A 72,089-nucleotide genomic window follows, 5' to 3' on the forward strand; every position below is an offset into this window, starting at 1 on the left:
AAATTCTGGAGCCAGACAACCCCAAAGCTGAGACCAGGAAAGAAATTCAGACTAACACACAATTTCCAAGGGTCGGAGGAGGATATGACCAAGAAGATAATACAGAGGTACAGCCTTTATCAAACGTCTATAGCCCAGAGGGTTTGCTTTTAAGCCGTATAATATGGCTTCTGTAATAATTGTGGAAGTCCTAGCCATTGGAGAAGGCAGGACGAAAAATATATTTCCCTTCAGCAAGTACGGAAACCTGGGAATGCATTACGGGCCACATAGTATCGCTCAGAAGTAGACCACCTGGGCTAAACTTTTGATAAACGCTGTACATAGGCTAAACAAACACCGAAACATTCCTACACTATAACGGCGAAAACTACGAGAAGCTAGACCAACTAATCACCCTAAGAGAGGTCGAAACTGCCTTAAACCAGCTGAACGGAAAAACCGTGGCTGGTGCAGATGGGGTCAGCAATAGGATGCTTAGAAACCTTGGTGACAACTTCCTTCAGCTACTAACAGCATTGATTCAAAAGTGTTGGGAACGGGAAATGATATCCGGGGACTGAAAGAAAGCGTCTTCTCCTCATCCTCAAACCAAAAAAGAACTAAAATAGGGAACCTTGGATAAATATGGCTAGCTTCCTACATTGGCAAGCTCATGGAGCACGTCATACAGAATGTCGGAAGCAAGCTATGCCTCTATATCAAAAGTCTCCTCATGGACCGAACCATGAATATAGACATAGGGGGCACAACAAGCGATAACTATAAGCTAGGTAACAAAGGGACACCGCAGGGATCGGTGCTGTTCTTAACATTGTTTTAACCCTTTTTAACAATGCAATGATCGGGCTGCCAGAGTGACTCAGAAAGATAGAGGGCCTCTGCCACACTCCCTACACAGACGACATCACACCTTGGATAGGCAGAGAAGGGAGCGGTGGCCAGATAGAAGACCCGCTACAAAGTGAAATCTGGAAAACAGAAAGCTATCTCAGACCCTTAGGGCTAAAATGCTCGGTGGAAAAATCGGAGATGCTAATCGTGAAGAAGCAGCAGGTCAATATCCAGCTCTTGGACAATAACATCCCATTCTCAAGTGTGGACAAGATCAGGATACTGTCTATGAGGATACAACAAATGAGAAGAAACACAGAAACATTAAACAGACTAAAAGCCACCACCAACCAAGCTTGCATGCTTCTCAAACAGACTGGAAACAAAAACGTGGGGATGATGGAGGCGAACCCACTTAGGCTTGTCAACTCTTTCATCATTAGCCGAATTACCTACGCTATCCAGTACTTAACGACACCTAAAGCAGATAGAGACAAGGTAGGCATCCTCACAGGGAATGGTGTCAAAACAGCCCTAGGTTTAGCAGCGTGCACATCAACTGAGATGATTGTCAACCTAGGAGTGTCAAACACCCTTCAGGAAATGTGCGAGGTGAAACACGCAGCCAAATATGTGAGACTAACTGCAGCAAAACGGGCAGATTCATCCTTAGGAACCTGGGCTACCAAAACCCAGAATCGCGAGAGCGGATCACCGTCACCCCCCAAAAAAACACATGCACCCCAGTAACAACGTGGAACCGAGGAGAACAGAGCCCAAAGACTTCAAAGCTCCCTCCTTCAAAAAGAAGGGTAATGTAGACCGATGTGGCAGAGAACACAGAAGGGCACTACGCCGCACTAGTAGCCAGCGACAAAGGCGAGCTAGTCACCAGCTGTAGCGTAAACCACTCTTCCCCATAGGAGGCAGAGATGGTGGCGGTTTCCCTGAAAATCACACATCCATGAAAAAGAATAATCTCCATCTATTCTAAAACTACATTCAAAGTCTATGACAACAGTAACGTATACAAAAGGCCGGAGCAATTCTGCAAAAAATCAAGGAGAAGGTATCCAACGAACTAATTAAAATAATATGGGTACCCGACCACAGTGGACGCAATGCGAATGAGATCGCCAACGAGATCTCCGGAGGACACACACACCAGGCCACAGCGCGTGCGGACTACTCCCTGTTCAAAAAACGAGACTTAATCACATACAGAGAGATTCTGAAAAACTACAGGCTAGGCAAGAGAACCCTCCATCCCCCCATAGATGTCTCACAAAGAAGGAAGAAGTAATGTGGCAAGGAGGAGGATAAACATTTATTTGACGATGAAGAAGTCAGGCAGCAGGGGCTACCGCTCTAGGTGGCCAGGAGTACTTGGGCTCTGGCGACCTGGGTTGCACGCTCGATGGCCTGGAGTTGTATTTGCGGGTCAGAGCTGAGCATAGCGGCCTCCCACTGCTCGCATGTGGACAGCTGCAGATCCCGCGGAGGGCTATCTCGTGGACAGGCCCACAGTATGTGGTCTAGGTTGGCACTCTGTTGGCCTAATTTACAATATGGGGTGTATAATGCAGGATATGCATGGGCGTAGGTGACAGCATTTGAGAGGGAATGTGTCTGCAATTTTCGCCAGGTGACCTCCTGCGCCTTCGAGAGCGATTTGTGTCCCGGAGGGTATAAGCTACGGTTTTGTCGAAAGCATTGGGTACTTTCTTGATATGAAGCCATGCGGTCTCTCGCCGACCTCATGAGGGGTTGTCCCACTGCCCGGCTAACGAGTCCTCGGGCGAAATTGTGGGCAGCCTCATTTCCCAGAAGGCAGGAATGTGCTGGTGTCCAGATCGGCTGAATGGGTATATGGGTATGGGGGAGGGGGGGGGAGGGGCAAAAACTGCATACGGGCCCCTTCCCAAAATCGTACATCCTACAGAAATGGCATAATGAGGTGCACTCTTCGAAATGCAAAAGCTGTGCAGATATTGCAACCCTAAATCACATGCTCTAGGCTTGCACAGTGCTAAACACGATACATGGAAATAAAAAGTGATTGAAATCTTCCCTTCTCAGCCAGGAGAACAAGCCCAAAAATAAGTCATCTGTCAAACCCAGGCCGCCGCCAGAAGCCAACTGATTCCGGCCGACATCTAGGGGGGGAGATAGATGATGAAAGGGAGAGCTTTGCCTCGCTCGATCATCCATACTTTCTGGCGGGCCAAATAAAATGCTTTCTTTCTTTCCTATATACCATTAAATCTATCATATCATCAAAGGCCACATGAAGCACATTTTATTAAACTGAAAATTCCTTTTACATTATTGTTTGGCCCGCTTTGCTCCAACATGCGCTCGCTCAATTAAAATCAATCCATCATCATGCATCACTGCAAACCTAAATCCTCCTATAGGAAATTACTGTGGCAACAGTTTTATTTGCTTTTTAGTGTGTCCGCGTGACTGTAGGTGCGGGTTTTATTTTCGATTTGCTATTCTTAGGCTGACGCATTAATGTATGTATCTAAAGATTAGAGCGCACCTATAACGGGCACATAATTTTTGCACGGTGGATAACTGCACAACTCGAAACATTTATTTGATGAGAACACTTGTAGAGGAGACTTGATTCTCAACTTTGATATATTATTGGCCCCATTGCACAATTTTAGGAAGTCGTGCCCCGCAAAAAGAGTGATAGATTTCCTGAACATCTCGAGGGCAATTCTGTGCAAAAACCCGATTGCATTCATCAGGAATTGGTAGATCCACTGTTCTGCTTGTCTGGAGTAACCGGCAACCTAAGAAGGAAAAAACAAAATTAATATATTGGTCGACATTTCTACAAGGAATGCACACATTCAATTATTTGAGTTATGTTCAACTTCTACTCACATATTTTATTAACCTGTAGCCTCAAGCACGCTGCTAAAATGTATGTACTGTGCTGCTTTTGTTTACATCTACAGCTTGTATCCAATTTATCGTAAATGAGATGCACGTGTAATATAGGCACGTAGTAATGAAAAGATTTTATTCAACGTCAACCACAATAAGTTCATGGACGTTGTTATTTTCATCGGACACCATACCAACAGGCGTGTCATTGCCTGAAGAGCTTTTTGACATTAAACCCCACAAACCACAAACCACCGTAACAAGATATCATTGCAAAACATGTCCTGACCCAAACCCTATTTATAAGGCATATTGCAGAGCTCGCCAATAGGTAGCAGTGAACTTAAAATACACTGAACCAGCATTATGTTTCCACTTCTCATTACCTAAATACTTGCTCGAATGAATAATAATAACAGGAAAATTCTAAGCAGGTTGGTATTATTTCTACAATCATTGGTAATTAGAAACCTAATTTATCCCAGATAGTATTGTTTGCCCTATATTAATAAACATGTCTGTTCTTGTTATCGACTTGAACATGAACTTCGCTATGCTAAATCAGGGCAAATATTGTTATTCTCCACTGATTTTTTTTCTGCTCCCTTTGCCTATTACCCACGAACGTCTGGTTCACGGCAACGGATGATTTAATCCTTATCAACGGATGAAGTCAAGTGTTATTACCTAATGCAGACTGATCAGTATCATGCTTCTTTGGAAATGTAAATCTGGATTGAGAAGAATGTGATGATGTGGCTACTGTGACATATGAAAGAACAATGACAAAAGTAGTTCAGAATGCTTCTTAGAGAAAAGGACTACATTGTTCAGCACTTCTATATCTCTGCCTACAGGCACTGGTTTGGCAATTTTTCACTAGCTCTCCACTAGAACGTTTTTGCACTGGTGCGTTAATATTATTTTGAGCTTTGTTATGTATGCCTTCTATGGTATGGATTGAATTAACAGCTTTGGAGATAGTCCCGAATGATTAGTTTGCAGTAATCGCATGCCTCACTCAGAAACTATGTTGATAGTCTTGCCTTCGAAAAAGGGAGCACATGTACTGCTGAATCGGAAGCAGATGACAAGTATGCTGTACATTGACCAAGTTACGAGCTCTCTCATTCGGACGAGTTGGAAAGGTCGATTGGAAGAAAACATGCTGCACACGGAAGATGAACTGTTAGTATCAAGTTGTATCTCAGAGCTCAGTTTGCTCCGCAGCGGCACTAGTGCGTTCACAGACCAAAGCATTTGCTGCCGACCAAAGCACTATTCACTAAACTGCTGGGAGTGGCTATGTAACAGAGAACAGGAAGGTCTGCATATTTCAGGGTGCTTTAGAACAGTCAAAGTATCAGGTACGACAAGGTGGACTGTTCTGATGTGAGAATAAACTAATACACATTACATCTGTGAGCATTATCTACATCGAGATATCCCGTGATATTGGCTCACAGAATACTGGGACCTGTTTGTGTTTTGTTCGGTTTGGGTGTTTCCTGTACTAAGTACAGTATATTTTGCATCTAGGCGTTTTTAACGAGTTTAGAAAATTAGACATTCATGCTTATGAAGTGTTGTACAATTTCAGCAGCTCTGTTTTTAGATGCAGCAGAACAACAAAAAACGCAATATTTCTCCAATTTCGGAAATGTGTATGCTGATATTTTCGTATCTTGCTTGCGGTGCTCCATCTCGATGTTGAGATTAGTCATGTCAGAAGGGTTCAAACTCAACGCATGATGTTGCCTGAAACTTCCTCAGCTGCAGCACCAGGATGAGACTGGGCATTTCTTAATCTGCAGCGCGAATGTGTCAACTCTTCAAGAAAAATGATAATTTTAAGGTACATATAAAGCTACAAAGTATAAAGAACCCTTATACAGCGCTGCTGAGACCTGAGCATCACTTAAGGGGTCTCAGGGTATCCTCCACATCTCCCCTCCAATGCTTAGGAAGCTAGTTACGGATATTTTGATATTTATGCTATTTTAAAACTAAATAATTTAGTACCATACTGCGTTATCATCCTGAAATCAACAAGAGAACGTGCAATTACACTTACGTGCCTGTGGACTAAAAGAGAAGTGCGTTTAAGCTCGAATTGCATGCTTTGGTGAAAGAGAAGACGACTGAAAATGTGTTGAAGAATAAGCAGTGTGATGATAAAAAGAAGCATGAAACATGTGATACAAAGTCAATGGATCGCTGTATTACTATGTGTTATCGATGATGCTTGAGGCATGAGAGTTCAGCTAGTGCAGTGGTTGGGGGCAAGGTGCTCGAAATTCATACGAACCGTGGGTACAGTTGAAAGACTGCCTAGTGGGCGGCACTGTAACTGATTTTATTTTGATAGCCTCAGTAAACAGTGACTCGTACCGTAAGTAGTTTAGTATGTTTAAGCGTTGTTTATCTTCAGAAAGTTCAGATAGGTGAGCAAGCGTCCACCTGCCAACATTTGCTTGGCGTGAACACAGCTAAAAAAACTGCCTTTCTGGCTAAATTGCGAACCGAAGTCTGAAAGAAATGAAATTCCTCATTTCAAAGAGGTTACATTTTATCATTTCGCCACACTGTAGCATTTGTTCGACAGAAACACAGACTAAACATTTCTAGGTGTTCTGACAGATACTGCAGTGTCTGCACGTGATTAAGAACACGTCCAAACCTCAACGTCGTCTACAGCTACTGCATATGTAATTTTTACACCTAGCACAAATATTACTTGCCTGCTGCGGAGTTTCCCACAGATAAAAATATGGAAAAAGCACTCAAAAACGTTCGAGCTCTAGTTTTACATCCCTTAATGGAGTGTAGCAAGCCGCAAGGTCAATCGGCAAGTCGGTGTTACTGAGGTTTCAATCGCGCAACTCACACAACTGGGCGACGCTTGGTGTAATGCATTGAGCGGGCTAGTGAGGCTGGTGTAACCTAGTATTTTACATCGCTGACACGGCGAACGAAAAGGTATTGAGCCTCGTGGTGGCGCAGTAATTTTTCCGACAGCCTTTGGCAACGAACGTGCATCAAGGATCGCATACTGTAGTATGGTGATTAGGTAAAGGAGGGCGCCTGAGATTTTAGTGGTTGGCGTCGATCTCCTCCCTGCTGAGAGTGAATTCATTGTCTAGTTCGCTGCTGCTCTTCTTTCGCGCGATGCAAACGTGTCAAGTCGTGCTCAAGCTTAATGTTACTCTTAGTATAAGCGGTTAGCATAGCGTCTTGCCAAGAGATAAACTAGCGACCTAAGGCTACTTCGAATGAAGTAGGCTGGATCTACTCTTAGGCATTCTGTTATAAGCGAATGCTCGGTAGGGAAGCATCTGTTCCTGGCTTTATTCCTCACATCAATACACATGGAAGCATGTAGGCCAAAGACCTGATGGGTTGTTCTACCAAGCTATTTGTAAACGGGGTAGGCTTTTGTACATCTTTGGCTGGAGTGCACAAGCTTCAGCACTACATGAGTGATCCGTTTCTTGAAAGGCGCTCTTTTGTTGCTAATGCCAGAAGCGGATATTATAAGCAAAGAATTCAGCGTCCTCAGCAGCAGTATTGTCTAACTCACGTGGTCTCAGCATCCTTGTAAAATATTCTGTCATGATTATAATCGAACAATTCCAAGTAGAATTTTTGAGAAGGGCCTAGGAGATAGATGCTAACTTGCTAGAAAGGGGTCTTCTTGGCTCTTAATGCAGATTCACATGGCGAACCGCCAGTCCGATGACCGTTATACGTGTTCATTCGTCACTGAAAAATGGTTTCTGATCCAACGCCATCAAGTAGCCTCGCAGACAAAGACGAAGAGAAGCTTCTGTCCGCATGCAGGTCATGATTATTGACTACCTCCCTCAGATTCCCTTCTGAAAAGCCCTACCCCGCACAATAGAGTATGCTCCGTGTCACAAGCAATTTGCAGCACAGCGAAGGGCAGCAGGGAAATATAATAATCAATTGTGCTCCTACTTGCGTCTCGCGCCCCTTATTGTTGGGGGCGAGAGTAGCAGCACAATTACATATTGCAATGCACCGGGGAAATGCTTATGTGCACAATTATAAGGCACTTAATCCTGAATAGGACAGGGCAATTGGTAGAACCGAGCCGACAGCGCGCCTAACATAATAGTGAAGTGTGAACACGTAAAGCGGTCCGTGGACCGAGGGCACGTTGTGTGAATCGGCCTTAAGGGACGCAGAAGATCAGCTGCGTCAAAGGACAAGACATCTGCCGGTAGCATTCTCGGCAGGATTTCAAGTTGGAAGTTTATTCACATCATAACAGATTCCAGGTTACATCATTACAGATTACCCGGCACATATTACACCATTATAGAAGTACACCACACACAGATCATACAGAAATCACAAACTGCAGCATCACAGGTGAATAGGTCTGGGTATAAAAGTGATTGCAGATCACTTGAGGAGCTGATCGTAGAAATGTGTTGATCATAAAAATATATCCAACAATACCTCAGACATCTTTTTGCCAACCTTCAAATCGCCCAAATCGCCGCCGGTGGGCTCCTGAAGAACAACGCTAAAGATTTTTGAGATGGTACAAAATGCACGCCTTCGTGTTGATGCCAACGTTCTACCTGTAGTCGACTCCCCGTCGCGTAATGAATGACTGGACGTCACAGCTAAAAACACGCGAACACCAGCAAAAAACCTTCGTCGTAATCAATGGGTGATGCCAACTCATAGCTGGTATGCTGAAACTGCTCCATACTGGCGCGCTAATTGCATAAGGAGATCTTCCGTGGTGACTTGAGGAGCCGGGTACATGGACTGAGATAACAAGCCCCCATGTTTGTGCTAACCTGACAGACCGGTAGAACATCAACGCCTCAGCCTTTTGCACCAATAACTCACACCTTGCAAACCGGCGCGAAGGGCCTGTAATATTACCAAGCCATCGTAACGAGGTGTGATCGCTTACAACACGCAATTGTCGTTTTGAGATGTGTCATGTGAGATTACGGTAACATTCCTTTTATCATCGAATAGTTTTTGTACAATAGAGAAAGCGTGCGGCTCGCGTGGACAACGACTCGCCCTTTGTCGACCTGGCACTGCGTGAGCCTCACTCAGAAGTCTATATTCCAGGCACCAGCTTGGACATCAGTTTCTTTATTCTCATCAAAATGGGCTGTTATTTTTTTATGTTGAAGCTGGCGGCAGATCTTCTTCATGCTTCTTCTGCGGTACTACCCTACAAAATAGTGTTGTCATTTTCTGTCAAGGCTGATAAATGATCTGTTCTGTGACAGACTAGACATGTCCTAAAAACGGAGCAGATCAAATGCGAAACATTCCTTTGGTTTCAAGGTTAGCTGCGCAGATTTGACAGATTCAAAGACAATAAGCCACAGCCAAAGTGTTGAAAGAAGCTAGACGAAAATATGGCCGCGTCAGCCAGATACTCAAGACGATTCATAATTGAGACAAGATAAAATGGCGTCCATTATTCATTGGAATGCGGCTGAAGCGGTGCAAAGCGAAAACCATAGCGCCTGAAATTTGTAAAGCCTATGGTGTGTCAAACTACCGCTTACTCGCGGTCTGGCGTATCCACCTCTATCGGCTAATAAGAGCCTTGCGCTGGAGTATTGAATAGGGTGGCACAGTCCCCTGGCAGCCAAGAAAACCATGACTGGGTAGTACAACTTTGGCTGTACTAATAATGCCTTAAGGCGTATATCGCTGGATATTTAGGTGACTCCCGCTTCTTTCTGTCCCTTGGTAAGCGTGAAAGCATTCGTCATGGATCATGCACATCATTGTGAACAGGCAGCAGCACACGAAAAAAAGCGCTGCGTCTGGCTTAAGAAGAAATATTCAAAGCAAGCGGCACCGGTCCTGCCGACTACACCTTCCTCTCGAAACATCGTCCCCGCCTTTATATTTCCGCTTGCGTCCTAGTGTCCCACGGATAAGTTTACAATTTCTTTGTTTGGCTATAGTGCTCTCTTTCATAGCTGCACAAAACGGGACTGCTGCGTCATTGGCAAAGGCGATCATGTATGCATTATCTGGTTCCAGAGATATGACTTTCATCCTACGCTGACCACTCCGCCAGTTCAAGCTGAAATGCATATAGTACAGGCGGCTATATGCGTGTATTTATTTCTGATCGCGAGCGAAACCATCCGTACGAAACTAGGTACGTGGCATCAGCCTACGGCAGCGGTTGATAGGAAATGGCTCTGTACCTCCCGCCACCCGAACCTTCTTGTTCGTGGCCAATGTAGCTTTCGCTACAAAAGCGAAAACCAGCGTAGGATGAAGTTGAAAGTTCAAGGAGAAGTATGTATTGAACGCAGTTCCCAGTGGCCCTTGTACTGCCCGGGTAAGGTACCTATCGGAAACGCTGTTTTTGCTTCAGGAGATTCATTTATGTTGCTTATCCCTGTTTTGGTTGTGTGCGATTACGTGCTTAAGCTTACTGGCATGAAAACTTTTCAAAGAGTTTCAGGAATTCGCCCGCCACCCGACTGGCTATATTGACTGGCAGCGAGGCGTGACTGCTGCCCTAATTTTTGCTCGTCGTATAATGCCTGCTATCGAGTTCTTTATTGGCTTTTACATCGTGACAACAGTGAAAGCATTTTCAGCGCATTAAATGGTTTGTAAGTTGAACATAACAAAAATAAATTCGTAGTTTTCTACCGACTGCAGGCATTCGGATAAAGACGGCGGGGATTAGTACTTTCAACATGACACTTACAGTGCACGTTTTAGCATGAGTTTCAAGGCGCCCACTTGGCAGCGCATGTTCGCCACACCTGCCTTTAATATCTAAAGAAGAGCAGAACATTGCGCCGATAATGAGAAGCGAGTTTACATCATATTTGTTACGTTATTCAGTACCTTGTAATTAGCAGAGAACCACAATGTGTTGTCTTTATCTTTCACTGGGATCTTCGATAAAGCACAGGGTCACGTTGACGGCTGATAGCACTGTCCGCAATTATTTAGTCGACTTGCTTTCTAACGGCCTGACCTTCGGTAGTCAAATCAAAATGCGGTATGGACGCTGGTGATAAAGCGAGATTATAATATAGGAGTCTGTCCGAGCTTTGAACCTCGTTGCAAGGAAATCTTTTAATCCTGACAGCAGGAACGGCAACAGTTTCTTCTGATAAGATGAAAAGTTACTATTGCTTTAATTTAATTTAACCTTCTGACGGTTGCTCATGGTCCGTCATCATCATGTAGACATGTCTCCATGGGGCACAAATTCTACTACCCGTCCCCATTTTGGAAGAGGGCGACAACTTTCATTGGCAAGGTGCTGAAGCTCATTGATAGAATTCGTCAGGAAAGCACTAGCGCAACTGTCGCTTTTTTATCGTAATTTTTGGCTTATGTAACTTGCATCATCGACAAAACAACGGGCCTAGGAGTACTTTGATCTAGAGTATAATGACGGGTGCCTTGCGGGAGCGTCATCTCCATGGTGGTCACCTCGGTCAGAAATCCCGCTACAATAAGGGTCGCGATGCGTTCAGCGCCCGAGATCAGCTCATACAATACCCCGGCATGACGTGGCGAATCTTCTCCATCATGGAAGGGTCATAGCAGGTAAGAGATGTATAACCTGCTCCATATCTTTTTGTACATGAGGACGCTTTAGTTCATGCACTACTTACAGAACTTCAAACTGCTTCAGCAATGTGGTCCCAGCTGCGAAAGACATGCGTTAACGGGAAAGGCATGATAAAAAGTTTATGTTTATAACAAAAATTACAAATTTGCTTTTTCTTGTATTATCTTTAACCCTTGGATTTTAATCTGCACCATCCTCAGCCTAAAATATAGAGGAAAAGTGATGATAATCTGCGGTGTGAACATTAGAGATGATTGATCAATGGGCAGAACTGAGCTGCTTTTATATTGGCGGTAATTTTCAATCATCGTGTATACCAAAATAATTCAGGTGTATGACGATAGAAATGACTGTTGGCTGTTTGTGTGCATTCCAGCAGTTTTCAAACGCCTGAAACGCATGCTATTCTCTGTCCCCAAAAGCTGCACCGCCAATCTAGAAGCTACCCCCCCCCCCCCCCCCGTTGGCACATAGGTCCTTTGGCACGGGTTGTCCGGCTGCAGCGATCTGGCGCAATACGAGGCACACAGGCTGAGAACAAAGTCTGCAGAAGCTAGGTATCGTTCTTTTTTGAGATTTTACTTTATTCATTAGTGCTAGTCTCAATGATGTCTCGTAAAGAAACTCCTAAGCCAAGTCACCTCTTCGCTACCAGGGCCCGCTTGCACGAACGTGAGGGTATAAGTCCAGTCTTAAGACCGAGTCTAGTCTTATCCGAATCTAAAATAAGACTGTGCTTCCCGGCGGCCGCCGGGCGCTTTCACGAACCGATAAGACTGAACTACAGTCCAGACTTATTGAAGACTGTAGGTACGTTTGGTTCCTAAGCGAGTATTTTAGCCACCGGCAGGGAATGGGACGGGGAGCTGGCGGAAGTCGGCCGCGAACGCGGCCGCGTTCGCGTCGACCAATAGCTGATCATAGTTCCATGTAAACATCCGGCTGCTTTTCTTGCGCGCGCTTTTCGAAAATTGAAAACTGAACATTTTGACAGCGCTGCCTGTCTGATCCTGCATAAAATTTGTATAACAGTGCGAGACACTGGCTGTGAGGTTTCGCTCAGCTGCGTTTTACAATTCCATGACTGATTTCAAAACGAGGATAATGTATTTAATCCCAGCTGAAATGCAGAGCCGAAGCGCGCAGGAGAGTGAATAGATGTCTCCAGCGCTCACCGACCTCTTGAGTTCGGTGAGCTCCCCTCGTTTATTCTCAGGCACTTACCTCCGTAGGTCGTAGAAATTCATCAAAGCAAGCCCCCCCCCCCCTTCTTCCGTGCCCGCATTTTAAGCATCGTAACTTCTTTTCTGCCTGCTCTGTCCTGAAGGTTTGCTTTGAAGTCAAAGTCGCTCTGCACTCAACCACGCAGTGCGAATGAAATAGCATTTTTTTTTCTTTTTAACACTATGACGCAGCAATCGCGCCAAACGACTGGTAGCAAAACATCATATCAAAAGCACATATTTCCAAAAATGCGGTGGGAGTCTCTAGGCTCATATTTTTAACCTTTTCTAATTTTAACAATGACTTTGTTTTTTCCGAGAAAAAAGAAGGTAACACCCGCGTGAGCACCCTTGGGAGCATTTGCCTTCAATTCCTCTCTTAAAGTGCTAAAGGCGTCCGACTAATTATTAATATATATTTTATTTCTAGTCGGCGAGTGGTGTTGAGACCAATTGCCATTCCATTGAGAAGCAAGCATCCCGTGCGTTTCGGCGTTTTGAAAGTGCGAGGCATGCGTGACTGCGCCGAGGATCGAGAGAGACATAGGAGATAAATGAGAAAGAGAAAAGGCGGCCGGAGGGTCCTCGCTTGGGAAAGGAGAGTGAACTGCATATACACAGCGGCGGCGCGGCCGCTGACGGGTGTCGTCTGACACGCTCCAGCGCCGGCGTCTGCGATGGGTATCGGGTTGGGTGTTTGCAAGGTACACGCACGGACACAGGCCCAGTCCAGCGTCAAAATCCGCACATGAGTGCCGTCGATCGCACCCACAACGCTCGAAAAACTGGCGACTGGGAATATACCGGGTGTCCCAGCTAACTTGAACCAAGGGTTACAAAATAATATATTTGAGGTAAGTCAGTGAAACCAGTTGCATACAACTACCAGCCTGCTTGCGCACTACAGCCAATTTTTTGTTTTGCAATTAGTTAATTGGCTAATTATGTTAATTTTTCTAATTTAATAAATATTCACCTTAGACCAAAAATGTGAATTGGAAAGTTGCAGAGCGCCTTCAGAAACCCCCATTCCATTAATTGCGATCAAGAAAGTCTCACGAGTATCTTTTTTTCCGGGCTCAAAAGAAAGCCCGCGAAATACAAATAATACCACGTGACTAGCGCATTTGAACGCAGCGATCGTGGTGCTCTCAATCGTGATTTGAGCGAACAAAATCAGCTGCGGCCGTAACCCGATGGCCCCGTTGCAGCGGCAGGCAGAAATGTTGGCGATGGTTGGAGCGAGCTCGAGCTCGCCCGTCGTCACCGCGATCTTGGCCAGGCCTGTGCACCGCAGCAGCCTACATCACGACAGGCGGATGACGATAAAGAACCGGCAAATGAAGGTGCAGCGCTAATTTTAGTCGAGTCAGATGTCATCTCGCCCCTTTACCCAAGCCTGTATGCGCAGAATCAGTGGCTAATATCTTATCGCTCATCCGTTTGCCGTAAAGTTCGCTGATGGGAGAGAAGGAGAGTTTGTTAGAATCCCGGTGGTGTCGGCTCGCCGCTCTCGGTGCTACTTGCCCCATCACGTGGGCCGGCTGTCGGACGCGGGCGAAGAAGCCATCGCAGGCATATCAGCCTGCCGCTTTAACGGGGCAAAGGAGACACGGCCGCAGCTAATTTCGTTCGCTCAAACCACGCTTGAGAGCACCCCAATCGCGGCGCACAAATGCACTAGTCACGTGGTATTATTTGTATTTCGCGGGCTTTCTTTTGAGCCCAGAAAAAAAAGATACACGTGAGACTTTCTTTATCGCAATTAATGGAATGGGGGTTTCTGAAGGTGCTCTACAAGTTTCCAATTCACATGTTTGATCTAAAGTCGATATTTAATCAATTAGAAAAATTAACATAATTAGCTAATTAAGTAATTGCAAAACAAAAAATCGCCTGTAGTGCGCAAGGAGGCTGGCAGTTGAATGCAATTGGTTTCACTGACCTACCTCAAATGTATTATTTTGTATCCCTTGGTTCAAGTTAGTTGGGACACCCGGTATATATATATATATACACATATATATATATATATATATATATATATATATATATATATATATATATATATATATATATATATATATATATATATATATATATAACCTAAATATTCATCGCTCTAAATTACTTTTCTGATGGTCGCTTACCTCTTTCCCTACTTCTGCGAGAGGAAACTAAAATGAAGCAGCCATTTGTTTTGTCAGCATACATCAACTTGAAAAAACCAACTTGACCTCCTGAAAAATGCAAAATGGAATGAAAATTTGCTCCCTAGAAATTATTCAAGAATTATTCCATTTTAGATCATTCACCAATAGACTGAAGGAATATATTATGCTAGAATTTAAACGTCCCATCTGTGAAAGTTCTCGACAAAAAAGGTAATTGTAAACACTTACCTGAAAGAAGTCTTATATAGACCAGTGAAAATACTTAGATGCTTGCCTCTAGTGTGAAGGCTAGTGAACAGAGCTCATTGAAGAGAGGAGACTTTACCTTCAGTGAAATAAAATGTTGCGTGTTTTCTCACGTGCTGCTCTGCTATGGTATCCATATTGAAAAATAACAGTCTAATGTGCTAAGCCTAGATTGCTCCATTAAAAGAAGCTGTGCGTGCTCGGTGAACGCGTTCTTGAAATTGGTAGCAGTAGTCGTTGGAAGGTTCCTCCTAAGACGACGCCACGACTCCATAATGTCACGAGATATTGTTTTAGCATCACGTGTGGTAGATAGCGAGTACGATATCCAAAACTAATGTGGCCATATAGCGCAAGCGCCGGGTTATTCTAGCAAACACAGAAAATTTTTTTTACGTTAAATGTCTTTTACGCCTCAAATTGTAGGCCATTATTTCACCCCGTACTTCCATGAAAATATAGCTGTCAGTCATCCTGGCTTAGCCACACTGAGGACGTGAGAAACGCATCTTAGTTCGCCTTTTCTAGCATCGTGCCTTAGCTGTTGCTATGCAGGCCGCGCCGCTGTTTACCTGTAAAGCTGTCAGGGAAGAACTTTAGTGGTATTTAGTGACTGATAAAGGTTATTAGTAGTAGTTACTTAAAGCGATAGTGATTATGGTATATAGAAATGACTGCCTATTAAATTATCCCATAGTGACGTCATCAGGCATGACGTCACGCAATTTCTGGCTTATAGGAAGCTTGCATTCTTTGGTTTAATGTTCCAAGCGACACAGGGTATGAGAGATGCCATAGTGGAGGACTTCAGAAATTTCCACAACCTGGGGTTTTTATTTTAAAGTGATACCGTAAGCTGGTAGTCATAGTTATAGAGTACTCGAAAAAAAAGTGCTCCGTTCTATTTTTCTTATTAAGGCCCTTTTATGGTCTAGATATGCGGTTCAGATCAGTTCAGTCGTTCAGTCGTGTCCGACTCCTCGTGACCCTATGAACCATGTTACGCCACGCTTTCCGGTCTCTCACTATCTTCCTAACATCACATAACTTCATCTGCAGTGCCTCGAGGATGCCATCTAACCATCGCGTTCGCTGCCTACCCCTTCTCCGGCGACCCTCAACCTTTCCCAACATCAAACCTTTCTCCAGCGACTCCTCTCTTCTCATCAGATGACCAAAGTAGCTGAGCTTTAACTTTAGAATTTGACCCTCCAATGAGCAGTCAGGGTTTATGGCTGACAATATCGACTGATTTGATCTGCTGGCAGTCCAACGAACTCTCAAGAGTTTTCGCCGGCACCACAATTCAAACGTGCCAATTCTTCGGCGGTCAGCCTTTTTCACAGTCCAACTCTCGCATCCATACATTACAACTGGCAGGACCATAGCACGAGTTATACGGATCTTGGTTGGTAGACTAGTGTCTCTGCTCTGTACTAGGCGGTCAAGGCTAACCATTGCTCTCTTTCCCAGAAGCAGGCGTCTCCTAAATGCGGTTACTAGTAGTCACATCCGCCTACCACTTCAAGTGCTTCGCTATATATTGTAAACTGCTGTTGCTTCAAAAAATGTTTGAATACTGTCTGTCTTTTGCTTATATTCGTTAGGCCTACCTTTCTGCATTTCCTCTCTGGGCGATAAATCGTTCTTTGCAATGCATCCTCCGAGTTGCTTAGCAAATCAGCGACGTCAGCGAATTGTAGGTTACACAGGTGTCATCCAACATTTATCACTAACTGCTCCCAATCAATCTTTCAGAAGGATGCCTCTAAACAAGCTCTCGAAAGTACTGTTGAGGTCTTGTCTCCTTTCTTAACAACCTTCCTTATAGGATTATATTATTCTTTATGCAGTGCTAGGGTTGCTGTCCAGCCACTACCGATATCTTAACAGCACTTTCACATATGGCTTATCTAGGCGCTGATTTCGAAATGCCTGCATAATTTTCAAGGTTTCGACTAATTCAAATACTTTTCCGTTATCGATGAATGCTGTATAGAGGGGCTTGTGATATTCCCAGCAATTTCTATCTCCTACGGATTGCAGCGATAGAGTAGCGGTGCAACATCCGCCTCGGGTGCAAGAAGATCGTGGTTCGATTCTCGGTATGCGTAATTCTCACCCGGATTAAACATTATATAGGTTTTAGCATATAGTTATACCAGGTAGGTTGCGTAATGAAAGCTGACGCAGCTTCTCTTTCTATTCCTTCCTTATCTTCTTCTCCTGCTTCTACTTCTTTTGCGGCGTTGCATGGCTACTGACCGGGTTTACCCGACGGCTTTAAGATCTTGTTCCTACAGCTGATGACTTGTTCCTATGGCAACAACGCGCCATCTGTGCCGCGGCATGGCTACCGGCCGGATTTACTCAACGGCATGAAGATGGGACCCATCTGCGGTCACTCTTGTTGCTATGGCGACGACGCATCATCTGCGGCGCGGCGTGGCTACCAGCCGGGTTTACGAGACAGGCTGAAACCTCGAGTAGTATTGCTTACGCAATAAAAAACCGCGTCACGATGGAATTGCACAACACAAGTTTGGCGTGTGACATGCAGCCGGTGAACACCTCCGGCAACACACTCCCTCAACAGAGCAGAAGTTGGCCACACTGGTGCAGTATTTGGCCGCCACCTCCCATTATTAGGCCTAAAAATCCTGGCCCTCAATAACCAGCGGCTGTGGAGCAACTAACCACAGCGGTGGTCAGACTTGTGACTTAACAGGGGGTGCTACAATTTTATGACTCCGTGAACAGGCCGCCTTTGGAAAACTGACCCTGGCAACGTTTAATACTGGAGCCCTAGCTAGTGAGGGTAATTTAGCAGTGCTGAACGAGGAATTAGAGGGTATGCAATGGGATATCATATTGCTTAGTGAAATGAGGAGGCCAAATGAGGCGTATACTGTACTGAAGGATGGGGATGTACAGTGTTATAGAGGTTTACTGGAGAGAGTAGATCTAGGAATAGGTTTCCTTATCAATACGAACATAGCTGGCAATATAGAATGTTTGTATAGCTATAATGAGAGGGTAGCCGGAATCGTAATTAAGCTAAATAAGAGGTATAAGCTGGAGGTTGTACAAATATAGCACATACGTGTAGATATAATACCATGTAGTGGAAAGCTTCTATAAAGATTGTGGGGCTCCGTAGCCCCTTTAAGTGTTTTAAACGGTGCTCGCATTTCCCTATTTGTATTGTGTTTACGCGATCAGTGTGATCGCGCATGAGTGAGCAGCCAATCTCGGGGACGGGATGTTAACGGCGAAAAGACGAGGGTAGATAAGCGCGTCAGCAGCAAGGCGCAGGGCTTTTTCCCAGGCGGAGCAGCCAGCGAGCATCATGGGCCAGCGGGGTATGCGCCGACAACGAAAAGAAGACCGGCGACACGAAGATGGAAGCAGTGCCTGCAGGAACAGCCTAGGCGTATTCGTGTGAGTGGCTTTAACGCAAGGAGGGATGTTTTTGTGCCGCCGTTCGCGCTTTAGCACTATTGCTCGCCCTATTAGCTCCGCAGTGTATTTTATCTCGCCGCGGCAACACCCTGACATGCTTCTCGCGTTTTGTTTTGGTGTTCAATTTTAACACGCATGAACAGCATGTTCTCAGCGCAGCAGCGTCTTATGTTGTTTCGTTTCACGTAATGCTTTTCGTTTATACGGAATAAAGCGGTGTTTTAAGAGACTGGAATTGTCACTCGTGGGTCGAGACCATGGCTCGCGAACCCGTTTCTTGATGGTGGTGCCTCCAAGATGTAGAAACTACCATGGGGAATATAAAAACTATTTATACTGTACTGATGGGCGACTTCAATGCCAAGGTGGGTAGAAAGCAAGGTGGAGATCACACAGTGGGCAACTATAGCATTGGATTAAGAAATGGCGAGAGGCAGTTACTAGTTAAGTTTGCTCAGCGCAATAACTTTCGAATCATGAATGCCTTCTTCAGCAAACAGAAAAACTAAAGTGAACTTGGTGAAGCCCTACAAGGGTAAACAAAAATGAAATTGATTTCACACTGCGTTTTCAACCCAGCGTCATGCAGGATGTAGAGGTAACCAGAAAGAGTCGATGCAGTGCCCACATTATGCTAAGGTCTCGAATTAATCTGGATTTGAAGAGCGAGCGAAGCAGACAGTGATAAAGAAGTCGATCAGCGAATTAGCCGTAAGGAAAAATAGAAGAATTCAGGCTCTCGCTGCAGAATAGATACTCGGTGCTAACCGAGAAAGCCGACCTTAGCGTTGAAGCAATGAACAATGATTTCAGATATATCATTACTGAGTGCGCGCAAGAAGCAGGCGGTAGAATCGTTAGAGACTATACTGTAACTGTCGAAGGCGACAAAGGATTTTATTAACAAGTGGCAATATATGAAAGCCTCTAACCCAACAGACCGGATAGAACTGGCAGAGATATCAAAGCATTTCAATAGGTGCAAGGTGGCCGACATAAGGAAGAATATAATTGGGGAAATTGGGAAGCCGTCAAAGAAAGGTAGTAGCCTGAAAGCCCCTTCACGGATCACCGCCTTGTCGTGGCGGAGGGGCTTGCGATACTCGATGAAGTCGTGATCTCTGCTGTGTAGGGCCACCAAAGATAGACAGGTCACGGCAGAGAGTTCTGACAAAATGTGATTCACTGGAGAAGGTAATGGCAACCCACTCCAGTATTTCCTGCCAAGAAAACCCTATGGCCAGTCACAATACCATTAATGATACGGCGCCGGAAGATGAGCCCCCCAGGTTGGAAGGCGTCCCACATGTTACTGGGGATGAACAAAGGGCGATTCCTAGTAGCTCCAGGACGAATGAAGCGGCTGGGCTAAAGCCAAAAGGACGCTCAGTTGTGGATGTATCGGGAAGCGACCGGAAAGTCCGATGTTGCAAGGATATGTATCACATAGCAACATGGAATGTAAGATCTATGACGCAAGGAAAACTGGATATCGTCAAGCGAGAAATGGACAGAATGAACATTGATATCTTGGGTATCAGCGAGCTCAAGTGGACCGGAATGGGAGAATTTAACTCCGGCGACCATTATGTCTTTTATTGTGGGCACGAATCCAAGAGAAGGAATGGTGTCGCTCTCTTAGTAAACAGAAGAATGCGCAAAGCAGTGCTAGGGTACAACCCCAAAACCAACCGAATGATTTCACTTCGGATCCAACGTCAACCTTTCAACATAACAGTTATCCAAGTCTATGCATCGACCACTACTGCTGAAGAAGCTGACGTTGAGAGATTGTATGCGGACCTACAATGCCTTTTAACGCACCCCATCATCAGACGTCGTTTTCCTCATAGGAGACTGGAATGCTAAGGTAGGGAGTGAAGAAATATCCGGAACTACAGGCAAGTTCGGTCTTGGTGAGCCAAATGAAGCTGGGCAGAGGCTAGTAGAGTTTTGTCAAGAAAACAACCTGACCATAGCGAATACTCATTTTCAACAGCACAAGAGGCGACTGTACACATGGACTTCACCGGACGGTCTGTACAGGAATCAGATCGATTATATTATTTGCCGCCAGAGATGGAGAAGCGCTATACAAGCAGTAAAAACAAGGCCAGGGACCGATTGTGGCACCGATCATCAGCTTCTTGTTGCCAAGATTAAGCTTCGATTGAGGAAAACGCAGAAAACTAGAAGGCCTTTCAGGTATAATCTAGATCAAATTCCATTAGAATATGCTGTGGAAGTGAGCAATCGATTTCAAGGATTAGATCTAGAAGACAAAGAGCCCGAAGAGATGTGGACTGATGTTCGTGATATAATACAAGAAGTTGCTACTAAGCTAGTTCCAAAGCGAAAGAAATGCAAGAAAGCAAACTGGTTATCTGAAGAGGCTTTGCAAATAGCTGAGAAAAGGAGGATGGCAAAAGTTATGGGGGAAAGAGAAGGATACAAGGTTCTCAATGCGGATTTTCAGAAAATAGCAAGGAGAGATAAGAATGCCTTCCTGAACATGCAGTGCAAAGCAGTTGAGGACAACAGCCAATTAAGGAACACAAGAGGTCTGTATAAGATAATCAAAGATATCAAAGGAAGCTTCTGTGCTAAGCTGGGCGTGATAAAGGACAAACGAGGCAAGGACCTCCCTGAAACTGCAGAGATAAAGAAGAGGTGGCAGGAATAGACAGAAGAACTGTACAAGAAGGACCCGAATGTGCAAACCCAGCATAAAACGGTGTTGATCACTGATCTCGAGCCGGGCATCCTGAAGAGTGAAGTTGAACGGGCCTTAGCCAGCCTTGCTAAGAACAAAGCTAGCGGAATTGATGGCATTCCAGCTGAGTTGCTTCAAAACCTCAACCATGACGCTGTTAACATTCTGCATACATTATGTCAGAAGATTTGGACAACCCTGCAGTGGCCACAGGTTTGGAGGAGGTCAGTTTACATCCCCATTCCAAAGAAAGGCTGTGCCAAAGATTGTTCCAACTACCGCACGATCGCGCTTATTTCGCATGCTATCAAGGTGATGTTGAAAATCCTCCAATGTAGGCTGCAGCAGTATGTGGATCGGGAGCGTCCGGACGTGCAAGCTGGGTTTCGCAAGGGCAGAGGAACTAGAGACCAAGTTGCCAACCTTCGCTGGATCATGGAAAAAGCAAAAGAGTTCCAGAAACCCATCCAAATTCTGCTTTATTGATTATGCGAAAGCGTATGACTGCGTAGATCACAGCAGATTGCGGCAAGCTCTCCAAGAGATGGGAGTTCCAATTGACCTCATCTGTCTCCTCAGGAACCTGTATGAAGGGCAAGAGGCCACAGTCAGAACTGGGCATGGTCTTACTGATTGGTTTTCGATCGAGAAAGGAGTGAGGCAAGGCTGCATACTGTCGCCCTGCCTATTTAACCTATATGCAGAGTGCATCATGAGGAAGGCCGGTCTGGACGAGTCTTCAGCTGGAGTGAAGAATGCTGGAAAACGTATCAACAACCTCAGATATGCGGATGATACCACTTTAATGGCAGAAAGTGAAGCGCAACTCCAGCGACTTCTGATGCGCGTACAAGAAGAGAGTGTGAAGTTTGGGCTTAAACTGAACATTAAAAAGGAAAAGATCATGGCGTCTTGCCCTATCACGTCTTGGAGCATCAAGGGACAATAAGTGGAAGCTGTGACAGATTTTCTCTTCTTGGGCTCTAAGATTACCTCGGAAGGAGACTGCAGCCATGAAATTAGGATACGCCTGCTTCTGGGAAAGAGAGCAATCGTTAGCCTTGACCGCCTAGTAAAGAGCAGAGACATTAGTCTGCCAACCAAGATCCGTATAACTCGTGCTATGGTCATTCCAGTTGTGATGTATGGATGGGAGAGTTGGACTGTGAAAAAGGCTGACCGCCGAAGAATTGACGCGTTTGAATTGTGGTGCTGGCGAAGACTCTTGAGAGTTCGTTGGACTGCCAGAAGATCAAATGAGTCAATATTGTCGACCATAAACCCTGACTGCTCATTGGAGGGTCAAATTCTAAAGTTAAAGCTCAGCTACTTTGGTCATCTGATGAGAAGAGAGGAGTCGCTGGAGAAAGATTACATGTTAGGAAATGTTGAGGGTCGTCGGAGAAGGGGTAGGCAGCGAACGCGATGGTTAGATGGCATCCTCGAGGCACTGCAGATGAAGTTATGTGATGTTAGGAAGATAGTGAGAGACCGGAAAGCATGGCGTGACATATCCATAGGGTCACGAAGAGTCGGACACGACTGAACGACTGAACTGAACTGAGCCTGAAAGCGGAAAATGGGGAAATTAGGTGTAGGCGAAAATCAGGTGTATGTGCTGAGGGACAAGGCGCACGATATCATAACTAACATGAACAAGATAATCAAGGTAGCAGAGTAGTTCTATACGAACCTCTACAGCAGCCATAGTATACAGGGCAAGAATAAATTTCGCTGTAATGAATAACAATCAGACGTTCCGCCAGTACTCAAGGGCGAGTTTTATAAACTTTAAAATCTATGAAAAGGGGGAAATCAGTTAGGGAGCATCAGGTAATTAGAGATTTGTTCAAGGACTTAGGAGATATTGTGCTAGAAAAACTGGCCACTCGGTACGCGCAATGCCTGAAACCATAAAAAGTACCAGAATCCATGAAGAATGCTAACATTGCCTTAATTCTTGAGTAAGATGACGCTAATGACAAAAAAGTCAGCTTACTATCAGTTAGGTAAAATGTATTTGCCAAGGTAATCGTTAATTGGATCAGGACAACTTTAGATTTTTTTCTACCAAACGATTAAGCAGGATTTCGAAAAGGGTGCTCTACTTTTGATCATATTCACACTATAGACCAGATAGTAGAAAAGTGCTCGGACTGTAACGAGCCTCTATACATAACATCCATTGACGACGAGAAAGCATTTAATTCGGTCGAAACCACAGCGGTCATACGGGCATTGGGAGATCAGGGAGTAGGTGAGCCATATGTGAAAGTACCAGAATGTATCTATAGTGGCTGCACAGCAACCATAGTTCCGCATAAAGAAGGTGATAAAACTCCAAATAAGAAAAGCGATAGGCAAGCGGACACATTCCTCCCAGATCTATTTACAGCTTGCTTAGAGAGTCTATTGAAAGGCATGGAAGGAGAGTAGCTAGGTATCACGACTGATGGAGAATATCTCAGTAATCTGCAATTCCCTGACGTTATTGCCATGCAATTTAACTTATGGGAAAACTGCAACTAATGATAATTGATCAAGACAGGCGAAGCAGAAGTGAAGGCTTACATATTAATATGCAGAAGACTAACGTAATGCTGAATAGTCTGGGAAAGGAACAGCAGTTTAAAATAGGTAGCGAAGCATTGGGAGTGGTAGACGCGTATGTCTGCACATGAAAGGTAGTGACAGCAGATCGGGACCATGAGAAGGAAATTACTAGGAGAATAGGATAGGGGTGGAGCACATTTGGAAGGTACTTCAACGTTATTAGAAACAGCTTACCGGTATCACTCAAGAGGAAAGTTTATAATAGTTGCATCCTAATGAGCTTTGGGCTGAAACATGGAGGTTAACAAAAAGGGTTCTGCTTAAGCTGAGGACAGCGCAAAGGGCCGTGGAACGGAAAATAGTAGGTGTAATGGTAAGAGATAGGAAGCGTTCAGAGTGGGTCCGGGAAACAACTCAAGTTAAATGTGTTCTAGTCGAACTCAAGTGCAAGAAATGGGCAAGGGCAGGACATGTAGTTTGAAGAGAGGATAATCGATGATCTCTAAGAGTAACCAAATGAATTCCGAGGGAAGATAAGCGCCGCTGGGAGCGACAGAAAATTAGGTGGGTGGATGAGATTAGACAATTCGCAGAAGGCAAGTGGATGCAGCTAGCACAGGACGGGTTAATTGGAAGAAATTGGGGCAGGCCTTCGCCCTGCAGTGGGTGTAATCAGAATAATAATGATGATGATGATGATGATGGCGAACAGTACTCAAATGCTGAGGTAACAGCGCGGGACGTGGACGGGAGCACAAGATTAGAAGACGACACAACGAGCGCTGACTTTCAAAAACGTTTATTTTGAAAAACCCACCAATTCTTATACCTGACGCCACACATCACATACAATCACTTGCACATCTAAGCGTAGTTATAATAAAAAACAAAAATATTAATACATAAAAAACCCACGTGCTGCATAACCTTCTATTGCACACAACATGGTACCACTCTGAATACTCACAGAAAAGATTGCACATTTAGCAGCTCGATTTCTTTTTGTGTTAGCCATAGGGGCAGTTTGCTTACGCATAGTTCCCGCAGTCTGGCTATCTCAGACGTAGCTCAGGAAGTAGTGGCGTGCTTTAACCATGTTCTTCAGCCGCTCACGATTGCCCACGAAGTCCCGGTACAGGGGTCTATGAGATTTCTAGATCTCAGACTTGATTTCGCTTTGGGGAAGGTCTGCTGTGCTTATAAACCCAGAGGAGACAAGGCGCCACTCCCTTTCCACTCGGCTCATTCCAAACTTGTGAAAAGAGCCGTTGCAAACCTTTGTTTGTCAAATGCTCTAAAGAAGTTATATATTCACACCATGGAGGCCAGTTTTCATTGCCAGGTTGACCGCCTTACACGAGCTGGGAACCCATCACATTTGCTTGTTTCTGTTGCGGAGCATTTGAATAAGAAGATAAGATTCGAGCGTGTCGCTGCCCAGCTAGGTCACGAGGACAGGGAGACAACAAACAAGCGCAGGATTGTGGCCATACCATATGTGCACAACATTTCCGATCGCTTAGAAAAGATCGGTCGTAGAGCAGGCGCTAATGTGCTTACTGCTTCTGAAAAATTGAAAAGCCTCTGCTGACGTGTAAACGCCGATGGATCGCAAAAGCAGAGGGGGGGGGGGGGGGGCGCAACAAACTACCAGAGTCCATTTGTGGAGTGCGCGGAAGGCGTTGTTTATTCTACACCCTTGAAGTGCGGGAAGGAATACGTAGGACAGACTGGAAGGTGCACAAATGACAGGCTGAACTAAAACACAAAAACAACGTCGAACAAAAAAGAAGGTATTTGGGGATCAATGTAAGAGACTGCGCATCGAAAACTTGCTCCGTACAATTTACACAATGTAAAGTGCTAGCAATACATAATGAGCAGCTGGTTGGTGCAATAATAGAGGGTTTACAAAAGTATGTTTGGCAACCGTGAGCGGCACGCTGATCTCGCGCTGGCTGCCATATTTTGTTCGCTCCAACCGTTCGCTTCGTGTCCGTCCGCAAGCGCTCGCCGCTCTGTTCGCGCTTTTCACGTTTTAACCTAGTGTGATGTGCTTGGACCTCTCTTCGGTCCCTGGCAGTTTCTGTTAGCGACGCCTAGAAGCGTATTTTCACAGCCGAGACGTGGCGGGGCCCACCGGCTGCGCTGCCGAGCGCAGTTACAAATTGCTCTACGAGTCGTGCATGGACCTCTCTGCAATCCTTGTAGCGTCATGCCTATCCAGGTACAATATCCAGAGTTGTGTAATGTGCATTTCTTTTTGTCTGTGCGCCTTTGCTGTTTACTCGAAGGCCTATGAAAGACGATCGCGAGTTTGCTTTACTGTCCCTCATCCCACTGGAAGATACTTGTTTGTTGACATGAGCGAGGATTCATTTTATTTTATGATAAAAGTATCGTGCGTAATTTGACGTAAGTTGGACTGGCGCTGAGCACTTTCCTTCCCATGCCGTCGACGCATTAGTTAGCATTAGTCTCGGAAATAATCGGGGTTGGCGTAAAAAAAAAGTGCCATGGTAATTTGTGCTTCCAGTGATTGAATATTGATTGGTGTGTGGTAGGCGATGACGAGTTAATAAAATCTTTGTAATTAATTGATCAATTGATGAAATAAGGAAACGAAAAAAAAAGAAAATTTGAAAAGTAAGGGTTTAAAGGTGTCAGTATGAAAAACCAGTGCTTAGTGATGCTAAGGAAGAAACTTTAGAATGTGTAATTGATGAATTGAGATAATTGAAGAATGTGTTCAAAAGTGTCAAATTGCTCAGAATGGAAAGCCGATTGTTGCTGACGCATGCGTATTGGTGTTTAAAAATATAAAACGTCAAATATAATAAAAATAGATAAAGACATGATAGAAATATAACATAACATACATTACATAGAAATATAACATGCATAACATATAACATACTACACTTGTGTGTAGTATGTTACTTTTGATGAATTCATATTTCAGTGCATTGTATTCTTTTCGCCCCTCCTGCTAGAGCCCAGCCAAGGCCTGCAGTATTTGGTAAATAAAGTAAATAAATGACAGACCGAAAATGTAACATGTGAAGAAAGAAATCATCGTGCGTGTGTGTGTATGAGAGAGAGACACTATCGCGTTATACCTTTATTGGCGGATCTTAAGCGACCCCCTAATTTTTCTATAACGATATTATATAAATATAAATCTGATTTTATGAACACAGTCAGTTGCACAAAGCACAAGCACTTCGCAGTAATGTGACTTGACTTTTCAAATTTCTTTTCGTTTCAGCCGAGTTCCTGGAAGCTTCCAATCTCAACGCTTTCATATGAGCATGTGAGCGCTTTCAAATGTTTACTTTCTGGCAGAGGGAATAAATAATGAAATCGACATATTTAAAAGCTGGAGTGAATTTCAGGTAGCTGAGAATTAGCGAACCATCGGGTGACACGAAAAAACACACAAAAGTGAAGCGCATGTTTCGTTATTTTATCGGCCGTGCTGGGCAGGTATAAAACCACAGCTGCACGCTCTGGACGTGGACCGGTCGAAACGGTCTGAACGTGAGCATGTTACAACACACTAGTAGGATGTCATCTTTTTCTGCTTTTCTAGACGCCGCGGGTTAGACAGCCGCTTGCTTTTGCAGTGTGAAACACGCACCTCGGGCGCACTAGAAAACCATATTGCTCTCTGCACCAAGCACTACCATTTCGTACGACTGTGAAAAGTAGTTTTGATAATCATGCCCGCGTCTTAATTCCAATACATAATGCTAAATGCACCTGCGTACAAAACGTTTCAAAGAACGTATTTGCACAATAGCGTTCGTTATACATGCATTGCTCCTTCTCCCGTGTCCTCCATCGCAGCATAAGCTTATCCTTCAAGTTCACAAGGCTCCATAGCGCGCAAAACAAACTTGCTGTTTTAGGTGATAGCACATTCTGTGAGCTAGCTCCCAGTCAGAAGGACGTGCTTTACATGATGCAAGTGACCCTTGTAAAGCCGATTAGAACTGCAAACGAACGGTCGCATACACTCGTATACCTTGATTCCGTGCGCGTCTACGACGATGAGCTGGCTGCAGAAGGGCACGCAACAACATTCTGGCATCATTCCGAATAGAGCTTGGAGCTAACAGCGACGGCTGTGATGTTAAGAATCGAAACAATCGCTTGTGAGCATTCCAATGCACCTTTCGGTGCATGTACGGGTGCTACGAAGGCGCACGTTGACAGCGTACTCGATGGGAGGCGCGGGCGGACTGAACAAAACATGGCCGCCGCGCACAGTTTCTGTTTCTTTCACTAGATGGCGCTAACTTTTGTAAAGCCTCTATTGACGCCGCTGAGATAGCCAGACGGCGGAAACGATGTGTAAGCAAACCGTCCCTACTGCTAACACAAAAAGAAATTGAGCTGCAAATTGCGCAATCTTTTCACCGAGTGTTCAAAGTGTACCACGCTGTGTGCAAAAGAAGGTTATGCGGCACGTGCATTTATATATATATATCTGTTATTATCTTTCGTTTCTTTTTCTATTATAACTATGCTGAGATGTGCAAGTCACCTGTGCGTGATGTGTGGCGAAATGGATATAAGAAGTGGTGGGTTTTCCAAAATAAACGCTGTTGAAAGTCAGCGCTTGTTGTGTCTTCTTCTAACCTTGTGCTCCCGTCCACGTTCCGCGCTGTTACCTCAAGATGCATAACCAACATGCCCAAGCTGCTATTCTATACTGAAATGGTCTATAGTTGAGAACCGTTTCCGAAAACCTTCTTCATCCCATGATTGGTGGGAATATAAGGCCGGTCTGAATTTATATCGATTATCTTAGCAAAAACCTTGAACGTAACGGACATTATGCTGGTTGGTCTGTAACGTTTTAATTCTTGTTGCGCTCCATTCCTTATGAATTCCGGTACTGTCAATATCACCAGGCCTTTTATATAAACTGTGACCAGTTGTCAATCATGGTATCCTCCCAATCTAGCAAAAAACCGCTTTTGCGTTAGCCTCCTCAGATGCTTTGCCCTTCTTCATAGTTCCTAAAGTTTCTTCGGTGTTCGTACTGGCAGACCGTCTCGCTGCTCTCCACTATTGCTAATGTCAATATGCCCTAGCTACTTTTGCTATTATATAGGTTAGTTCAGAAATCCTAGAGTACTTCAGCTATCTTGTCCGTTATTGTGATGACACTGCCCTTCTTTTACCTTTCGAATACACCTGATTTACGCATATGCATAATTTCCTGTTCATTGGTTCAAGACTTCCACGGTTCTTCAGAGCATACTCGCTTTTTCCGATGTTGAAATTCTTTTGTGTGGCACTTTGCACCTATTTATTAGCTTTTGTAGCTCTTGCAGCGCTATCCTGTCTGCTGAATTCGAGGTTTTCATATTGTTATATTAGGATGCTTTGGCGTTTCTTACATAATTTGTGTAAGAAGATACATTACCGCTATCTTGTCCGTTATTGTGATGACACTGCCCTTATTTTACCTTTCGAATACACCTGATATGCGCATATGCATAATTTCCTGTTCATTGGTTCAAGGCTTCCATGGTTCTTCAGAGCATACTCGCTTTTTCCGATGTTGAAATTCTTTTGTGTGTCACTTTGCACCTATTTATTAGCTTTCGTAGCTCTTGCAGCGCTATCCTCTCTGCTGAATTCGAGGTTTTCATATTGTTATATTAGGATGCTTTGGCGTTTCTTACATAATTTGTGTAAGAAGATACATTACTGCTATCCTGTCTATATACTATCTCGCCTATTTTTATTGCGCGATGAGTAATGATATTCTAAATGTATGTTTCATTGTTTCTACACTGAGGTTATCTTTTTTGGTTAAAGGTGAATATCCGTTCCGCTAGGAGACCTTGGATCCCTCCACCTTCCCTCGCACCGCTGATTCTTTCATAGGCCGTTTCGGCTGACTACGTTTGTATCCTTATGAAATGTAGACTAATTGGAGACGTTACCATCCAGTAGTCACTGAATCGCTCTTTTCCGATTGCCTCTATATCCTTCATAATTCCAGGGATAAAATAAAGCACGAAGTAACTTTACTTTTTAGCCCGTTCTCAAGGACTTTCCCTTATCCTCTTCTAATTATTCTGTTAAAGTGCTGGGTTTCTATATTTCAAATTAAATTCCCGTTGCCATTCCTAGAACCAAGGTCGTACTCACAGACTGCCTGTTTTTCCCCCACTTTGACTTTGAAGGGACAATCAGTACAGTATATTGCATTCATACTTCTTTTGTTACCGATTCTAATTCTTTGTATTAGCTTCGACTGCTTATTATTATGACTACATGTGATCACGTGGCTCTGTACAACCCTCAGTACTTCCTCAATCGGCACATATTATAATTCCGGCAGACCATACCCATGAGGGCCACAAAAGAATTATGTTCTGCTAAGTTATAACAATTATATTATTCCATCTGGCATGGCGCCTTTAATTCTAGAGAAAATGCAATTTGAAAATACAACGGTGCAGTAATAAAGTACAAATAGCTTGGAGTTTAGGGTATGTATATAAATATATATAGGGTGGTTTTTTGGCATACTTTATGTAAAAAATATACATTTTATTGAGAATGCGTTACACGGCTCCTTATCCATGCACCTCTGCAAATAGTCCAAACGGAAACTTTTCTGCTCAAAATTTTGCAACTATCAATTTTTATTATTTCATGTCGTGGTTTTAAACATTTGTCTAGTTTACCCATCAAATTATGACCTAAAACTTTTGAAATATAAGTTCACATTTTTATATTAGTTTAAATACTTACGTTGCATTGCTTTGTAAGACAGGGTATTGTGATAGTAACGGTTGCCTGTTATGCCTGTGGTTAGCGTAGTAACGAACGCAGTTCTGTGTGAAAAAAGAATAATAAATATAAAAGTTGCTATCAAAGATAAGTCTGCGGAAAGGAAATCAGTAATGAGAAGAAGAACAACGTCAGCTCTTCAACACTTACACGCTTGGCCGTAAGTTCGGAGGTGAGAAGTAAATAATATATTGGAATGTGTTTCCGCCCATAAATCGTAGCTTCAACATCGCCTGGCAACGTGTGCCAGGAACGTTGTTAGTTTTCGGGTTCTGCTTCTTTACCCACAGCATCTCTTCAACAGATGTAAACTGCAAATAACGGTAGGTAAGGCTTTAAACACCTACCGCTTTTTCAGAAATAAGACTACGGAATGCACAGCAGGTATGCAATCTACATGATATATGCAAAAATGCAAGACACAGAAAACGAGGGAAGATTTCTGCGGCATAGCACAATTAGCGCAATGTACTCTGATGGCATGGTTAAGGTTACAGAAAGAACACGAAACATCAAAATGCAGGTGACTGAAGAAGAAGCTGACTGAGTTTAGTAGGCACTGATATTGACAAATCGAACGTATGTCGTACAGCATACATAGCCTTGTTAAACTGATTTTGAATAATAATTTTACAATATGCATTAACGGCACTCTACTATCGATCATATCCATACCATCTCTCAGGTGATAGCAAATTGCTCGGAATATAACCAGCCCTTATACATAGCATTCATTGATTACGAAAAAGCATTTGACTCAGTTTAAACATCGACGGTGATGCAGGTATTTCGAAATCAGGGGGTAGACGAGCCGTGTGTGAAAGTGCTGGAAGATATATATAGTAGCTGCACAGCAACCATAGTTCTGCATAAAGAAAGTAACAAAATTCCCATAAAGAAAGGTGTTAGGCAAGGAGACACAATCTCCCCAGTACTATTCACAGCTTGTTTAGAAGAAGTATTGAGACACTTGGAATGGCAGCAGTTCGGGATAAGGGTAGATGGAGAATACATCAGTAATCTGCGATTTGCTGATGACATTGCCTTGCTAAGTAACTCGGGGGATGAACTGCAAATAATGTTTGATGACCTAGACAGGAAAAGTAGAAAGGTAGGCTTGAAAATCAATATGCAGCAGGTAATGTTCAACAGCCTCGGGAAAGAACCGCAGTTTACATTAGGTAGCGAAATACTGGAAGTAGTAGGCGAATATGTCTACTTAGGACAGGTAGTAACCGCAGATCCGGACCATGAAAAGAAAATAACAAGAAGAATAAGATTGGGATGTAGCGCATTTGGGAAGCACTCGCTGATAATGACTAGCAGCGTACCGGTATCGCTCAAGAGGAAAGTATACAACAGTTGCATCTTGCCTGTACTTACCTACGCGGCTGAAACGTGGAGGCTAACCAAGAGAGTTCTACTTAAGGACAACCAAGAAGGCTATGGAATGCAAAATGGTAGGGGTAACATTAAGAGATAGAAAACCAGCAGAGTGGGTCAGAGAAATAGCTCAAGTTACCGACATTCTAGTGGAAATTAAGAAGAAGAAATGGACATGGGCAGGACATGTAGTGCGAAGAGAGGATAACCGATGGTCGCTGAGGGTAACAAACTGGATTCCAAGGGAAGGAAAGCGTAGCAGGAGGCAGCAGAAAGTTAGGTGGGCGAATGAGATTAAGTTCGCAGGGGTCAAGTGGATGCAGCTAGCACAGAACCGTGTCGAGTGGAGAAATATGGGAGAGGCCTTCGCTCTGCAGTGGGTATAATCAGGCTGATGATGATGATATAAAACCAGCCTGAACAAGGTCCCGCTAGGTCACGCAGGCACGATGATATGGCTTTTGAAAGGGGGGTTGTTAAGTCAGTGTAGGGTGTTCAAGCACGTTAAGCTGTAAGTTAGAATTGTTTTCATTATAATTATATACGAAATATAGCAAAAACGACCGAATGATTTCACTTCGAATCCAAGGTCACCCTTTCAACATAACAGTTATCCGAGTCTATGCACCGACCACTACTGCTGAAGAAGCTGACGTTGAAAGATTTTATGCGGACCTACAATGCCTTTTAGACCGCACTCCATCATCAGACGTCGTTTTTCTCATAGGAGACTGGAATGCTAAGGTAGGGAGTGAAGAATTATCCGGAATTACAGGCAAGTTCGGTCTTGGTGAGCCAAATGAAGCTGGGCAGAGGCTAGTAGAGTTTTGTCAAGAAAACAACCTGACCATAGCGAATACTCATTTTCAACAGCACAAGAGGCGCTTGTACACATGGACTTCGCCGGACGGTCTGTACAGGAATCAGATCGATTATATTATTTGCCGACAGAGATGGAGAAGCGCTATACAGGCAGTAAAAACAAGGCCTGGGGCCGATTGTGGCACCGATCATCAGCTTCTTGTTGCCAAGATTAAGCTTCGATTGAGAAAAACGCAGAAAACTAAAAGGCCTTTCAGGTATAATCTGGATCAAGTTCCATTAGAATATGCTGTGGAAGTGAGGAATCGATTTCAAGAATTAGAGCTAGAAGACAAAGAGCCCGAAGAGATGTGGACTGATGTTCGTGATATAATACAAGAAGTTGCTACTAAGGTAGTTCCAAAGCAAAAGAAATGCAAGAAAGCAAAATGGTTATATGAAGAGGCTTTGCAAATAGCTGAGGAAAGGAGGATGGCAAAAGTTATGGGGGAAAGAGAAAGGTACAAGGTTCTCAATGCAGATTTTCAGAAAATAGCAAGGAGAGATAAGAATGCCTTCCTGAACATACAGTGCCAAGCAGTTGAGGACAACAGCCAATTAAGGAACACAAGAGCTCTGTATAAGACAATCAAAGATATCAAAGGAAGCTTCTGTGCTAAGATGGGCGTGATAAAGGACAAACGAGGCAAGGACCTGACTGAAGCCGCAGAGATAAAGAAGGGGTGGCAGAAATACACAGAAGAACTGTACAAGAAGGACCCGAATGTGCAAACCCAACATAAGACAGTTGTGGTCACTGATCTCGAGCCGGGCATCCTGAAGAGTGAAGTTGAATGGGCCTTAGCCAGCCTTGCTAAGAACAAAGCTAGCGGAATTGATACAGTTCCAGCTGAGTTGCTTCAAAACCTCAACCATGACGCTGTTAACATTCTGCATACATTATGTCAGAAGATTTGGACAACCCTGCATTGGCCACAGGATTGGAGGAGGTCAGTTTACATCCCCATTCCAAAGAAAGGCAGTGCCAAAGATTGTTCCCACTACCGCATGATCGCGCTTATTTCGCATGCTAGCAAGGTGATGTTGAAAATCCTCCAAAGTAGGCTGCAGCAGTATGTGGATCGGGAGCTTCCGGACGTGCAAGCTGGGTTTCGCAAGGGCAGAGGAACTAGAGACCAAGTGTCCAACCTTTGCTGGATCATGGAAAAAGCAAGAGAGTTCCAGAAACCCATCTACTTCTGCTTTATTGACTATGCGAAAGCGTTTGACTGCGTAGATCACAGCAGATTGTGGCAAGCTCTCCAACAGATGGGAGTTCCAATTCACCTCATCTGTCTCCTCAGGAACCTGTATGAAGGGCAAGAGGCCGCAGTCAGAACTGGGCATGGTCTTACTGATTGGTTTCCGATTGAGAAAGGAGATAGGCAAGGCTGCATACTGTCGCCCTGCCTATTTAACCTATATGCAGAGTGCATCATGAGGAAGGCTTATCTGGACGAGTCTTCAGCTGGAGTTAAGATTGCTGGAAAACGTATCAACAACCTTAGATATGCGGATGATACCACTTTAATGGCAGAAAGTCAAGCGGAACTCAGGAGACTTCTGATGCGCGTACAAGAAGAGAGTGAGAAGTTTGGGCTTAAACTGAACATTAAAAAGACAAAGATCATGGCGTCTTGCCCTATCAAGTCCTGGAGCATCAAGGGACAAGAAGTGTAAGCTGTGACAGATTTTCTCTTCTTGGGCTCCAAGATTACCTCGGAAGGAGACTGCAGCCATGAAATTAGGAGGCGCCTGCTTCTGGGAAAGAGAGCAATGGTTAGCCTTGACCGCCTAGTAAAGAGCAGAGACATTAGTCTGCCAACCAAGATCCGTATAACTCGGGCTATGGTCTTTCCAGTTGTGATGTATGGATGCGAGAGTTGGACTGTGAAAGAGGCCGACCGCCGAAGAATTGACGCGTTTGAATTGTGGTGCTGGCGAAGACTCTTGAGAGTTCCTTGGACTGCCAGAAGATCAAATCAGTCAATATTGTCGACCATAAACCCTGACTGCTCATTGGAGGGTCAAATTCTAAGGTTAAAGCTCAGCTACTTTAGTCATCTGATGAGAAGAGAGGAGTCGCTGGAGAAAGATTTGATGTTGGGAAAGGTTGAGGGTCGCCGGAGAAGGGGTAGGCAGTGAACGCGATGGTTAGATGGCATCCTCGAGGCACTGCAGATGAAATTTTGTGATGTTAGGAAGATAGTGAGAGACCGGAAAGCGTGACGTGACATGGTCAATATGGTCACGAAGAGTCGGACACGACTGAACGACTGAACTGAACTGAACTGAGAACAGTGGCAGTGAAGAACGTGACGGAAAGCTTTAGGTGTACGTTAAGCTGCAATGGATCACCTTGGTGTTGGTTCGATGCTACTGTGTCGTCACTTAAATTTGGACAGTTTTCCCAACACAGTTTTCGTTAGTGATAATAAAGACACTTTGGTTGGACATTGTTTGAGGTGCTGTGATGCACGTTTCTTTCTTTTATTGCCATGTGTACTAGCGCTCATATATATATATATATATATATATATATATATATATATATATATATGAGCGCTAGTACACATGGCAATAAAAGAAAGAAAGAAAAAAAAAAAAATATATATATATATATATATATATATATATATATATATATATATATATATATATATATATATATATGTGAAGGAAAGAATGTAATATAACGAGCACCCTCATTTCCCCTTAAGTGATATATATATATATATATATATATATATATATATATATATATATATATATATATATATGGGGAAATGGGTTTAATATTAACAAAATATCCGGAGGATGCATGAAAGCTAAGGAGAGTAAGTGTCAGGCATGTAGTCTCAGCTAGTAAGGCTTGTTTCAGAACGGCTCCACGTGCATCCACTTCGTCCTCCTGTTTCAAATTCGCAACCGCCCACTTCGTCCTTCTCGCTCACATGCACAACACCGCGCCGCGAAGCGTAATTGTCCTAACAATATATTATATATATATATATATATATATATATATATATATATATATATATATAAAGAAATAAAAAAAATCAATTTAAGTATTATGTTCCAAAGCGTCTTTGCTTACAATTATAATGATGTTCCCTTTAGAAAAATGTTCTTAGAAACAGAGATCGTCAATTTTTCTAATTAAACAGAAATGTAGTACAATTGAAAACTGGATTAAATTGTACAGCACGTCGCTACAACAACATACAGGATAGAGAAGAAGTCCAACTGTAACTTGCGTTCTCCCTTGTAATTTGTCAGAAGCAGCGAATTTTCTCCAATTTAAGCAATCGTCAACACTGCCAACCGGGAGAAAACGAGTTTACAAGCATTGCCACGGTTTTAGATATTGCATAATTTAGAGTGTAACTAAATCCGGCAAATAATATTTTGAACTTGTGGTGACGACTCCTTAAGGGTAAGCCATAAGCACTTCTATAGACCTTTGCATCGGGCGGGGGAGTCGCCAAAATGCCTCCTCTCTCAAAAGTCAGAAACAGGTTTCACTGTAGCTTCCAGTGCTTTGCGCCAAGGACACCCGACTGTCCAGTGAGCAATATGGCAGCGCCCAGGGAGCTCAAAATGCAAAGGTCTATAGAATAACAACATTGGTGCAGTTCAATATTAATTTGTACATCTTTAGTTTACATAGTCCAATATATCTTAGTACCAGATGTTTAAAGTTACGATTCTTATAGAAGAATTTAATAAATATTAAAGATGCGGTAATTTGTTCTTAAAAAAAGAGCGAAAGTTACCCGTGCTTTGCGAATTTTGAATTTGGCCAATTATCTATATATATTACAAAAAACTAAACCTTTCTATTCTTTCAAAAAAAATAGAGAACTTGTCGTAGATAACATAAAGAAAGTTTAACCCTTGCAACACTTTGTTAAGTTGTGCTAGAATGTAGCGCTAAATATTTACAATTCTCAAAATCAGCCCTAGGTTTTATATTATCCTTTAAAATGCAAAACGCTTTCAGGACGTAATAATATGTAGGTAACGAGAATGCTTCATAGGGATTTCTTTAAAAATCCAAAAGCTTGTTTCTTATTTAAATAAATTGTCTCCTGTTTTGGTGTTTTCAAATTACGAACGAATTTGATGGGTTATAGAGAACATATCTAGCCATCTACAGCTCCCAATTTGTGCCTGAATTGAATAAAATTATCTGAATAATAAAGGGAAAATAAACCCAATTCAAAAACATAATGAATAATGCCGGTATTTAGGTTCGAAATTCGACGTTTTTTGCCATGTTCTTTCTAGAGCAATGTATGCAATTTTTCACTAATTCAATTGCAACAACAAAACTTGTTATTAATATCTCCAATAAAATTGAAGGCTGCATATATCTCTTGGGTGAAAAGATCACAAAGTTTTGTTATGCTGGCAGCAGGTCTCCGAACTTGGAAGCTTTTGAAATGGCAAAAACAGTGTTTTAAAGCAGTAGTAACATACAAAAGCCCATTTTTCTCTGTCGAGATATTTGCCTACCACATATAAAAATGTCATTGAGAGCAAACAATGGTCATGTAACCACGATTACCGCTGTTTTGTGAACAAACATTCTATATATATATATATATATATATATATATATATATATATATATATATATATATATATATATATATATATATACAGGGTGTTTCATCTAAGATTTTACCTATGTTTTAAAAATAGGAAAATTAAGTTGTATTGTCGATTCTTCTTTTAGCTGCTGTATTAAGAGTAGAGAAATATCGGGAGTACTAAAGCGTACTTATTAGCTTAATTATTCCCTAAGAATAACTAATTAACGTTTTCCTTATACCAGCTAGAAGCTACTTTCAAATTACAACAGTGAGCTACCGGTGTGTGAATGCCAAATGGTATTTTAAACAACAAGAAACGTGCATTTCTTAAGGACTACAGCACTGGCAATTCTGGCCACTTTCGACGCACGAAAACGAAACCTAGCATACGAAGAGCGGAATTGTACGCGCCCACGAGTGACGCAGCCGTGACGTCGCCGGACGAATCAAGCCGTCTGAAGGCGGCTGCTGCCGCTCGTGAAATACTCGTCTGGCGCTGCGTTATCACATCCAGTGGTGCGATATCTGTGCATGTACTGCTTTTCTTTTTATTTAACCCTCTGGGAGCCAAAGATTGTCAAGAGGGAGGGCTGATTTGCCCATACTATCAGCGCTACGCCCGCACCATGACAACCTTCGCTCGCAATGCGTTGGTGATATCTCAAGATCCTACCAGACCATGACACAGCTCCAGGCACCTATTTGGCGGGCGGCAGCGGCCGCCTCCAGACGGCTCGTTTCTCTCGATGACGTCACGGCTGCGTCACTCATGGGCGTGCATAAGTGCGCGCCTCGGCTGCTAGGTTTCGTTTTCGTGCGTCGAAAGCGGCCAGAATTTCCAGCGATGCAGTACTTAAGAAATGCGCGTTTCTTGTCGTTTAAAATACTATTTGGCATCCTCACACCGGTAGCTCACTGTTGCAATTTGAAAGCAGCTCCTAGCTTGTGTAAATAAAAAGGTAATTAGGTAATCTTAGTTAATTAATCAGCTAATTAGTACGCTTTAGTGCTCCTGATATTTCTCTGCTCTTAATACAACAGCTAAAAGAAGAATCGACGATAAAAGTTAATTTTCCTATTTAAAAGGATAGGTAAAATCTTAGATGAAACACCCTGTATATATATATATATATATATATATATATATATATATATATATATATATATATATATATATATATATATATATATATATATATATTGTTACGAAGCGGCAAGCCGATGAAGACAGGAGACAGAACATGACCGATGACTATGGTAGATGACGTTTAATGAATGTTCGCGGGCCTAGCGCGAGCGCTCCTGCCCGCGCCACTGCCCGCTTCTCCTTCCTTGTAGTCCGTAACATGACCCGGGGCCACCGAGCGATCGTCCCGATCGTGGACGAGGAAGTTTAGCGATGTTAATGATTTTATGGCATGATGATGGGCTTGTCTGGATGCTTGAAGAAGAAGAGGAAGAAGGAAGAATAGAACGGCTTGCCGGTACGATGTCTGATGCGTGGGTGATCCGCCTCCTTTGGAGTTGTCAACCATCCGTCACCAGAGTCCATGAGACCGATGGCTCGAAGTTACGTCGGGCAGCTTGGGCGGGGGTTGCGTGTTCGTGTTCATCGGTTCCTTCGGGTCATTCGGGTCTTTCGGGTCCTTCGTCTCGGTTCTGATTGGTATGTCTGTTCTCCTTGTCTACAGGTCCGGGCTGGGGGCTGGGCGGTGGTAGTTGTTGAGGTCTGGGCATGAAGGGCTGGGGCGAAGCTGCTCGGCGATGTCCCTGAGCCTTCGGTGATGGTCCCGGCTTGAAGATGGCGTCGATGCTCCAAGGCGAGGATGGGGATGTCGTACACCGCACCTTCACCAAATGTTACGAAGCGGCAAGCCGATGAAGACAGGAGACAGAACATGACCGATGACGATGGTAGATGACGTTTAATGAATGTTCGCGGGTCTAGCGCGAGCGCTCCTGCCCCGCGCCACTGCCTGCTTCTTCTTCCTTGGCGTCCGCACCCTCATATATATATATGAAGGAAAGAAGCCAACAGTCGGCGAGGCCAAAGAAAGCGTTGGGGATGGTACTTAAGAGGGTTCTAGCACAGCTTTCGCCCTCGCTCTTGATCACGTTCTACGTGACGCTGGCGGTAACAAAGGACGTTCCACGTCCGCCGCTTTGGCTGAGGGTGGCGCTGGTGAACACTCTCAAGGTTCGTATACAGACAACATAAATACCCAAGCAAGTAGCAGGGGGGACAGCGGCCGATGTAGCTCAGTTGGTAGAGCACCGGACGCGATATTCGAAGGTCGTGGGTTCGGCTCCCACCATCGGCACGTTGTTTTTTCTTCTACTTTTTTTTTTCTTCTACTTTGTGTTTAATTATCTTTCCCCTAAACAGATTACACTACTAATTTCTGTGATTATCCAAGTAAACATAAAAAAAAAGACATAAAGTACCATCCCCAACGCTTTCTTTCGCCTCGCCGACTGTTGGCTTCTTTCCTTCATGTATTATAACGAGCACCCTCATTTCCCCTATATATGGTTGGTTTGTGGGGTTTAACGTCCCAAAGCGACTCAGGCTATGAGAGACGCCGTAGTGGAGGACTCCGGAAATTTCGACCACCTGGGGTTCTTTAACGTGCGCTGACATCGCACAGCACACGGACGCCACTTCGTTTCGCCTCCATCGAAACGCAGCCGCCGAGGTCGGGTTCGAACCCGGGAACTCCGGACAGTAGTCGGGCGTCTTACCACTGCACCACCCCGGCGGGGCATTTCCCCTATATATATATATATATATATATATATATATATATATATATATATATATACTTATATACATATATATATATATATATATATACATATACATATATATAAGATGAGGTAGGGGCGCACAAACGAAAACAAAGGTTTATTTCCGACGTTTTGGCCGGGGCCCGGCCTTCGTCAAGACATTCATTGACGAAGGCCGGGCCCCGGTCGAAACGTCGGAAATAAACCTCTGTTTTCGTTTGTGCGCCCCTACCTCATCTTATACATATTTCTGGATCCTGGAGGACTTTTATGAAACATATATATATATATATATATATATATATATATATATATATATATATATATATATATATATATATATATATATATATATATATATATATATAGATATATATATATATATATATATATTGTGAAGCACCGCTCGAACAAACCTCTTCATTCAAGCCCCAGTCTAGAAATCCTCACCATACATACATTACGGTGCGGCTACCCCCCCAAAAAAAACATAAAATAATGTGCTTCTGCCCGTGCGGCGTACATACAGGTGAAAGAGGTGAAAGCTGTGGCAGCGCGTCACACGAATCCGCCCGAAAGGAAGCGGCCAAACAGGTCGCTTTTTCGATGGAAGCGGGTCAGCGGGTGTACGGCGTCATGCGCGAAACATGAACAACTTCTGAGCGCCGACGTTGATCGGCGAGGGTATGCGATGGGACAACGCGGTAATTCACGGCAGATGTTTACAGAGCACGGTGTAAGGACAGATATAGTGGTGGAGAAATTTCTCGCACAATCCAGGACTGCGGACAGGCGTACAGAGAAGGACATCACCGGGTGAGGAGAAGGCATTGCGGTGATGACAGTCATAGCGGTGTTCGAATTCTGGCTGGATGGCTTCAGTGTTGCAGCAAGCAATTTGCCTTTAATGAGCCATACGTGTAGAAAACTGGTCGCCCAAGGATGTAGATGGGGAGGCAGGAGTTGCGAAAAATATGGCGTCGGACAGTGTTGTTGGTTAATGCCCATAAACTAAGAAGAAAAGGTTGTAGACAGTGATGCGTTGAACGGCAGGACTATAGGCATAGTTAACGGAAGGCAAAATGGTGTCCCACTTCCTATGGTCAGGACTGACGTACATGGATATCATGTCGGGCAAGGTGCGGTGAAAGTGCTCGATGATGCCATTGGTGTGAGTATGATAACTGAATGTATTGTGGACGGGGTTGGCAGCGCGGAGTACTTCCGCCAGGACTTGCGAAAGGATGTCTTCCCACAGTCGCTATTCAAGATACGGAGAGCACCATAACGCAAGTCTATCGCCCACAAGAAAGACTCGGCAACTTCAGAAGCTACACTAGAGAAAAGAGAGGCTATTTCAGCGTACTGCGTCAGGTGGTGATTGACGGTTACAATCCATCGCTGACTGGCGTGAGAATTAGGAGGCCTAATAAGTTAATGGCGACAGAATTGAAAGGTACGAATGAGCAAGGAAGAGGTTGCGGGGGCCGGCAGCAATAGATGTTGGCCACTTGCGATGCTAGCAAGACACACATGATGATATGTAATTTGCGGCACTGGTACAATGCCCGGGCCAAAAGTAGCTGCTTTTCATATGATCATACGTTATCTGGTGTCCTAAATTACAAAGCGGTAAAGCGTTCCGTGTTGAATCCAGAAAAGGCGGGGCTGATTCTGCGGGCGGTGATAGACCATGGAAGCGAGCGTTAATTGTGCTGCAGTAAGTATCAGCATGTTGCAATGTCGGCAGTTAGTGCATTGTCCTGCGGAGAGGTGCCGATGGGTGCAACATGAAGAACGGAACGTAATGTGCGCGCCATTGCAGGTGATACGCCGGCGACATGATTAGCGAGTTTTCTGATGACGAAACAAAGATATAAGGCGGAACAAAGAACTAACGGATAAGCACTCTATTATTTTCTAACTCGAAAGTACACTAAGTGATACTTGTAGGACCTTTTTGATTTACCGTCTTAAACACTGCTTCGAGAGTACGTGCCAATAGCCGATCAGTTAATATTTCTACATTGCTCACAAATAGTTTCCGACAATGCTGAAGACAAAGGAACACGCAAGCCATTGTGCGTGAGTGCTTTCTTGTGTCCCGCTTTCATCCACAAACCGGCATCCGGAAAACATTTCCCCATAGCTTACAGATGTTTTCTTCAGAATAATATATTTTGTTTTAAGCGTTCCTTAACGATGTACAACGCATGGTAAAGAAGCGAACATGCTTACTCTTTGCAAATGCTATTTCGGTTCACATAACAGCAAATTTATTTGGGAGATGTAAACGCCTACAACAAGGTTCCCAAAAACAACTTGTTTGCATTATATTTATAATTTAAATCATGCCACATCTTAGGGTTGCCTTACACGAGAGTTTCTTCGTTGTGGCTTTATGCTAACCGTGCATATATATTGCAGATATCCTTTTAAAGCTGTGATAACGTCTATAAATCCAGCAGAGCCCTAGTTCTGAATTACCGCCATTTTGTTTAGTTTTACTATATGGAATTGTTGTATCAATCCTTTCCGCAATAAGTGTGCCTTCGTTCTGCCAAGACAAGATATTTATTTAGAAGAACGTAAACAATACGCATTTCTAATTTTGATGATGGCAATGCAACCAAACGGAATTAAAGATTATTCTTAATTATTTGCCTTTTTGGAAATCTTTTACCTCGCACAAACGATATGAACAGCATTGCATCTGCTGACTTTTTTCTAAAGTTGCCTTTAACAACGTGACAGTATCAATAATTCTTTTCCGCAGTATCTGTGCTTTCCTGAATCATCGAAAACTATTTCTCCTCTTACTTTTATTAGACAGTGAGATTTATTCAATGGATTGCTATTTATCAAGAATTTCTGTGGTTTCAATTTCGCAGACCTACATGACTGCTCAATACAACAATTAAAAAAAGTGTAAGATGATGAACAATATGAGTGTGTGCAAAGTGCTTTATAAATAATGTTTTATGTTAAGTTCGCTTTAAGTATGTATGCGGGTTGAGAGGTATCTTCTAAAATCAGTTCATGCACCTGCTTACTCTATGGCATGGGCTCGGGCCCGATCGCTATATCTGCTTCGTACTGCTCAGAAGGAAGGACAATGCCCAAGTACTCCTAAATATACTAATCTAAGAACTCGAGGCGGATGAAATCAATCCGGAGAGTTCCAGCCAGGAAGCCCACAGTGCTGAATTAGAAATTTAAAACCCGTTAAAGGCATCAAATGCGCTTGTGTAATTGGCGTTTGGTGCTACCAAGGACTTGGCAGCCCACTTATTTCTCCCTAAAGATGGTCGACGTCGTCTTCACCCGATTACATACCAGTATAGGCAAATTCCACTCTATCAATTTTTGTAAACTCATTGTTAGCCTTTAAAGGTATCGTGCAAAGTCAAGAAAAACGGACCTCAGATGTGAACCATTGTATTTTAGCGTTCCTGCTCTTTCGAAGCGTCTCGCGGATGTGTTTTGGAGCTTTGATTGATATAAACGATTTCTTTAATGCAAGCTGGGCCAGCGAAATGCTTTTTAGGATCTAACTATATCCACGCCACCATTAATAAAAGCAGCGGGAACAATATGAAAAAATGTCTACGATAATGTACGAGCAACTCGATTCATCAAAGCTTGTAGGCCCACTGATGCACGCTAAACGTCTTTCCGAAAGTCAGCTTCTCGTCAAGAAGTGCCATTTAGGCGCTGCATATTGTCTTTTTGGTGCTTTTCGGCCGCACTGGCTAATTCACTGATCTATCTTTGTTGTACGGTGACATTCTCACAATATTTTATAACATATGTTCTACCTTGCGCCAAGAACTCGATGACACAGTCTCGAATGTGCGTGAAGATATTGCAACACTAATAAATGAGGCAATTTAGCGCAGTTGCTTTTCGCCGACCTTATACGTTACAAGCCTAAGAGGCCTGCAGCATTATTAAGAATAAAGAAGTCTAAAATCCGAGAAAGCCAGCAATAGCTATTTGAATATTGGAGCAGAACAATATCATCTTAGACTCCTTGAATTGGCTATGGCGCCTGAAATTTGTAACATGCTACTCTTTGAGAAACAACATTTCAGCCCGTCCAAGTAAGGAGCTGCTGTTTTATAATGACTACCTTATCCGCTCCGTCTATTTCTTGTTTTATCAATTTGTAATATCAACAAGAAATGTCATTCAGTGCATCACTCCCGACTGTTCTATATCTCCTTATATTCCAAAACTTCATTATTTTCTATTACTTAATACACGTTCCCCAAGCTGAATTCCATACGTTTCATAAGCTTTTATGCTGCACAGAGATGAGTCCTCTAAGCACGATTTCGCATGTGATGTTTCTTAACACACTTTTGTTGAACTGTGTTTTCTCACCAGAAAGTGCTTATGAAATGCACTTTTTTTCCTGCTCAAAGTCATCATTTCTGGTTAGCTGTTCAGAGCGGATGTCACTATTTACCCACTCATTATTAGGTTTCATAAGCATTATATCAGCATGACGCGATATGATTCGCTACGAATGGCTGATTCTCGTTACTTTAGCGAGAACTACTACTCATAAAATGGTTGAAATATGTGAAGTGATAAATAAGAAAATGATTGTTCTTATACACCCTGCTATCGCCTCCTGTTTGGGCTATGGACCTGGTCTAATAGCAATCCCCTCCTGATGCCCATTCGCATAAAACTATGACGCACCTTGTGTTCATTTGGATTTTGTATCGTGTATGTTTCTCTAAATGACAGAATGAAATAAAAATAGGACTGCATTAAGTAGGAATGATCAAATACTGCGAGGCAAAATGTGATAATGTAGGCAGATAATTTGTAAGGCAGATAACGCATCCAAAAGAAAATAGCATGCAGCTGTACATGTGCCATAAATATTGTCCTGCTGAAAGTTTGAGCCGTATGATTACATGTTTACTCATGTTTGTTATAACAACAGATACTGCTGGAACTTAGAAAAAACTGTATGTGTCAATGATAACACTTTTGATAATTCCCTGTTCTCGCGTACATCGTATGTACCTTAAAGGAATTGACGTCTGTGTGGACAACACCTTGACATCAAGTATTCAGTGGAGCGTAGAACATGCATTACCGAAGAGAAGCATCCCAAGCCTAGAGCCATCATGCATAATTGCAATAAAGTGTTAGCGAAATTTTTATAGCCTATAAGATATTTTCACGTAGTGGTGACAAGGCCGTACACGCCAAAAGAAAACGCAGGCGTGATGGTACAGAAAAAACTCTTTATTGGGGCTGACTTGTGCCCGCAAAAGAACTAAGCAACTCGGCGGCGGCGATAGCAACAAACGGGCTAGTCGGTCGTCGAACAAAAAATGCCCGTCACACTCGTCAACGCTTAATTTAAAGGCTGCTCAGAACAATCTAGATAACTTTGCGAACAGCTACAAGCACAAGCTGGAGCATTGTAGAAAGACAGAGTGGCCGGAATCTTAGGGACAGATCTCGGTGCATCTTGCGCTACAACGAAACTGATAAAGGGGTGACTCGCGACATCGAGCATTAACAAACACAGAATATAGAACTGATACGCGATCCAGAATCAGAGTGATAAGGCCGTGTGGCGGCGGCTGTTAAAACACAACAAATACAGTTTTGTAGGTTTCGCGGCATTACCCCCCTTGAGAAAAAACATCGCCTCGATGTTCCAAAACAGAGCAACTTAAACGTATACACTGCACAGTTTAAACACCGCAGATTCTTTAACGCACGTAATAATGCTTCATTCGTACAGCATGTACAATTTCTGGGCGTGCGCATCGCCGTTGTGATGCTGGCATTCCGTCGGGAATGACTTCATAGTCTAGTGGTCCGACGCGGCGAATGATTTTGTACGGCCCAAAGTATCGACGCAACAACGTTTCACTTAGTCCGCGACGGCGAATTGGCGTCCAAATCCATACTTGGTCTCCTGGGTTGTACTCTGCGTGGCGTCGTCGTAAGTTGTATCGTCGGCTGTCGGTGCGCTGTTGGTCTTTAATACGCAGACGTGCGAGTCGTCGGGCTTCCTCTGCACGCAGCAGGTAGGCGGCCACGTCAAGGTTGCCCTAGTTGGTTACGTGCGGCAGCATTGCGTCGAGCGTCGTCGATCATGTCCGCTATCGTGTTGTTCAGGCGCTCCGTAAGGCCATTGGTCTGGGGATGGTACGCAGTTGTTCACGATGGCTTCCATGACTATTCCAGGATGGCTTGCGTCAACTCTACCGTAAACGCCGTTCCACTGTCCGTGATGAGTACTTCTGGGGCGCCGTGTTTTGGCGACTTCTTCCGCGGTACCATTTGGTAGTGCTTTTGCTTCGGCGTAACGGGTAAGGTAGTCAGTGGCCACGATGATCCACTTGTTACCCATAGATGCAGCTGCAAAGAGTCCAGGAGATCCATCCTAATTTGTTGAAAGGACAGGTCTGGGGGCGGAATAGGGTTTAGTAGTCCTGCTGGTCTGATAGGTGGCGTCTTGCGTCGTTGGCACTCACGACATGTCTTCACGTAGTGGGCAACTTCGGCAGGCAGTCGCGGCCAGTAGTACTTCTGGATTCGACGCAACGTGCGTGCAAATCCGAGATGGCCTGCTGTGGGCTCATCATGCAACGCCTGCATAATTTCCTGCCGGAGGTTTTTAGGCACTACAAGAAGTTGCGCAGTCCTGGTGGGTGCGAAGTTCTTCACGAGGAGGCATTGCTTAACGCAAACGAAGATAAATGTCGTCTGAACACACCAGGAGGGGAAGCGGTCTTTCCTTCTAAGTAATCGGCCAGCGCTTTCAGCTCAGGGTCTGATCGCTGTTGTTCTGCAAAACTGCTGGCGCTTACCGGTCCCAAAAAGGCACTGTCATCATCATCCTTCGGGGGGGGCGTCGGCGGAAGTGCGTGATAAGCAGTCTGCGTCGGAATGCTTCCGGCCCGACTTATAGACTACAGTCAAGTCGAATTCTTAAAATCGTAGGCTCTATCTGGCAAGGCGGCCGGAGGCATCTTTCAAATTAGCCAGCCAGCAGAGCGCGTGATGGGCGCTTACCACCTTGAATGGTTGGCCGTATTGCCTCGAGGTGGAGCAGAGTCGCCACATTGCGGCTCAGCGGCGAAACCTACTCAGTGTGGTGCGTTTTCGCGTCGCGTGCGAGCCCGCAGTGATCTACGCGCGCGTGCGGCATGTACAGGAGTGTTTTTGTTTGTTTTGCGGTTCCTGTGAGATTTTGCTTACCTATATGCTTCTTGCAAAATAAATATGAGCAGTCTGTAACCCCCACGCTTCATTAAAAAAAAAATACTTGTTCGTATCGAGCATGTCATGCTTGGATAAGGACATCATCCATCGCGGTCTTCGGCGCTTGAGATCCTTTGACATGCAATGTCTCAAGCGAAGTGGTAATGTCGCTACCGCCTTGTCAAAGCAAAACAGGTCGCTGCCGTCAAAGTTAATGCAAACGCTCAGAAATCGCATATTCCCGTTTCTGTTTGGAATACCGCAGCTACTGAAACATATGCCACCGCGGACTGCTTCATATAGCAGAATTCAGTTTGAACAGACCACTCTATGCCTACTATGCCGTCTGTATTCACGATAGTGTTGTGTGAGAACGTTTTCTTTTTTTGTTTTTGCTTTTAAACCTCTGTCGCGGTGTCTCAATGGTAAGGGCGCTCGACTGCTGGTTTCGAGAACGGGGGATTCAATTAGAACCGTTTCGAAAGGCGCTCCTCTGCATGCTGTGGGATTTGACTGCACAATAAACAATCCCACGTGGTAAATGTGGTGGTAAAAATGAAAAAAAAAAACGACACCAAAACCATCCTCTGCAATCATCCGTCATAGCCGATGCCGCTTTGATGCGTTAAACCTGGGCCAATATGCATTTCTTTTCTTCTTTTGTTTTTGTTGTTGAAGGCTTCTGTGCATCCGTAAAAGTTTTAGTGAGCACATTTTGCTTTAGAGAAATGCTCGAATGTTTCAGAAACATATTCCCTGCACCTAATTTTTACTCTAAATATTACACAATACTCCTAGATTAATGTACTTTAATGGTAGCATATTATAATCATTATAATCACTTTTCGTCCAAGTGCTGTCTTCCGAGCAAACTCGTCGTTACTGACAAGGCGATTGAAACAGCTTCATGCGGGCTTAAATATCACTGTTTAGTTCGGGAATAAATACATCTTTATAGTCGCATGATAAAATGACCTCCATTTCTATCGGTATAGTTTTATATCCGGCATCTGTTTTGGAAGCAACCCTAATATTTTACTTCGCATAAGACTTAGTCACTGCTAAATAATTAGTGATAAAGAAATTTTCAGTCTGTAAAATTGCTTGCCAGAACATGACAGTGGCCATGCGCAGTTTAAAACGATGTCTTCGCAGCGAGTAATTCGTAGCTTGCACTTTAACGCTACTGAAAACTAATCGCTGATTATTGTAAATTCTATCAAGTGTGTAAACGTTCTCTGACACGGGGAAATTTATTGGCATTACCAAACAAAATATTTACACTACTTGTTTACCGTTATATATTAACATCACACACATCAGAAATCCCTTATACTTTCCTCAGTTTCAGGAAGTCATTTACAGTTAGTGGCGCATGCAGTAATACACTATCACATTCTATGTCAGTGGCCGCAAAAAGGCATCTCGGCAAATTCAATCCACTCAGCGCTGTACACGTGAACAATCAGCTTTCCTGTGCTGCGAGGTTTCCTGTATATTGTCGGCGTGATCTTATTTTTGGGGAATACTTGTGCATGGTTGTCTGGGGCCAGAGTTGATGTGCACTCAGTATAAAGCAATTCGCCATGCAGTGCGCTGCCAGTGCTACATTTAACCTGCTTAATTCTCTAGTCAAGTACGATATAATGAACCAGGCTTTCTAGATTCAATCTAAAGTATTACAGGTATCTGCGTGGGCTTGACACTGAATTCGCCGGTCTCACTCGCATGAGACGCGTGCAAACTGTTTAAAAGTTTATAAGAAATACAAAGCTGTCATTAGGCAGGCCCAAGCATTAGGCGCGTGAGCGGGTACAGCGCAAGAAACGTGCAAAGTAAATCTGGAAGTCTGGTGGTTGCGTGCATTGTTTTCCCAAAATCCGCTCTTCTTCTGCTGCATTGGCGAAATCCTTGGATTGTTTTCTGCAATATTGCAGAAATACTGCAGAAGACACGTTTTCATCGCCAACAAACCCGCCGTAAACTCGGAAGCAGACCTACGCAGCGTGCGTCTCTGCGAGCGCCGCCGGCTGCCGATCCACACTACCGGAGTGACGGTGGTGCCACTTCTAGGTCGATCTCGCGGCGAATAGGTATGGACGAAACTTAGAGGTGGCCCAGATGATCGCAAGGCACTCCTTCTCGGTCGTCGAGTAATTGACTTCCGCTTTTGTGAGGGATCTGCTCGCGTAGGCGATTACTTTCTCCTGTCCAGCACTCTTCTGGGCGAGAACGGCCTCTAGGCCCACACTGCTCACGTCCGCGTGAATTTCGGTCTCGGCGTTTTCCTCAAAGTGGCCAAGTATAGGAGGGCATTGCAGGCGGCGCTTAAGTTCGTCGAAGGCTTCTCCTTGCGGCGCTTCCCATTTAAAAGCTACGTCAGCCTTCGCAAGCTGCGTCAACGGTTTTGCGATGCGCGAAGTGTTTCTGACAAATCGTCGATAATAAACGCACAACCCAAGGAATCGGTGCAGAGCTTTCTTGTCGACAGGCTGTGGGAATTGTACGATTGCAGCTGTTTTCTCGGGATCGGGGCGACTACCATCCTTGCTAACGATGTGACCTAGGAACCGCAGTTGTTCGTAGGCGAAGGGACACTTCTCTGTTTTTAGCGTTAGTTCCGATAACTTGATGGCTTTCAGCACTGTCTGCAGTCGTTTTAGGTGATCTTCAAAGTTTGACGAGAAGACAACAACGTTGTCCAAATATGCCAGACAAATTTGCCACTTCAAGCCTGCCAGGACTGTGTCCATTGCTCGTTTAAATGTTGCTGGTGCGGAGCAGTAGCCAAATGGCATCACCTTGAACTCAAAAAGACCATCTGGTGTGATGAATGCGGTCTTCTAGCGATCTTTTTTGTAGACCTCAATTTGCCAATATCCGCTCTTCAGGTGCATCGATGAGAAGTACCTTGCATTGCTGAGCCGGTCGAGAGTGTCGTCGATGCAGGGAAGCGGGTAGACATCCCTCACAGTTATTGTATTCAAGCGGCGGTAATCCGCGCAGAAGCGACGTGTGCCGTCTTTCTTCTTCTCCAAAACGACTAGTGCAGCCCAGGGGCTTTTTGATGGCTGGATTACGTCATCACGCAGCATTTCCACAACTTGATCGCGTATGGCCTGGCGTTCTCGCGGCGATACACAATAGGAGCTTTGGCGCAGAGGTCGGGCGTGTTCGTCCGTTATAATGCGGTGCTTGGCCAGTAGTGTTTGTCGTACCTTCGATGATGACGAGAAGCACTCCCCGTAGCTTCGAAGAAGGCTCAAAATCTGATCTTTCCTGCTTTGGGTCAATGCCGGGTTGCTGTCAAATGTGGGCTGACGGAATTGGTCCGGTGCGTCTTCCAGCGTTTGGTCGTGGAGGGTGAATACATCTTTGAGGTCCGCTAATTCGTCGAGAAAAGCGATCGTCGTGCCCTTGTTGAGATGCCGGTATTCGTCCGTGAAGTTGGTTACCAGCACCTGAGCTTGACCTGTCCGGAATTTCGCGATGACTTTTGCAATGCCGTCACCTGGTTCGAAGAGCTATTGGATATTTCCTTCGACGATGCCTTCAGCGGTTTTGATGTTTGCGCTACATACGCAGACTGAGATTCTTGGTCGGGGCGGGACGGTCAATTCTTCATTGAGGACGTTTAGAGCGATGTGTTGCGTCGACGTCGTCGTAGCGGGAATGGCTTTGTCTGCAGAGAGCTTGAGGAGCTTGGATCGCTGGTCGATGATAACCCTATGTTAATTTAGGAAGTCCATGCCTAAAATCAATTCGCGGGAGCACTGCTGCAAGACCACAAAGCTGGTGGGGTAAGTACGCCCACTTACGGTTATTCTTGCGGTGCATCGTCCCGATGGAGTAATCAGGTTGCCACCTGCAGTGCGAATCAGCGGGCCATGCCAAGCGATGGTAACTTTCCTGAGCTGAGAGGCAAACGGTCCAATGACGACTGATTAGTCAGTTACGGTGTCTACTAGGGCAGTGACTCTGCGACCGTCGATATCAACTTCAAGGTCACTTGTTCGCGTCCTCGCATTACACGTGGTTCTTAGTGTCCGATCTCGGCTCCGTCGTTTCTTCAGGTCATGGCCGGAGCATACCATTGTTACTACGCTGGGCGTCGGTGTCGGCTTGCACTCTGGTCGCGTTCTTGTCGATTTAGTGTTGAGCGGCAATGAAATAGCTGTGTCGTCGTTAGTGGTCATCGACGGTGGAGGATCTGCGTCGTTTCCCCGCTGAGCAACCTAACCTCCAAAGGTTGCTGCCCTTAGTTTCCCCTGCTCGGGCTGGGGGACCTTCCACGCATACTTTCATCATAGTTATGGCCTGGCGACGCAGAGCGGGCCCTGTACGGCGATGGAGATGTGAACCGACGGCTTGGTGGCGCAGTCTCACCGCTACGCAGATAGTTGTCGATTACTTGCGGTCGTTCACCTGGGCGTGGTAGTGGAGCGTCGACTGCGAATCCGCAGAGACCAATTCGTCGGTACAGGCAGTGGCGCAGAATGTGGCCAGCCTCACCGCAGTGGAAGCATAATGGCCGGTTGTTTGCAGTCCTCCAGGCGTCGCCCTTCCAGGGGTTTGGGGGTCGTTGGTAGGCTTGGCGGGCGGGGGGCAAGGGGCGGTTTTCAGGAATAGGGCGGTAGTGGCGAGGGATCGGAAAGCCATCACGTCGGGGCGCAGGGCGACCTAATGCACCAGCGTAGTTCATCGCGGTTGCCTCTTGTGCTGGAACAGTCGCAGCCATCGCTTTAGGAACGCCCAGCGCCTGCTGGACTTCTTCACGGACGACGTCCGCGAGCGTCGCCACCTGGGGTTGTTGCGATGATGGCATCAATCGGCGGAGATCTCGCACGATCTCCCGGATGAGGTCCCGAAGGTTCTCTCCGCATGCAGACGCGCTGGGGTAGTGGCTTGAGTACTCTGGCTGAACTGGTCGCTCGTGGTGGCGCGTCCGGGTGTCCAATGTCTTCTCGATGGCAGACGCTTCCGTTTAAATTCCGCCACGGTTTTTGGCGGATTTCGGACAAGATTTGCAAAAAGCGATTCTTTAACGCCTTGCATTAAAAATTTCACTCTCTCACCTTCAGTCATGTTAGGGTCGACGCGGCAGAAGAGGCGCTTCATCTCCTCAACATAAGCCAGGACAGGCTAGTTAGGATGTTGAATTTTTGACTGAAGGAGAACCTGGGCTCTTCCTTTTCGGACGACGCTTGAAAAGGCAGTCAAAAACGCCTCTTCAAAAATCTCCCAATCCTTCATAGCTGCCTCATGATTTTCGAACCAAAGTCGGGCATGTCCTTGAAGAACAAAGTAGACCTGCGTGAGTTTCGCAGCGTCGTTCCAGCCGTTGAATTCTGTCACACGGTCGAAAAGGTCCACCCAGTCTCCAGCATCTTCATCCGGTCGTCCATGGAAGCAGGGGGGCTCACGGGATTGGACGAAATCAACCAGTGCTGTAGTCTGGGCATTGTCAGCGTCGATGCCTTCCGAAACCGAATGGGGTCAGGCAGCAGACCGTGTTCGGGTTGTAGGCCTTGAAGACGGCGGCTGGCTCGGTGACCTGTAGGCTGGTCTTCCAGGGCGAGAGCAACACGGCTTGCGTCTTAACTTGAAGGATCAAAGGCAGCACCTCCACCAGATGTCGCGTAGTGGTGACAAGGCCGTACACGCCAAAAGAAAACGCAGGCGTGATGGTACTGAAATAACTCTTTATAGGGGCTTACTTGTGCCCGCCAAAGAACTAAGCAACTCGGCGGCGACGATAGCAATAAACGTTCTCGACGGTCGTCGAACAAAGAATGCCCGTCACACTCGTCAACGCTTAATTTAAAGGCTGCTCAGAACAATCTAGATAACGTCGTAAATAGCTACCAGCACAAGCTGGAACATTGCAGAAAGACACACGAGTGGCCGGATTCTTCGGGACAAATCTCGGTGCATCTTGCGCTACAACGAAACTGATAAAGGTGTGACTCGCGACTTCGAGCATTAACAAACAAAGAATACAGAACTGATACGCGGTCCAGAATCAGAATGATAAGGCCGTGTGGCGGCGCCTGTTAAAAAGCAACAAATACAGTTTTTAAGGTTTCGCGGCAATATGGAAGCGTTACACATAGTTCAAACGTTCAGCCAACCAATGATATGGCTTCATTTTCTCTAGATCTCAAGTAACTGTGAAGCAGCTGGATCATATATTGAATATAGAGTAGTCGTTGAACACAAAATGGCAAAAACAATTTTTATAACCTGCATAAGCTCTATCTGACAAAATGTCATCATTAACGAAGCTCTAACATAAAGGCTATTTCACCTATATTCTTGTAGAACTTCCTTGACTTTAGTGCATGCCTACAGGTTCAAACTTAATATTGACAATGTTTTCTCTACTCTGAGCATTATGCAGTAAAAAGAAACCAATTGTGCAAATAAAAGGCATTCAACATAAATCACATGAAACAGGTATTCTACTCACATCACTGGCAAGCTGATGTTCAGCGTGTTGTATATTATCCTCGTAATTCGCACCAACCGCGATATCTGCGGCAACTAACGTACAGATAATAAACAAGAGCTTCATAACCTGATTTATATTTTCGAAAGATAACTGGGAACACTGGACACTTCGGTATTTTTGATGGAAGGTATTCTGATAATACTAACAGTATACCTTTCAGCGGTTTAGGTGGTTTGCAGAATTCAGTCGTTTAAATAGCATATCAGATTAAAATGAAATGCGGAATGCTTCGTCCTACGCTTTGTCAGCTGTTCTGAATTTATAAAACCCAACCAACTAGCAACGTGGTAGGGATACGTTGGTGACAAATTTTAATACTATAGATTATTTTGTTAGGCATGAATGAGGCCGAAACTGGAATATTTTGCAAGAGTTTAGCTCTACATATTTTACACCTAAGTGGCAGAAAAAACTGAGAAACTTGCATCATCCCAGTACATCCAATAATGTAATGTTTCGTGGAAGCCAGAGCTGGGTCCCTGGAATGCAGTGAACATTTGATCCTCTGCAGTTTTCCATGCATGATGAGACATGTTTGATGTCGCAAGCGATAATTGAACTAAGAAAAAAAAAACGCGTCAGTTGCTGTTTTCTTTTTATTGCTTTGTGAAATAACATTGTTTATTCACTGATTTTTAAAATTAATTTTTGAGATAAAAGTTTTCCAAGCCCTGGTAAAGTACGGCCGAATATAGAATCCCTCTTTCTTCTAGTAAACAACGTCTGTTACGTATTTCTAGCCCCTTCGCCCCAATCAACTTACGTACCATGCCTGGTAAATGTCTGTAGCCACTTTTCGCCCCTACGGTACACTTAGTTTGGCCTCTGCGAGTTACTTCAGTCATATAATTACAGAATCACAAACTGATATTTCAGAGAAAGGCGGGTAACCTTAATTACGAGAACATTTTAATTTGCTCTTTTAACCGCTGAGCTGATTTCTGAGAGTGCAAGAATGTAGTCATTTAAGCATTGCAAGAAATTTAAGAGCACCCCATTCACTAGAGCTCTGTTTGCCCCGTGTTTTGCGAACGCCCGACTTTATTAGGCACATCCTGAGGGTGTACAGCAAAACCAGAGGAATTGCCCGGAGATGAACTCACGTACGAGGAGTGGGAGGCGACGCTGTCCACCAAGGTCTACGGCAAGCTACGAATCGTCTACCTGGTCAGTGAAGAGGCAAACTTTAGCGGATCTCTGGACAAAAGGAGATGAAAAAATGTCTCATCAACCTATTTCTTAATTACCACCCTCTCTTTCGCTCCATATAATTTAACATCATCTTACATGCATCATATAACAGCGATTTAAAGAGCATACGCCACATTATTCTAGCTTCCCTTCACTTCACTTTAATACCTTAAAGACCCTCATTAGAGGGTATTACATAAGGGGTGGGGCACACAGAAATGAAAAACAAAATAGGTAACATATGAGTAAGTAAGTTATACAAATACAAGATTTTCACTGCGCAAGTACACGTGTGATTTGTTCAAGAAATAAAGATGGACATGGGATAGCAGCAAGTTCTCGGGGAAGGCCGTTCCAGTCGTTGGCAGTCCGGGGGAAGAATGATGAAGAAAATGTAGTGGTGCGGGCGCGAGGTCGGGACACTTGCTGCTGATGACCGGTGCGGAGGGAGATACGTGGTGGGGGTGCGCAGATGTAAGCTTCCAGTCGTAGCTCAGAGTAAAAAAACTTGTGAAACAAACATAAACAAACATAAACATAAAATGATAATAAAACGTTTAAACAGAAGAGGATCGAAAATACGCAAACTGCTAAACATAAAATATTCGTTGGAGAAAGGACAGCCTCATTATAAGTATATGAAAGAGAGAGCCGACTACTAAAATTTGCCACTACATGCCCTTTGTCACGCATACAGAGCTCGTCAAAAAATTGCAATGGCTTAGGCTTGCGGAAAGAAACTTTCAAGCAAATGTGACATTTAGTTCGACTCTTTCGATTAGAATATGCATCATTTTATATTAATGAGTTGGATCGCTGAATGATTAGCCAGCAGTTGCGTGTCTGGCCCTGTTGAATACGTTCTTGGAAGCGGTATAACATTTAATAGTAATTGGTTTTAGACAACCTTTTAATCTTTTCGTGCTGATCTAGATGTAAACCGCAGTTTGGGACACCCTAGCTAGCGTTCATTCTCCGCGATTGTTTATTTCGAAGAGCTCAATGTTCCCAAATGTGGTCTTCACTTCTTGATGTTTCTGCAATGGTGTCTATGGGTAAATTCACCTTTAACGAAAAGGTGTCGACGGCAAAGAATTCATGTCTTCTGGATCATATGGTTTTTTTCACCCACATATAGTTTCGTTCTGTCGTCAAACATTGGTCAGACGGTAGTAGCCAAAACTTTTAATATGGTGAAAGGTACTAAAGATTGGCGGCTGATGCTCAAATAAAACGAAAGGGTAGAAGCGCGAGAGTAAGCGCCTCGAGTGTTCGTGTTAACATCATGATAGAATGCTAGTAAAGAGCAGCTAAAATTTTCTGGGGCGACTTCCTCCTTTTACACAATGGTGGCGATAGCCAAGATCGAACCAGTACACTTCGATACTATCCACACAACTGTCGTTCTACAGTCACTCGTGATACCGGTTTCTTTGTTACGAAGAAGGTGCAAAGGGCCAAGATTATCTGGTTGAAGCAAGTTCTAAAGATGCTTTTGTTACAGCGGTCTTATAAATATCTTCATCTTCATGAGATCTTCACCTTTTGATTTATGATGCCAGTATGCTCAGAATCAGGAATGAAAATGCTGCAGCAATGCTGTGCGAAAAAGCATTTGCGTTCATCACTGCCGAAAACTCGTGAGAATGCCTTGTCATGTTGCCGGCATATCGCAGCATTCTCAATGGATGTATTAGAAACGAACTAACTGCGTTGCGAGGAGGCTTCCTGCTGACACGAACTCGTTAGTGTGCTAACCGTGTCCTGGAATAGGTTGTGGTGTATGCACAGTTTTGGCTTATAGCAGCTGGTGCTCCTACAGTACCCCTTCCAATATACGAGAGGCTGCAGAACATTCGGCATTTTTAAGGCACAGGTGTCGGTTTTACTGAACCAATGTTTTCAAAAGATGGTCGCATGAGGAACGTGTACATCGCGTTGTTCACTTGTGCGACCATGAGAGGAAATCATCTCGGACTTGTCCTCGCCCCTACCACACAGTAATTTTTGTGGCTTTCAGAAGATTTATTTGTAGACGAGGGACGTATAAGGTCGTCTATTCCATAATACAGTGAGGTTCAAAAAGGCATTTAAGAAGCTAGCTAAGTTTCACATTTCTATTAGAGAGCTAAAGGTGGAAGACTACTGCACTAGTGGGAGGAAGCAGCGCCTTATAAAAACAACGCTGTAAGATTACAAACAGAAGCTTCTTGAAAAACGAACACGTTGCGCATGGAGCACGTCCCACGTGAAAAAGGGAACGCGTAGAGAGTATGGCCTGAGCGAGAACGTGAAGTGAGTTAGGGGAGAAACACTGTACTGTGTGCGGCTGTCGGAGACCCAAGTTAGCATTCTGGGCCTCTGCCGCAGACGTCCGGGCCTCTGGATTGGGACCTATTATTCTTCATACTGAGCGGCCTGAGCTGGCATACTCAGGCGTAACTCTTGTCGGATTCTCCGCAGATTGAAGAAGTGGGTACGTGGCACCCATCCGGGTGACCGAACGTGGTTTTCCCGCGTCTCCACTAGACTCCAGATATGTAATTCACGGGTCCAGGCTGCAGTACAGAGGCCTGCTGCTGATGCTGCCGTTGATCGGGCACCCCAATTCGGGACGCCCCCAGAACCACCGCTCCTGTCAATGCCAAGTCACAACTCTCCGCCGGACGCACGTCCATCCACATGGAAAACAAACGGAGTGAACCTTTTCTTTATAGAATGTGCGTGTTTTGCTTTACTTTTCTGCCTTGTACACATTTTATTCAAAATATCTGCGTCAAATTATTGCCCACCAACCCGTGTATTCATCTATTACCTGCCGTGCATAGCACCTGACATCTTGCCATAGTACAATGAGAAAGTTTATTGCCGAGAGAGCTCCCTGGTAAGGAGGGTTTAGGGAAAGTTTGATCAAAATTTTAGAAATGTGCCTGCCACAAACGTTGGCAACGAATATTACAGCAGCTGGCTACATTATTACCTGAAGCTGAAGCCGTTGTTATCTCAAGGCCAGCCCCATTCATTTACTCGTCCTAATGAACTAGGTTTCTTAAATCTGTCATAATTATTAGTGCAATGTCGTCGCATATCTATGCCAGAAAGTAGGAATGAACCACAACAAGCGAATGTTCCAAATATTTTAGTTCGCATGTAGTTGGTCATGACTTAACCAATGAAGCGATAGCACCAGGAATACCTATTACTCTCTGCAGTGTACATGGTCAACAGGTGCGCTCACAGCCTAAGTGCTGCTGATGTAACTTTTCATGAGGGCAATGCGACAAAGCTATTTGGTGGACTGGTGTCATCGTGCTATGTATAAAGAATAAAGATGGGGTTTCACTGCTTTGCGAAGACGAGGCAAAGCAGTGAGGTCTTCAGATTAGTGGGAAAGGTCCAAGCGAAGGCCAGTTGAGCCGTCAATAAGGGTTGAATGGGCGGTCAAGCTCAGTACCAAGTATCAATCAGGTCATGAGGGTGACATTGGTGTGCGAAGATAAGCAATGGGTACTTGAGCGGCCCACCTGCCAAGTGTGGCAGCAGGGCTCCCATTGGCCATTGGCGAACGGTGGACGAAACTACTGCCGTAAAGATTTTCTTGACGCGACGAAAAATGAAGATCAGAAGACGGGCATTTCGGTATAGCGTCAATAAGGACAGAAACAGGAAATCCATCCACAGGAATTACAAGAGGCTAAACTCTAGAGCAGGAGTTATCAGAGGTTTTTCAGTCCGGTTCGCGAAAGTAGTATAAAGTCCGGGAGCTGCATCGGCTATTTTTATTTGAAGCCCCGGCACAGGGTGATGAACAATTGCAACGGGGAAGAAAAGAGCGAGCATGTCAGGATTGCAGGGATAGCGACCGGCTGGATACATGATCATGTGTGCCAGGTCAGCATGGGGCGCGTCAAGATGAAGCGAAGAACGGCGCAGTGCAGACTCCGCTGCGCTTGACGTAGTAGGATTGGCGGGATGGCGAGTACTGGCGGTTGCGGCAGTGATGGGAGATATGGGCAACACGGGGTACGTGAAGCAGATGAGGCTGGTGTCAGGGGTACGCACGTCAGTAGGACTGCGGTACCGGCATCGTGGTACGAAGGTAGTGTTGGAAGAGGCAGCATCGATCACAGGAGGGGCTTGGTTGGAGGCCATGGCGTTCGGTACGTGGCCAGTAGAGATGACCATATTAGCAATCGCATGGCGAACAGCCTGGATGAAGGACATGATAGTGAAGGCACTGTACATCAGCTGCAATGAAAAAACAGCGGTAGTCAAGATCTGAAGGTCGCGGCGGATGATACGGGCCCAACTATTGTAGTTGAAAAGATTCCAGAGAGTAGGCAGGTCATCTAAGGACAAGTTAGCAGCTGTGTTCTTCAGGCGATAAAAACTGTAGCATATGCGCCCTCGTTTCGCCTGCTCGAATCTCCGGCACACGTGAAATATAGAGGCCACAGGAGAGCTGCCTTTACACGCGAGGCGCTGTAAGCGACGTCAGCAATACACTTTTGTATGCGGATCACTTTGTCGGCCACAGTCATGGGCATTTCGACACAGGAACACGGGGTCTTGTATATAAGCGATATATGATTCTGAAGACGTTTAGGGGCGAGATTGAAGGCCTTCCTTTCGTTGAGTTAGCATCCCTTAGGTTTACAGAAGAGGTCATGGAGCTTTTTCGTGCACGTATCAGGTGATGAGGTCATCTTCGTGAGTCTAAAACCAGATCCACGCACTGCCGGCCAAATAAAAGATGACATTTGTGAGCATGAAAGTTTTATCGCTCTTTGTTTTGCTCGTAAAGAGCCAGCCTCACCAAGTCATCTAATCCCTTTCTCAATTCCAGTGACCCATATCTCAAATCGAGACCACCAGTAGGGCTTCCTCGTCATCTAGAAACAATTTACCATCGTCTTCGTCTCAAAGCTGCCTTTACGAAGTCTACGGCAGCAATTCAAGCAAGCAGAGACAACTCGGGCTGCATTGAGACTGTGCTTCACATTCTCCGCGAATGTCCAGCATTCGGCAACGAACGTGCGCATTATAAACAGCAGGCAGTCTGTCACCCAAGTTCCGCTCACAGTAGACTCTATTATAGGTAATTCAGGATTCTACAGAAAGCAGTGCCATGCAACGACATTCTTATTTGCGTGTTTAGATTCCAATGGTATGTTAAATAAACTTCATCATCCCGCTAACAAGCACACTACGGGACTTCGGCCTTATCCAAAAGCCATCCACCAATCTTAAAAAACTGCGCTCTTTCCCAACCCTTCTTCCATCTTTATTCCCTCAACCACCCAACCCATTCAGAGAAGCATGCCAGCGAACATTAACGCTGCTTAAAATCTCTGTTTTTATTAAAGAGCCTTCTCTCTATCTCTTTTACACACTCAAATTTGCACTTTTGTTATTCATGAATGAAACATTAAAGCAATTGTGAATTTACAGGATTAAAAATCAATTTCCGAAACAGATAACACGCACCAGCAGGTAAAATGTCGCAAAATGGTAAATGTTTCTTTCTTCTCCAAATTTTATAATTTTTCTTCTGGTTAATACGTGTCCTACGGCACAGGTGCTATTTCTACCCAACTAAAGTCAGCCACGTAGTTCCAGAAACTCCAATTGATGCTGAAAGGCAATGCTTGTATCTCATTTTGGGACGAGCTGCAGTAATTTGCAGTAATTTAGTCATACCACAATATTAATAGGTTTGACGAGAACCAAGGACGTTAGTTCGACAATGCATATAAAAACCGTTAAAGAGAACAGGTACAAAAAAAACGGATATCAGTATATGAGCTGTACTCTGTTGATACACCCCACGAGTAATAAAAATGAAATACCAACATACATTTTAAATGTAGCTGCAAGAATTCCATTTAATGTTAACAGAGCACTTTGAAATAAAAATTGCCCTGCTTAGTGCATGAATAAAAATTACAAAAAGTCAGTTCAGTTCAGGCGTTCAGTCGTGTCCGACTCTTCGTGACCCTATGGACCATGTCACGCCACGCTTTCCGGTCTCTCACTATCTTCTTAACATCACATAGCTTCATCTGCAATGCCTCGAGGATGCCATCTAACCATCGCGTTCGCTGCCTACCCCTTCTCCGGCGACCCTCAACTTTTCCCAACATCAAATCTTTCTCCAGCGACTCCTCTCTTCTCACCAGATGACCAAAGTAGCTGAGCTTTAACTTTAGAATTTGACCCTCCAATGAGCCGTCAGGGTTTATGGTCGACAATATCGACTGATTTGATCTTCTGGCAGTCCAAGGAACTCTCAAGAGTCTTCGCCAGCACCACAATTCAAACGCGTCAATTCTTCGGCGGTCAGCCTTTTTCACAGTCCAACTCTCGCATCCATACATCACAACTGGAAAGACCATAGCACGAGTTATACGGATCTTGGTTGGCAGACTAATGTCTCTGCTCTTTACTAGGCGGTCAAGGCTAACCATTGCTCTCTTTCCCAAAAGCAGGCGTCTCCTAATTTCACGGCTGCAGTCTCCTTCCGAGGTAATCTTGGCGCCCAAGAACAGAAAATATGTCACAGCTTCCACTTGTCCATTGATGCTCCAGGACTTGATAGGGCAAGACGCCATAATCTTTAAAAGTAACAGTTCTATTTTTGCGATGTTCATTGCCTCGAGGAATAAAAGGAATGTTTTGAAGGATGAAGTATATGGCCAAATAAATGAAAAAGGTTGGCTTACGTTTGAAGTCTAGAATTTATTATTGATGTGGTGCCTGGTCCAAGAGGCATACGCTAAGGATTTCGGGGGAGAAGCGAGCTTCTACCAGGTGCCCAACAGCGTCGGCTTCAGCACTGGACATTCCCGCAGCAAGTACTGAATATCGGCTTCTGTATCTATGGACTTGCAGACGGGGCAACGAGGGCGGGGAAGCAAATCTCAAAATTGAGGCCAATTTCGCGTCACTGGAGGGGTTAGGGCCTGCCAAACTAGAATCCTACGAAGCGCTACCTCCTCTGCACGGGTTAGACCAAGAGGGATGCTTACCTTACACAGAGGTATGAGAGCGCGTTTTCTGAGGTGCTCCTTTGTTGTTAAAATGCGGGTAGCATTTTCCAATTTCAGGAGGTTTGATAATAAGAGGTTGAGATGCAAAGGCGGGTCGCAGAATCCACATGGTTTTGTGAACTGATAAGATAACGCGGAATCTATTCACTTCGAGTTTGCTGCGGTATGCATGCCGCTCATGGAGGAAGAAAAAAAACTTGAGAGGCCCTGACGTCATTTTTTTGAAGCCGGCACGGCCGCGCCGTGACCGGATGCGTCAACGACTCTCCTCCTCCTTTACCCTCCGCATTCTCTTTCTCCGCGAATCTCACGTACCTAGGACCCTAAGTAACGCTGTTGCTAGTGGCCCGAGTTTTCATAGCAACGGCGTCGCCGTTGCTAATGGCCCGACTTGGCTAACCCTAAATTTTGACGTCACTTCCGCCACACTTTCTTCAATGCATTGGGAATGGCAAGGGCCTCTCCTAAGATTCCTTGCTCCATGATGCTGCTAGACTGTGTATGCCCTGGCAGATATGTGTGCTGCTACTGACGAGTCTAAGCACGTTTTGCCATCTGGAGAGCATCAGTGCGATTAACAACGGGCTGTGAAACCACATAGAAGAGTGCCTCTTGCACAGCAAGCAGCTTTGCCCAAACAGAATATGGAGATTTAGGTTATTGAACAGTTGATGTCTTGTTCAGGGCAGACTTGTAAGGGCAGTAAACTGTATTTGTAACTTTGCAAGCGCATATGCTTCCTTCGACGTAACTTAAATGGAACCATTTGGCACCCAGGTGTCGGCATTGTCATTGTCGGCATATTGTCGGCATTCTTTTCTTTGGTCACGCTATAGCTGTCACTTAAATGATGTCATGATGATGCCATCAGAAAACATTAAATCCTGTTTCCACATGGAGTCGGACTTCCATCCATCGCATCAGCAGCCGAGCGCTTTAAGCAGCTGAACAATGCCCCGGATCGTGAAACACACATTAAAATTCTCCTTGTCTACTGTAAGGATGATAGCAGCGATAACACTGGCGTTGAAATTAGCATTGATGACATTAGAAATGATAATGACGGTGCATTTAGTTCATAATAATGATGAGAGCAAACGTGACGCACCGTGTGCACCGGCAATACTTAGATTTTCACATTTCTGCAGTGTAGATTCTACAGTGCTCCCGGAAGTTTTTCAACACTATCATCGGCACTTGATTTTTTCAAAGCAAGCGAAATTCAGAACCCTACACTAGGTTCTTTTCTTTTTCTTTATAATTGAAAGATCATATATACATCTTACTTTTGCAAACGGTTTGAGACGGTAAGGATGTAAATAAAAACCAGGAATTGCACAGAAATCACGTATCAAATAAAAAACAAGCCAGATTCTGGTGATGTGCAGATAGAAATGAGCCAAATTTATTTTATTCTTGAAAGCTTTCTTTCTCAGCTTTAGCATGATAGGGTGGACCACTTCGAGTGTAAACTCAATTATTCCTTCTCCGTACCTACTTTCTTGTCGACTGCCTAGGATATGAAGAGATCAGAGGAAAAAGTGAAGCTAGAAGATAAAACATTGGGATCATAGCCCCGCAGTAGATGAAGCAAGACTACATTTAATTAATACTACTGGCGGCGGGCGGATTTCTGCATTTAGCAACATAAGCAAATAGCTGAAACTGGCAAAAAACGACAATATTTCCCGATGCCTTGACGCTTTGCATCCTATGTGCATCTACCATTCGCGGCACTACAATGGTGGACTGAAATAAAATTACTCTTTATTAAACACATTCCAACTAATTTTTACCAATAGAAAATAGCCTCACATCTTTGCTTGAAGTAGAAGCCCAGTAAGAATTTATTTGCTCACTTTAGAGTCACATTTGGTTTATATGTTTCGATGGGCATATTTATTGGAAACAGAAAGCACTTATACCAATAGTTTGGCTTGTAATTGTCAAGCCATCACAGCCACCACATCATGCACTACTTACCTCGGAGAATCATTGAAGAGCTAGCAGATCAAGCCACTTGTGACTTGTCTTATCGCAGAGTAAATGACCGAAGTAAAAATCGAGTTGTGCCAACGTCCCTCGGTGCGAGAGACCCTGACACGCCGCGCACTTTGGAATTAGGAGAGCTGACTGCAGCTCTCCGAAATCCTCTTTCTAGAATCTAAAAATCCCGTTGAGCACTGTGCTGTTATTGGCGCCGATGTTGAAGGATACCACGCTCACGTAAGTTCCTCTGAGGCTTTGGAACGTCGCGCTCCCATTGAAATTGATACATGTCTTCAATTTCATCCCATGATAGCGGGCTTAAAAGCTGCCTGTCGTGAGGGGTGAAGGCTGTTGTCGGCATGATGTAACGTAACGTGGACAGGTTGCACCGATAGCAAGAGCGAACTCTAGCACACGACCGAACACCAGCAAATACGAGCAGTAGTTTCCTTTCTCCACGACTAAAACAAACAGATTTATTGCAACTAGGCTTGGATTGTTTGGGCTTGCTGCAGGTGGCAAAGTGGTTAAAAGTGAGCTCAAATTAATTATCCGAAACACAGCCAACACGCCAACATGATGACTTTTGGGGGATCTGCATGTTATATTCTGTGACATTATTCCAAGTATTTATTACAAAAAGCTTCTGTTTTTTTTTTGGATAGCCATCATCATCATCTGCATGTTCGTCTGCAGATACGTGTCACGTATGGGCTATACGTACCGCTAAAACGCGTTTTGCCCAGTGTCAGCCGGATACGTCTAAATCAGTTTGCATGCATGCGCAGTAGGCGTTCGATACGTGTACGTCTGTACGTCTCCGGCAAAAGTAATATGTGTCCGGTAAGCTAAATATCTGTAATGATAAGCTCCGGTAGGCACTCATGATTCGCTTCCGTATGACAGAAGAATAGTTCAGAGACTCATGACTAGTCAGCATGTTCCGTGGAGTTTCAGTAACACTGCATCTTTAAATTAAACTGATGGTTTCTGGAAAAAAGAAACCAGCCGCTACTGGATATAAAACCCTACCCCTCTGACCACCAACCCAGCGCGTTAATAGATTAGGCCACACCGTGAACGTGATATATATATATCGAAAATTCTGGCCTAGCGTCATTAGAGCGTTGCCATAGAGACCGCCCCACAGACGTCATGAGACATCGTAGCAACAACATGACGTCATGGCAGATGGCGGCGGTACCTTGAAGCTTGTCTTGGGGTTAGAGTAGTGGCGTGATGGAGCAACATGTCTAGGTTAAAAGGCAGGACTAATTCAATGCATCAGAGGCATCAAGAATGGAAGTTGGTAAGAAACTCAGAAGTTAGAAAAATGTTGAGAAGTGATTATGGCAGACACACAGATGACCAGTGAACTTGGGAGTTCTGCATACTTGGCTGAGGGCCTAATGCCTTTGTGCACCTTATTTGATATCTCTTCGTCTACAGGCAAAGCTGGAGTGCATCTTTCATTTGGCCCTTCAGATGGACCATTACACGGAAGTGTCTGTGCAGAATTATGATCTGTGATGCTAAACCTTTTACAGAATATACTTTCTGATCACTCCGAACAATATGCAGTATGATTAGTTGCCTCAATTGGCAACTAATCCATGCAGACAGGATTGCCTTTGAGAAAGAGGGCATATCCGTTGATGAATCTGAAGCAAGCGACATTCAAGTTAGAAATAAACTTAAACTGAACTCCTTCATGTGAATGGGAAGTTTTGATTGCGGGAAATTTTGTTGCAATTGGAAACTTAACCGATAGCTAACGGATTGAGTTCTTGAATCGATACAATTGGAGTAGGTCCCGTGCAATAAAACTGATTCCGGCGCTCGCAATACCCTCAAATTGCTCAATACATCTCAAACCCGAAAACGAAGTATTGCCATGCGTACGTAGTCCGGGGCAAAGTATATGCTAGAGTATAACCTCACTGATGACCGTCCCCATTTTCACTTTGACGAAGGAGGATACTTAACTCAGTGGCGTTACTGATTATGCGCTCACTGTGTGTATTGCTCTGTAGTTTACTCACTAGTTGTATATTTCTTTTAGGGTAATAATTTTGACACTTAGAGCCTTTTACTGCATGCAGTGTTCTACAAAACCAATTCATATTTTTTATTCAAGATTGTGTTCCATTCAAGTAGAATTCAATTTCTTCCGCAATTCTGAAAGTTTGATTGTAGATATATTTCGTACATTGCGCTTGGTCTGCGCCAACTCTAGCAGAGACCTGGGCCGGCTTGCACGATAAAGTCCGAGCTAAGTCCAGACTTAAATGGTGTCTTTAGAAAGACCAAGCTTATTTAAGACGGCTCGTGTTCCGAACGTCGAACGCTTCGGGTTCATGTTCACCAGAGTGGCTTCCCAGAACGGCCTCAGCAACCACTTGGGGCATTTTTCCTCGTAACACAATCTTAAGCCGCAAAAAGCAATGACACGGATTTTACACAACGCAAAATTGACGGAATGTGTACATCTTACAGCAGGGACAGTGCCAGCGCATCGCTGTATTTCCCTAATTTCTCTACTTACACACCTGGCGTCCTTGTGTCTTAACCAAGAAAGCACTAGAGTCGTAATCATACAAGTGCCTTATCCAAGTCAGGACTGAAGCCCAGTCTTGACTCCAGTCTTAAGCGGCCATGCTAGTGGCCTATTCTTTAGACTGCAGTTAAGTCTGGACTTAGCTAAGACAGTCTTGAGATTGTTTTGTGCAAGCGGGCCCTGATGTTTTGCAATGATTCGCTTTGTACTCACGAGGTTGGCAACAAATTATGGTTGCAATGTATAGCTTCTGGTAAAGAACCGAATTGGATTTTTATCATTCTGCTTAAAAACTGCATGGTTCTCTATTGCACAAAACAAATATTCCTAAATCATTATTGCTAGCTCCACAATGTAGAAAGCCTTAATATAGTGACCCAGAGGTGCTGAATTTCACAATATGTAACTTAAAACGATTGCCCACCTATGCACTGGATTACTGTGAAATACTTCAATTATTTTAGGAAATGTTTAATACGTATTCTAGTGTTTCAGGTACAGTCGACACATCTGACTTACAGAAGAGAATGACTCAAGCATATGCGTAGAAAGAAAACTACATGGCATCAAGGTAAGAGTGAGAGGGAAAAAATTGCATGGGAGTTTGGATATGGAGCACATAGACACTAGAAACGCGTGAAAGACGCGACCGTGAATTTCTCCGATCCAAGCCGACTATGTAAAATAATGATCGGTCAGGGCCGAGGGAAGATTTATCTATTACTGCATGATAACAAAAGATTTTTTGCGGCATTTTGTCGCTTGCGCCTAAACGTTAAGAGTGCAGTGAAACAGAACTATTTATCACGTAACTACGATCATTCGAAACCCAAACTGTCGCCAACATTTATGTTTTTGATAGAATTACCTGTTTGTATGAGGACATAAAACCGTTTCGCATGTTTAGTAAAATAACAAGAAGCAACGTTTTTTATATTCTTTACTGATACATCTTGTCAAGTCTGAATTTCTGTACATTTTCTGGACGATTTCAATGCTTTGTCAAAAACTCATTTTATCGCAATCTTAGAGAGGCTATATGAGCCCGAGGTTTGATTAAATTAACATCGATGTAATTTCACTTGTTATAGGCAACTTAGCAAACATTTCGTTTGCAGGTTAGAAAATGAAAACATCGCTTATCCCCAAAAGAATGGAGAATGCGCAGCCGATTGGGAGATATTGCACTTTATAAAAGTCGTTGATTTAACTATCGACTAAACTCAGTTTCTGATTATTCTATATGTTATACAGGCTGCAGAACGATGCATTCCGCAAGAATCAAATTATTCACGAAATACCGAATGCCAAATACAGTATAATGAAAAACATAATCCAAGTAAATTAGGGCGTATTCTAAGCTGCTCCAATACGCGACTCCGACAACCTAATCTTCATTAAGCGTGCAAAGGCAAATGACAGATGTGTTCGGCGCCTTTGCATGAGAAAGCATTTCTCTACTTTGTGCAGCCCTTTGACCATGCACGCTAACACATTATGGCCTCGGAAAGGATGTAAAATCCACTCAACACCTTGTCAGCACAAGTGGTAACTTTCTCGGAGATGAAACGACACTGTAGGGCAGCAATTGGAATATATATTCAGCTCGGCACCCTGTACAGATTACATCTTGCGGCAAAGGAAAACCGAGGTGGAAAGCCGCAGGTTTGTTAAATAGCCCATTCACCCTCCATGGGTTGAATTGTGCACAAGGAAAATTTAGGAACTACCAGCAGCTCCAGTTTATATCCCATATGGAATGCTAAAACAGCTCTATGTGGACACTCTTGTACCGTTTGCATTTGCAACTTTTGTACAAATGTACTTGAAACCCAGTAAGCACATTTTATGCCCTGTACACCACTGTCCTTTACTTCAGCCCGTTGCTCTTTCCTATATGGCTGAGTTTATTTTAATGCAACATCAGGTGCCTTCACTTCCACTTGGAATAAATGTTGCTGGGACGTATCAGCTTTTTCAAGAATCTAAATGTGTACCCCTTTATTTTTGCAGCATACTATACATAGCGTGTAAAGTTTTATGTCCTATACACCGCTGGCTTTAGTTATACTATGGGATTGAGCTTTTATTCTCTATACATCATTGTGTCTTACACATCATCAAACGTCACATTGAGCACATTTTATCGACATGAAATCACTTTTTACCAGATGTTTGGTCCTCTTCAGCCCTACGTGCCCTTGCTCAATTAAAATCAATCCATCATCATGCAGCACTGCAAACTTAAATCTATTGTAGGCCATTACTGTTGGAACTGTTTTTCTTTTCTTTTGACTGCGGTCCGCGGGACAGCAGTTGCGGTTTTGTTTTTTCAATTAACATTTCTTAGGCCGAATACGTAATAATGTATGTATCTGATGAGTACAGTGCATCTATAATGGTCATATAATTTTTGCACAGTGACTACTACTCGGAGCATTTATTGTGATATGGGATATATTTCCATGGGATCGGAAATTGGAATCCCAAGTTGGGTTGGTTATTGGCCCCAACTGACAATTTTCGGAAGCCGTGCCCCGCAAAAGGGGTAATAGATTTGCCTAACGTCTCTGGGACAATTCTGTAGAAAAACTCGATTGCACTCATCAGGAATTGGTAGATCGACTGTTCTGCTTGTCTGGAGTAACCGGCAACCTATGAATAAAAGAACAAAGTCAAGATTTTGGTTGACTTTGTATACAAGGCATGCGCGCATTCAAAGATTTGAGTCATGTTCAACTTCAGCACAGATATTTTATCACCAGGAGCCTCAATTATGGGGCTGAAATGTCCGCACTGTGCGCTATTTAGTCTTTAATAATAGCATTTATCGCATTTACCATCAGTAAGATGCACGTATGATGTAGGCATGTAATAATGAAAGGCTGTTAATCTATGTCGACCACATAGGGTTCATAAACGTTGTTAATTGCAGCGGACGCCATAACAACATGTCAGTGCGAAAGATATCCCGACACAAATTCGCTCTTCTATTCGGATGACCATATTCACTGCCACTCCAGAGACGGAGGCGCCTGTGTTTACGAGCTCGCAACTCAGTGGCGGTGAACACTGAACTAGCATTATGTTTCCACTTCTCATCACCCAAATACTTATTCAGCTAACAATAACTGGAAACTTTTACTTAGGTTGGGTGTATTTTTTCAACAATTGGCGATTAGAAACCCAATTTATTGCGGTTAGTATTCTTTGTCCTATATTAATGATAATGTATTTTCTTGTTACAACCATGAACATCAACTGTATTTTCTTGTTATGGCCATGAACATCAACTTGGCTAAGGCTATATGAAGGCAAATATTGTTATGCTGACTCATTTTTGCCGCTCCCTTTGCTTAATACCCACAAATTGCTGGTTCACTGCAACGAATGATTTCGCTCGTATCTGCGGATGAAGCACAAGTGATATGGTATATTGCAGGCTGAGCAGTATCACGCTTCTTTGCACGACTATCTACAGAGCGCAACGACGCGCCATGTACACAGGCTTCTGCAGTTTGGTCCCAGCTGTGAGACATCTGCGACGGTGAAACGCTTGTTAAAAAAAAAAGATATTTGCATAAAAATTATGTTTTTTTGTTTTTCCATAAATTATTATCTTTAACCCTTGACCTTAATTGTACACCAACTCCTGCATCAAATATAGAAGAGAAGTGATAACATTCTGCGATCTGAGCATTGGAGGAGATTACCCAATGGTTAGAACTCAGCTGCTTTCATAATTGCTATGAGTTTCAAACATTGTGTATACCAAGTTTGTAACGATGCATTCAGGTAGAAATGACATTTGGCATTTTGTTAGTACGCTAGCTTTTTTGAAAATGCCTTAGACACAAGTTATTCTCTATCCCTAAAAGCTACACCGCCAATCTCGAATATGCTCCTGCTGTTGACCCATAGCTGCATTGCCACCCATCTTCGCACCCTGGCGAAGGAAGCCTGCACGAAGGACCATTCTCAGGAGCAACGCGAGGAACCTTTGCATGCCGCAGGAGGATTTTAAGGAAACTTGGTACACTTTAGCACGTCGTGATCCACTTAGGAATGGTTCGTTGATGGGCACAAGCCGTCATTTTCACTCATTATTTTCGGTGTTCTGTAGGGTTTTACATCTATCAATTTTATATCAGTATAAATTTTTATGGATATTCTCAAGTATCCAAAACACCAATAAAAATTTTTGAGTAGAATTAGTTGTTCTGATTCACATATGGGTTTTAGAAAGTATTTCATTTTCGCCTATAATAAGCAAATTGAAGACTAGCACTTCCTAATATTCAAGGAAATATAGGTAGATCTCTTCATTGTACGCAGTGTATCACAATGAAGAAAACGACATATTGTTCACACTTTTGTAGTATATACATCGGTGTGAATTCAGCGCAAATAACAGGCTTATGCTTCTGATGCATGACTTACAAAAATCAATCAAATTATATACGCAAGAATGAACACCAGATTTGAAAAACTCCAATTGACTAAATGTGAAATTTCTGGTCGCCTGGCTTTATTATTAACAATGTTTCGTTCTAGAACATGTACCTATAATTTAATAAGATACCTGTAGCATTAACAATTGAATAAAGCAGAATAAGAAGATACAAAGCCTTGAAAGCAGCAAGTTGTATTTAGCTTTTCGTATTTTATAGTAAAACTACCCCTTTATTGAAGGCATTGACCATTTGTCCTGCACAGGTAGGCTAGAAGCAGAATTTTCTTCTTTTCATTACCCACACATTGTCTCCCATATACATTCTCAAAGTGTAGAAGCATATTTCCGTATTCGTTACTCGGGCGCAGTGTCTGTTCTAAATTTATCTCTCTCTCTCGCGCTAGATATATATATATATATATATATATATATATGTCGTTAAGGTTTATTTACAAAGTGGTTCTGCTCCTTAGCCTGATGTGCTAACCAAGATATAGTTAGCTTCCTCTTCTTCCACTTCTATTCCGGAGAGCCTCTTTTTGCACTTCCTTGTTCTCTTCTGTTCGCATGCCTGACATTTCCCCCTTCGCAGACGAAGCCCCTGGGCTGTCAGTCAGAGTCCCGAGCGAGAGTGGCAGCGCTTCATTCTTGCGACATGAACTACCTGTGTTTTCCGAGAGGGGCGACCTTGGGAACATTGGCGTGACACGATGTAGTTCAACTAATTAATGTGTTTGAGCACAATAAATGGGCCTGTGTAGTGCGTCAACAGCTTCTAGGACAAACCACGCTTGCGGAGAGGTGCCCAGAGCCACACTAAGTCGCCGGGAAGGTAGGAGACATCCGGATGCCGACGATCGTAGCGCTGCTTAGAGCGGTCCTGCGAGGCCAGAGTGCGTAACCGGGCGACCCG

At 44.1% G+C, this 72,089-nt stretch overlaps 1 protein-coding gene across 1 annotated transcript; it reads right to left on the minus strand.

The window, feature by feature from the left end:
* Positions 1–3,411: 3,411 nt before the first annotated feature.
* LOC146174118 (uncharacterized) lies at positions 3,412–54,125 on the minus strand. Its single transcript, XM_084583533.1, has 5 exons — positions 53,896–54,125; positions 30,700–30,860; positions 30,511–30,593; positions 14,733–14,822; positions 3,412–3,638 (listed from the first exon to the last, which is right to left on the minus strand). Exons 1-5 carry the CDS (start codon positions 53,998–54,000, stop codon positions 3,484–3,486), a joined length of 594 nt encoding a protein of 197 aa, XP_084439659.1. The 5' UTR covers positions 54,001–54,125; the 3' UTR covers positions 3,412–3,483.
* Between the last annotated feature and the right edge of the window lie 17,964 nt (positions 54,126–72,089).

This window comes from Amblyomma maculatum, chromosome 11 (assembly GCF_055883805.1).
Source record: "Amblyomma maculatum isolate TAMU_Amacu chromosome 11, ASM5588380v1, whole genome shotgun sequence".
Taxonomy (NCBI): Eukaryota; Metazoa; Arthropoda; class Arachnida; order Ixodida; family Ixodidae; genus Amblyomma; species Amblyomma maculatum.

Bases quoted from the DNA above. Each gene is read 5' to 3' on its own strand.
- LOC146174118 (XM_084583533.1), bottom strand. From the start codon at position 54,000: ATGAAGCTCTTGTTTATTATCTGTACGTTAGTTGCCGCAGATATCGCG. The intron at 30,861-53,895 runs GTGAGTAGAATA...CGTTATTTGCAG, and splicing joins AACATCAGCTTGCCAGTGAT to TTTACATCTGTTGAAGAGAT. The intron at 3,639-14,732 runs GTAAGCGACCAT...TTTCCTTCTTAG, and splicing joins TCGCAGAAGTAGGGAAAGAG to GTTGCCGGTTACTCCAGACA.